This window comes from Pygocentrus nattereri, chromosome 4, assembly GCF_015220715.1.
Source record: "Pygocentrus nattereri isolate fPygNat1 chromosome 4, fPygNat1.pri, whole genome shotgun sequence".
NCBI classification, from domain to species: Eukaryota; Metazoa; Chordata; class Actinopteri; order Characiformes; family Serrasalmidae; genus Pygocentrus; species Pygocentrus nattereri.
Window position 1 is genome coordinate 16,166,453 of NC_051214.1, and position 56,278 is coordinate 16,222,730.

The window sequence follows — 56,278 nt, forward strand, 5'->3', positions numbered from 1 at the left end:
ATGAAACATTTTGACACCTGTATATGTGATTTTTTTATCATGTGCAGGAGAAATTTATTTACTGCTTTGTTTAGGGTCTATTAAAATATTCTTAAAAAGAGATAAAACTCCACCAATTTGCCAGAGGCCATCTCAGAAGTCAGTATAAGACACACAAAAAGTGATATCATTATATATTATACATATTGTGTGTATACATATAAAGTACATTCATAAACTGAAAAGCAAAGTTGTATTTTCTCAATACCTTCATTAGCTTAGCTGTTCTTTTATAATGCATATACTGGATTTAGAAGATATTATTGTAAAAGTCATTTTTAAATCTAATGTTTAAATGTACTTATTTGCCAGAGGCCATCTCGGAAGACAGTGAGTCCAAAATGAATGGGTTGCTACGGAGCATTTGAGCAGAACCACAGTTTATTAATGCTTAAACATTTTAATGTAACAGAAAGCAGTCATTCCCTGATCATAGAACAGCATAAAACATCTTAACGCCGCTGTCATGTTTTAAGTGCTTTTAAACTCGAACTATAGGCGTTTAAAACAGCACCTCATGTATGGCCATGACGTCAGTGAGCACGATCAGCCAATGAGCTGCTCCGCTCCCCAATCAATCATCACGCTCTAGCAGTAAAGCCCGCCTCCTGCTGCCCAAAACCCGTTTGCTGTAGAAAAAAGGAAACATATAAGTGAGTTTTCTTTGCTTTTTAGTGAAATACACCCTTCTACTTTCTAAAATTAAAGTGATTAGGAACTATTTTAACTTTTCGTTTTTAGCCGTTGAGCTCCTTTTACTCCCATTCATTGAGGGCGCCCTCTGCTGATGTGCCGTCCTGTTTTTGATTAACGGGAGGAATAAGGTGTGGTCAGGCTCCTCATAAACCGGCTCTGAATCTACTTTGTCAGCGTAGGCGGCGGTGGTGACGAATAGGAAGGTGCTATTCATAACATGATAATTACGCAAGGAAACGGGAGCGCTGTGTGACCATAGCGGAACAGCCGATCAACATGACGGAAAGCACCGCCAGCAAACCTTTGAATGGAGAGACTTGTCTATGGACTAGTAATGGCAAAAAACCAGGAAGGAATGGCTTCGTGAAAACACACTGCCTATTCCAACAGCAGAAATGCCGTCGTCCCCAGGAGGTGAGGCCCTGACTGTCAGCAAGAGTTCAGGAGAAGTGTGTGTATTTGAGTTATTAAGCCAACCCGGAAACGCTGTATTCCAGAGAGCATTTAAACGGTTTTCTCCAAGCAAGTATGTGGGTTTCTATGCGTGTTTCAAATTCAAATACACATTTGAAAAATCTTTCTGAAAATGTGCCCACAATACTTAAGCGTTTTCTAAAACTGTACAGTAATGTTCGCCCCCGTGGTGTGGTGTGGTAGGGTAGTGTTTGTTTTGAACACTAAGTTCGGTTATGTTGCAAATCACTTGTGTTTGCGATGTGGCTTGTTCATTTTGACGATAGAGAATGAATTCGTGGGACAAGTAAGTTACACCTCGTCAACTTGTCCACCTCAAGTCATGATTATGTAATTCATTCAACACTTACAGTTTTTGCCAGTTTGCCTTTACATTTTTTAATTATGTATTATTTGTCTCCTGTTAACTAAATGTAAGTAGCCTGAATTAGGTAAGCTACATTTCTCAATGACCAGTATAATAACCAGCAACATTTTGAATGGTCAGGTTTAAGACCGCTGTTCAGTTCGATATTCGTCTTTTCAGCGCTAGTAACTAACATTTGATCGGACTATGGTAGTCAGCAAAGACTTACATATGCATGACAGTACGGCCACACCTTTTCTTTTGCAGTTTGGGTGACATTTAACCTGTTACCACTCTTTGTTTATTTCAGTATACAAAACATACACAATATACAACACATATTTCAATAATATTTAAGCTGCAGTATATACAACACTACAAACAACTGAATATGGTGCAGCAATGTATCAGCAATAATGCACAGCCTTTGGGTTTTGGATATACCCACAAAACTACTTTTTATAAATTTTTATGTATTTTGAATTTCAAGAATATTTCAGTAATATTATATACATTACTAAAAACAGCTGTATATGGTGCAGTGATGTGTCAGCGACAATGCATAGTCTTTGGATTTTGGATATAATGTTGTAACATTTGTATAAATTTTTAATGTTTTTTGAATTTCAATAATATTTCTGCTGCATTGTATACAACATTAAAAACAGCTTTGTATGGTGCAGCGAGATGTCAGCCTTTAGCTCTTGGATATAATTGTGTAACTACTTTTTATTAACTTTTGTAAATTTTTGAATTTCAATAGCATTTCTGCTGTATTACACACAACACTACACACAATTGTGTATGGTGCAGTTAAGTTTCAGCAGTCATACACGACTTTTGTGCAATGTCCAAAGTTTGTGTGTCATCACTGAAAATTATCTGCACCAGACACTGCTGATTTAAATGTTGAATGTTTAAAATGTTATCGAAATTCAAAGTGGACAAATAACATAAATCTAACTCTGAGTGTTTGATGTATTTAAAAGACTTTTAAGTTGCATTTTGATCCACTTACATAAGACATTTTCTTTTCTACACTCTCATTTTTCAAACAAACATTTTAGATGGCAAATTTTAGAAGTGAAATCAAATCAAATTTATTTGTATAGCGCTTTTTACAATGGATGTTGTCACAAAGCAGCTTCACAGAATTTCAGAAAAGACAGAGTTTTAACAAGAGTGTAAAAATGTAAAAACCCTCCGGCGAGCAAGCCAGGGGCAACAGTGGCAAGGAAAAACTCCCTCAGAACTGAGGAAGAAACCTTGGGAGGAACCAGGCTCACCAGGCTCCCCCCTGACCCATCCTCCTCTGGTCAAACTACCTACAAGTGATTATACTACTAATATTAATAGCAGTAGTATTGGTAGTAGGAATAGCTAGGAGTCTATGAGAACATCAGTGTAGGGTGGGCAGCTAGTCCAAGGCAGGTGGTGGTGGCTGTGGCGTGGGCAGCTGGTCTGAAGTGGGTAGCAGGAGGGCTCAACAGTCAATCATTCTTCAGTGTCCGGCCGGACGTGTGGGCGATTGTATACTCGAAAAAAAAGCAGGGAGAGGGAATTAGTTTTAGTTTGTACGTAAAACAGGGGATGTAAACATTTACAGAGTGTGGTTAATGACTCCAGCAGATCTGACTATGACAGCTTAGATAAAAGGAGAGAACCAGAAGGAGACACAGACACGAGAGCACTCTGAAACAGAGCACTCCACCGTCCACAAACCTGAGTGCCCGCGTGCGAGCAGCGGGACGACAGCACCAGCGTCTCATCCATCCATCCATCCATTTTCCAAGCCGCTTCTCCGTCAGGGTCGCGGGGGGGAGCTGGAGCCTATCCCAGCAGTCTTCGGGCGTCTCAGTTTACTATAATTCCCTGTGTCCATGGACCCCTGGATCTGCTGCCTTTATCTAAGGGGGAACATTACCTACCAAAAGCTAAACTGAACAAGTGAGTTTTCAGCCTAGTTTTAAAGATTGAGACTGTGTCTGAGTCCCAAACATTTTCTGGAAGATCATTCCAGAGTTTGGGGGCTGTATAAGAAAAAGCTCTTCCCCCAGCTGCAGCCTTATGAATTCTGGGAACTATTAATAAGCGAACACTCTGGGATCTGAGTAGTCGTGATGGCTCATAATGGGAAATAAGGTCTTGCAGGTACTCAGGAGCGAGCCCATGTAGGGCTTTATATGTCAATAAAAGAATTTTATAATCAATACGGAATTTAACAAGCAGCCAATGAAGTGATGATAGCACTGGACTGATATGATTAAATTTTCTAGTTTTAGTGAGGACCCTGGCTGCGGAGTTTTGGACTAGTTGAAGTTTGCTTAAACTTAAATTCCTGCCCGTGCATCCTGACAGTAGTGCGTTACAGTAGTCTAGCCTAGAAGTAATAAAGGCATGTACTATTGTTTCCGCATCATGCAGGGATAGGGCATTTCTTATCTTGGCGATGTTGCGAAGATGCAGAAAAGCTGTCCTAGTGATGCTGCCTATGTGTTGATCGAACGATAAATCTGAATCAATTATGACGCAGAGATTTTTTGCTACTAAGCCAGGTGTAACTGGAGAGTCGGCAAGATTTAAAATTAAATCTGGTAGTTTATTTCTTGCTAATTTTGGACCCAGAAGGAGAACCTCTGTTTTGTTACTGTTTACTAGGAGGAAGTTCCGTGACATCCAGAATTTCACGTCTTTTACACAGTCCTCCATTTTCTTTAACCTGTATTTGTCATCAGGCTTGGCTGATATGTACATTTGCATATCGTATACGTAACAATGAAAGTTAATACCATGATTACTTATAACTGTGCCTAACGGTAACATGTATAGAGTAATTAATAAAGGTCCTAAAATAGAGCCTCGTGGAACTCGAAATCTTACTTTTGAATAACTGGAAGGTAAATTGCTTACCTTCATGAACTGATAACGTTCTGTTAGGTAAGATTGGAACCATGATAGGGCTGTCCCTGTGACTCCAACCATGTTTTCTAACCTTTCTAGGACAATATTGTGGTCTATTGTATCGAAAGCTGCGCTGAGGTCAAGTAGCACTAACATGGATATGTAGCCTTGATCAGAGGCAAGAAGAAGGTCATTCTTCTCAACTAGAGCCGTCTCAGTGCTGTGATGTGGCCAATCCAGATTGGAATTTTTCATATATATGGTTCTTGTGTAGATATGAATTAAGTTGTTGGGCCACAGCTTTTTCTAAGATCTTTGATATAAATGGCAAGTTAGAAATATATTGTATTGTATGTGGTCTTGAGTATATTGTATTGTGTATTGAGTATATTGTATTGTATGTGGTCTACTGGGAGCAGTGCTGGTTGTACAGTCTCACAGCAGCAGGAAGGAAGGACCTGCGATAGCGCTCCTTCACACACTTGGGGTGAAGGAGCCGGTCACTAAAGGAACTGCCCAGTGCTGCCAGAGTCTCACGCATGGGGTGGGAGTCGTTCTCCAGCATGGATGCTAGCTTGTTCAGCATCCTCCTTTCTCCCACCGCCTGCACTGGGTCTAGAGGAGTTCCCAGGACCGAGCCGGCCCTCCGGATCAGTTTGTCCAGTTTCTTCCTGTCTGCAGTGGAGATGCTGCCGCCCCAGCAGACCACTCCATAGAAGATGGCTGATGCCACCACTGTGTCGAAAAAGGTCCTCAGGAGTGGCCCATGCACTCCAAATGACCTCAGTCTCCTGAGCAGGTAGAGTCTGCTCTTTCCCTTCCTGTAAAGTGCAGCTGTGTTGTCTGACCAGTCCAGTTTACAGTTAAGGTGCACACCCAGGTTCTTATAGGAGTCCACTCTTTCAATGTCCATTCCCTGGATGTTCACTGCTGGAGGGGGATGTGTGCGCCTGCGGAAATCCACCACCAGTTCTTTGGTCTTCCCTGCATTGATCTGTAGGTGATTCCGCAGACACCAGTCCACAAAGTCCTGAATCAGTTCTCTGTACTCTCTGTCGTCCTCATTTGTGATGCGGCCGACGATCGCTGAGTCATCAGAGAACTTCTGTAGGTGGCAGTTGGGTGAGTTGTACATGAAGTCTGCTGTGTACAGGGTGAAGAGGAACGGCGCTAACACCGTCCCCTGTGGGGCCCCTGTGTTACAGACCACCATGTCGGACACACAGTCCCTTGTCCTCACATATAAAAACTTCACTGGTGAGAGTGGCTGGGATTTCTGGTTCAGTACCTGCCTGATTTTTTGTGATTTGGGAAATCACACTAAACAGAACTCTAGGATTATATTTATTATTCTCAATCAGTGAGGCCAGATATGCTGAGCGAGCTTTAGTGAGAGCATTTCTATACTCTATAAGGCTGTCCTTCCAGGCAGAGTGGAACGCTTCCAGCTTGTTTTGTCGCCATTTCCGCTCTAGTTACTGAACTGTTTGTTTTAAGGTCTGGGTTTTATCGTTGTACCATGGGGCGAGCTTTTTCTGCCTTATTCTTTTTATTTTAAGTGGTGCCATATTTTCTAAAGTGGATCGGAAGGTATTTTCTAAATAATCGGTTAGTAAATCTAGTTCCATTGGGTCTGATTGGGTGAAAACTGGCGTTGATAGCTCTGGCAGATTTTCTATAAATTGTAGGGCAGTAGAAGGTTTTATTGAGCGCTTTGTAGAATAACGAGGGGACGTAAATATATTATGGCTAAGACGTAGCTCATACGAAATTAAGTAATGGTCGGAGATTGCTGAGGTTTACGGTAGGATATTAAGCTTGTCTATGTTGAGACCTAGTGTCAAAACTAAATCTAACGTGTGACTGCAGTAGTGTGTAGGCTCTGTTACATTTTGGGTAAAACTAATAGAGTCTAGAATTGAGGTAAACGCCTTTTTTAATGGGTCATCTACCTTTTCAAAGTGAATATTAAAATCTCCTACAATTATTACTTTATCGTTGCACACAGCCAGGTTTGCAGCGAAATCACTAAATTCTTTTAAAAATTCAAAGTAGGGCCCTGGTGGCCTGTAAATGTTAAATAATGAAAATGCGTTCTTTTTTGTGACCAGATTTGTAACGTGAATAGAAAGGACCTCAAAGGAATCTAAGGTGTTAGTGCTATCATCAGAATATGGATATTTGTTAATTAGGTTGTGTTAATAGGCTGATTGAGTTTTTCTATGATTAAATTTAGTTTTAATTCGGGGCAAAGGCACAGTCTCAATAGAGTTGATCTTGGGTGAAGCCTGTAGGCTTCAGCGCTGCGCCTCATTGAGATGGGGCCAGAGCAAATTATGGCATCGGACATTGTCAGGGCCTGTTTAATCACCTCTCTAATGTTACCCTTAGTTCTCTCAGAATGCCGCAGATGGATATCATTGGCCCCTACATGAATAACTATCCTCGAATCTCTCTTATCAGCTAACAGTTTAAGGTTGCCACTAATGTCCGGCGCTCTGCCTCCTGATAAACATCTAACCGTTACTGCTGGCAGTAGCTAACTTCACGTGTCGGAGAATCGAGTCTCCTATAACCTAGTATTTTTAACAGGCACCACAGTGGGTGTTTCACTGAGCGGGGCAAACCTGTTTGACACACGAATTGGAGGAGCGTGGTGTTCCGGTGGGCTAGCTTTGGCCTCAGCGTTAGTATTAGCCTTAGTTTTCCAGCTAGACCGCTGAGTCGTCACCCATTCACCCCGCTGTGAGGGCTCTAACACAGCTTTGGAGTCAAAGGGGTACTAACTCTCCCTAAGGCACCCGGAGCTGCTAACGCTAAATCCTGCTGCCTATCCTTTAATAACCCCCGGATGCGCACCTCTAACTGGTCCACTTTCTCCACCAGAGAGCTAACTAGCTGGCACTTAGCACAAACACAGCCACTATCATTATCACTAGAGGCGGAAAAGGGCGTTAAACTAAACATGCCACACTCCGAACAGATGAAACAACCAGCAGAAGCCATGATATTTCAGCTACTTACTGCTTTTGGTCGATTTAGAAGCTAATAGCACAAAATGTTGCCGCAGTGACGCGCTATCAGTTGCTCGCAGTGACATGCTCTCTCAGTTGCTCTCAGTTACTCTCAATGGAGCCAGGCAGTGGCTAGAGCAGGGTCTCGATCTAAAGTCTCGATCTAAAGTCTGATGATTACTGAACCTCCGCCATCAAACTAACTAGCTATATCAGTATACAGGTAATATCACTTTTACAGGTGAGGCTCAATACTGTTAGGACAAGTATTGGTAAGTACATTTTAGCTACAGGTTAATTTAGAGTACATTTTCAAAATTAAAGTGGTTTGTATTTCTAACCATAATTTAGAGCAAATAACACAATCAGATGTGTGTAGACAGTGTTTCTGGAGCTATTGAAGTTTCATTGTCTGACGATGTCTATTGTAAGCGTGAACAATAAAATATGTATTTCAATGCACTGAAACGATTTGGGGGAAAACAAACATGTGTGCATGGATGTAGGTGTGGTCTCGAAATGCATGCTTTTTCTTCCGATTGAAAAATTTGTCTCAGTTCTATGGTATTAACACAAAAGAGTGGTATGTTAAAGGTCACCCAAACTGCAAAAGAAAAGGTGTGCGTCACTCTCTGTGGATGTACTGTCATGAAGGACAATGTAAGTCTTTGCTGGCTACCATAGTCAGATCAAATGTTATTAGTGCAGAAATGCCGAATATCAAAATAAAACTAACTGTACCGTGGTAGATTTGAATATTAGTGTAAGGCCCAGAGCTTGTTAGTGTTTATCATTTACACGATACACACTTGTGCGGTGAGTTTCCGTGATGTGTCTGCTTAGAGAGTACTAGTCTGGGTTGTGTCATGTAATTTGAGTAAAGCACTTTGTTGGACACTCCCTTCATGGCATGCTCTTATTCATGGGAGTGGTCATTTGGGAACAACCTCTGTTCTCAGGGGAAGAAGGGAGCATATGTGCTTGAAGCTTGTTTACTTTTAGAGAACCTCTGAAACACGCAAGGTGTGGGTTATTAGCCTACCTCTTTGCATAGCCCCAGAACTCAGAGTGTCCTCCAGAGGGCATCCTAGTGAGCACTTCTGAACTCAGACTCAAAGCAGCTTCTGTGCTCTTGGCTCCACATTATAACAGTAGAAAAACTATACGATTTGTTTGTTTTAGCCCACATTTTACCAACACGAGTAAGTGTGTTGATAGTCAGTAGTGATTTTCAGAGAGAAGTATGACATAGATCACATGCATTTGCCAAGTAACAAGAGTGGGTTAATGAATGACTGAAGGGCCTGTAGTAGTTTGTTTCATTTAGCCTGAGAGATAAATGGATTATAGCTGAAGGGAGAGGAATATTGGAAAGCCATGCTCTACAGAACTCGCTTGTATTCATAGTCCTTGACTGGATTGTTAATCACATTGAGTTATTCAACACCAATGTTACCCTTCAATAGCTCTTTCATTTGATGCATTTGATAAGGCAGTATGTGAGGGCATGTGGCCACCAGATCAATCTGCTTAGGCCCTCCTTACATTTTGGTTACAGCAAGTAGGGGTGGGCAGAATTATATTTTATCATTATTGTGATCATTTATATCATAATACACTTTTCTATGCATATTGTGCAGTATTTTGTATAATCACAAACTGTGCATAATTAGGCTTGTTTAATTAGATGTAGTGTAGTTTGTACAACAAACCAGCCATTAGGGGTGTACTTTGTGTACTTCTGGTGCCGGTCCCAAGCCCGGATAAATGGTGAGGGTTGCTTCAGGAAGGGCATCCGTCGTAAAACTTGTGCCAAAACTATCATGCGGATCACAAATATGCTTGCCATACCGGATTGGAAGTGGAAATTGGACTACTGTAGGTCGAAGACCATCAAAGAGGAGAGGAGGAAGGCGGATTAGAAGGCAGCGAGAGAGAAGGAAAGGCAGGAGTGTGGAGGTTAGAGTAGGGACTCTGAACATAGGGACAATGACTGGTAAGGCAGAGAGCTTGCAGACATGATTGAGAGAAGAAAGGTAGATATTCTGTGTGTTCAGGAGACCAGATGGAAAGGAAGCAAGGCCAGGAACATTGGAGGTGGATTCAAACTGTTCTATCATGGTGTAGAGAGGAAGAGAAATGGAGTAGGGATAATCCTAAAGGAACAGCTTGGGAAAAGTGTTGATGTAAAGAGAGTGTCAGACAGGATCATGAACCTGAAGTTGGAGGTTGATGGTGTGATTTTGAATGTGGTCAGTTCATATGCACCAGAGGTTGGTTGTCAGTTAGAGGAGAAAGAGGAATTTTGGAGTAAGATGGATGAAGTGGTAGATGATGTCCCTAGAGAGGAGAGATTGGTGATTGGTGCAGACTTCAATGGACATGTTGGTGAAGGGAACAGAGGGGATGAAGAGGTGCTGGGTATGTATGGTGTGAAAGACAGAAATGCGGAAAGTCAGATGGTTGTAGATTTTGCAAAGAGAATGGAAATGGCTGTGGTAAACACCTATTTTCAGAAGAGGGACATACAAGATCGGAGGGCATACAAGAGTGGAGGGAGGTGCACACAGGTGGATTATATCCTTAGCAGGAGATGCCACCTAAAGGAGATTGGAGATTGTAAAGTGGTGCCAGGGGAAAGTGTAGCAAGGCAGCATAGGGTGGATGTCTGTAGAATGAGATTAGAAACAAAGAAGAGGAAGAGAGTGAAGACGGAGCCAAATATTAGATGGTGGAAGCTGAAGGAGGAGGATGGTTGCAGGCAGTTCAAAAATTGCAACAGGCCCTTGGCTAACTGAGGACTGGGAAAATACAGCTAAGGTGGTGAGAGAAACTGGCAAGAATGTGTTGGCTGTTTCGTCTGGTCAGAGAAAAGAAGACAAGGAAAGTTGGTGGTGGAATGAGGAAGTCCAGGAGAGTATTCAGAAGAAGAAGGCAGCTAAGAAAAAGTGGGATAACCAGAGAGATGAAGGAAGTAGGAAGGAGTACCGTGAGGCTAGTCGCATAGCAAAAAGAATGGTGGCAAAGGCTCAGGCCTATGATAAGCTGTATGAGAGGCTGGACAGTAAAGAAGGAGTAAAGGACTTGTATCGTTTGGCTAAACAGAGAGATAGAGCTGGAAAGGATGTACAGCAGGTTAGGCTGATAAAGGATAGAGAGGGAAATGTACTAGTGAGTGAACAGAGAGTGTTGAGTAGATGGAAGGACTACTTTGAAGAATTAATGAATGAGGAAAACGAGAGAGAGAGGAGGACAATGGGGGGAGAGATAGTGGATCAGGAAGTGCAGAGAATTAGTAAGGTGGAAGTGATGGCAGCTTTAAAAAGGATGAAGAATGGAAAGGCAGTTGGTCCAGATGATATACCTGTGGAGGTATGGAGATGTTTAGGAGAGATGGCAGTGGACCTTTTAACCAGGTTGTTTAACAAAATCCTGGAGAGTGAGAGGATGCCTGATGAGTGGAGAAGCAGTGTACTTGTCCCCATTTTAAGAACAAGGGTGATGTGCAGAGCTGCAGTAACTACAGAGGTATAAAGTTGATGAGCCACACCATGAAGGTATGGGAAAGAGTTGTTGAAGCAAGGCTAAGGCGAGAGGTTCAGATCAGTGAGCAGCACTTTGGTTTCATGCCCAGAAAGAGTACCACAGATGCAATTTTTGCGTTGAGAGTGTTGGTAGAGAAGTACAGAGAAGGTCAGAAGGAGCTACATTGTGTCTTTGTGGATCTAGAGAAGGCATATGATAGGGTGCCAAGACAGGAACTGTGGTACTATATGAGGAAGTCAGGCGTAGCTGAAAAGTATGTTAGGGTGGTGCAGGACATGTATGAGGATGGTGAGACAGTGGTGAGGTGTGCAGTTGGAGTGACAAATGGTTTCAAGGTGAAGGTAGGGTTACATCAGGCATCAGCTTTGAGACCCTTCTTGTTTGCAATGGTGATGGACAGGTTGACAGATGAGGTCAGGCAGGAGGCCCCATGGACCATGATGTTTGCAGATGATATTGTAATCTGTGGTGAGGGTAGAGAGCAGGTGGAAGAGAATCTGGAGAGGTGGAGGTTTGCACTGGAGAGGAGAGGAATGAAGGTCAGTAGAGATATGACGGAATACATGTGTGTGAATGAGAGGGAGGCAGGTGGAAAGGTGAAGATGCAAGGAGTAGAGGTTGTAAAGGTGGATGACTTCAAATATCTTGGCTCAACCATCCAGAGCAATGGACAGTGTAGAAAAGAGGTGAAGAAGAGGGTGCAGGCAGGATGGAGTGGGTGGAGACAGGTGTCAGGGCTGATGTATGACAGAAGGATAGCAGCAAGAGTGAAAGGGAAGGTTTACAAGACAGTAGTGCGTCCTGCTATGATGTATGGTTTGGAGACTGTGGCTCTGTCTAAAAGACAGGAGGCTGAGCTGGAGGTAGCGGACATGAAGATGCTGAGATATTTGTTGGGTGTCACAAGGCTGGACAAGATTAGAAATGAGCAGATGAGAGGGACAGTGAAGGTGGAGCAGTTTGGAGATAAAGCCAGAGAGGCCAGGTTGAGATGGTTTGGACACGTGTTGAGGAGGAATAGTGGATATATTGGGCAAAGAATGTTGGAGATGGAGCTGCCGGATAGAAGGAGAAGAGGTAGACCTCAGAGAAGGTTTATGGATGTAGTGAAGGTGGACATGGAGATGGTTGGTGTGAAAGTAGAGGAGGCAATGGATAGGGCAAGATGAATAAAAGCAGTATAGTTGGCGGTTATTATAATTCTTATTGTTATTGTTGTTGTTATTATTTTTATTATTATTATTATTATTATTAATTGCAATTATTTTAAAATCTTAGAAATAACTAAATATTGCTATGCATATTGTGTATTCTGAAAATGTCTTGAGGTATCCTGATGTATTATTTTTGCCCACCCTTATCAGCAAGTACTGTAGAATCAGGCAGTTTATGTCTTTTCCTCTTTACCCCTTCTGTTTGCTGTTCTTCTCATTTCAGTTTGCTCTTCTTACACAATGCTTACTTTGTGCCAGGCTAGATTGGGTTTCTGTGAAGGAAAAATGCTACACCTGGCATGATCATTAATGTACATTTTATATGGCTCCAGGGGTTATGCAGTTTGTACTTGTGCAATTGTGTTGGCTTTAACTTAATTAGGATATTGTCACAGTTTGTCATTCTGTTTTGGAAATGCTTGCAGAATCACAATGTTTGGCACAATGCATCAGTCTACAATAAGCCATTTGTGGAGTCGTTTGAGGAGACACCTCTGCTTGTGGCTGTGCTCACGTACATGGGCTATGGCATTCTTACTCTCTTTGGGTACCTGCGGGATTTTCTGCGGGACTGGAATTTTGAGAAGTGCCACGTGGCCAAGGAGAGAGACGAGCAGAAGGTGAATTACCTGTTTTTTTTTTTTTTTTAGCTTTTTTTTAGCATTTGATTCACATTTGATTTGTTGAAACAAATTTATTAGGGTACAGAAAGAAAAATCTTAAGGATGAATTTGCTCTGAGATGTTTCACATAATATCTTCTTTGTCTTCAGGACTTTGTTCCTTTGTATCAGGACTTTGAGAACTTCTACACAAGGAATTTGTACATGAGGATCAGGGATAACTGGAACAGGCCAATATGCAGTGTGCCAGGGGCCAGGATGGATGTTATGGAGCGTGTGACCCATGATTACAACTGGACTTTTAAGTGAGTAAACAAATGACTATTAACTTGTTTGAAGTCTTCAATTATTAGCCTTGTCAATGCTAATATGACAATGGCCCTATATTTCAGATTGTTGCAGAAATTTTTCTGTTGTCAAATGGTAGAGCCTCATTGTATTCCCACAGGCACACTGGAACAGTGTTGTTTGATGTTATCAACATGGGCTCCTATAACTACCTGGGATTTGCAGAGAATTCTGGTCTTTGTGCAAATGCAGCAGTAGAGGCCGCAATGAAGTACGGCTTGGGCGTGTGTGGCACAAGGCATGAGATAGGTAATATATTCACTTCTTAGATATTGGGCTGGTTTTCCAGACTGAGATTAAGCCAGAGTCTGGAAAACCAGACTGAAAGAAATTTCCAATGGTAATTTTTCATTGACACTGAAATTTAGTATTAGATTAGGCTTAATCTATGTCCAGGAAATTGACACATTTATGTGCTTATGTGTTCAAGTTATTTATGGAACGTGCTTGTTTAATAGCTACAAATTGAGATCAACAAAATTAATTAAATAATTCTGACCCTAAAGTTCTATAAATGTACGATATTTTTGGCCCTGAACTGGACTTAATCAACCTGGAATGTGGTTTTAAGGTTGTATGAATTTATGATATGGGTATTATTGTGTTATGGGTATTATATGGGTATCATTAATATATTATGTCTCAGTTATGCATAGTGTCTTATAACCCCTGAAGGAAATCTGGACAAACATGAAGAGCTTGAGAAATTAGTGGCCAGATTCCTGGGTGTTGAGTCCTCCATGGTGTTTGGTATGGGTTTTGCCACCAACTCAATGAATATTCCAACTCTTGCAGGCAAAGTAAGAATACCTTTTTTCTTTGCTGCCCTTTTCTTTGTACTTCTACCCTGTAGAATTCTACCATGCATTAAGTTCACCCTTCTCAGTTCTTTTCAAATAGACTTCACATAGGTCATGGCACCTCAGCTTCCTGTTTCAGCAACTATTGTACTTCACTCTGCAAGTCACATTCTTGTTACGCACATGTTCCTGTCCCAGGCCTGCACAGAGTAACTTATTTTGCTCACAAATGTGAATTTTTTCCCCCCAGGACATCTTGGTATAGTTTCCTGTTACAGTATGTTAATATTTGTTGGTTAGTGCAGTAGTGTATGATCAAATAAAAAAAATTACATATGTTGATGCTTGCTGACATGCACTATATTGCCAAAAGTATTCACTCATCCATGCAATCATTGAATTTAGGTGTTCCAATCACTTCCATGGGCACAGGTGTGTAAAACCAAGCACCTATGCATGCAGAAATTTCCTCTCTACTAAATATTCCACAGTCAACTATCAGTGGTATTATAACAAATTGGAAGCTATAGGGAATGACAGCAACTCCGCCACGAAGTGGTAGGCCACATAAAATGACAGAGTGAGATCAACGGATGCTGAGGCACATAGTGCACCGAGGTCGCCAACTTTCTGCAGAGTCAATTGCTACAGACCTCCAAACTTCATGTGGCCTTCAGATTAGTTGAAGAACAGAGCTTCATGGAATTGGTTTCCTTTGGCCGAGCAGCAATATCTAAGCCTTACATCACCAACCGCAATGCGAAGCATCGAATGCAGTGATGTAAAGCACCACCAGTGGACAGTGAAAACGAGTTCTCTGAGGTGATGAATCGCGCTTCTCTGTCTGGCAATCCGATTGGACGAGTTTGGGTTTGGTGGTTGCCAGGAGAATGGTACTTTTCTGACTGCATTGGTTCAAGTGTAAAGTTTGGTGAAGGGGGGGATCAGGTCTAGGCCCCTTAGTTCAAGTGAAAGGAACTCGTAATGCTTCAGCATACCAAGAGATTTTGGACAATTTCATGCTCCCAACTTTGTGGGAATAATTTGGGGATGGTCCCTTCCTGTTCCAACAGGACTCCGCACCAGTGCCAAAGCAACATCCATAAAGACAAAGATGAGTGAGTTTGGTCTGCAACAACTTGACTGGCCTGCAACCTGATAGAACACCTTTGTGATGAATTAGAGGGACAGTGCGAGCCAGGCCTTCTTGTCCAACATCAGTGTCTGACCTCACAAATGCACTTCTGGAAGAATGGTCAAAAATTCCCATAAACACACTTATATGCCTTGTCGAAAGCCTTCCCAGAAGAGTTGAAGCTGTTATAGCTGCAAAGGGTAGGTTGATATCATATTAAACCCTATAGATTAAGAATGGGATCTCACTCAAGTTCATATGTGTGTGAACGCAGACAAGCGAATACTTTTAGCAATATAGTGTATGAAAGCATATGTAATTTAATAAGCATTAATTTCATACTGCCTTTCATCTTCTGCCACTTCTGTCACTCTTTGTTCTCCAGTTTGATAAGCATAGGTTCAGTGCAGCTCAAGTGATGTTCCTATTATTTATACAGGGGCGCCCACATTAGACTAATATCTGATCTGCATGTGGCACATCCTGCAAAATGCAGTATAAAACTGTTATAGAATTTTAAAGGCACAGACAGATAGCAATGTTGCCAGGGAATATCAGAACTCTAGGTAAAAGAAGCATTCAAGACATTAATAGCTATCAGTGATGCTTTCTTGGGTGGCAAGTAAAGCTGCATGATTAATCATATAAGTTACACAATAAAAAACTCATGAAGGGCTGTGTTAACACACGTTTCCGGCGCTGCTCGAGGTGGCTGCCTGTTCCAGTAGCTCCGTGTCTGCGTCTTCTATTTTTTGTAAATAGCGCCTTATTTCCCACTTTCTTTCTTTTCTGGATATTGAGGCAGGCTCTAAAGCTGTTACTCAACTTTTTTACAACTTTTTAAACTTTTATTTACTTTTCAATGGATAACTTAATGGAATTTTCAGACTACATTACTGACTCATGACTGTACTGCAAAGTACAGCTCAAATCAGCTCAAATCAGATTTGCTGATGACACAACTGTGGTGGGTCTGATCAGCAGGAATGATGAGTCAGCGTACAGAGCGGAGGTGCAGCGGTTAACAGACTGGTGCGGAACCACCAACCTGTCTCTGAATGAAGATAAAGCAGATGGTTGTTGACTTCCGAAGAGTGTGAAGTGACCACCCCCCACTTAACATCACTGGCTCTGCTGTGGAAATCATCAGAAGCACCAGGATTTCCTTGGTGTTCACATCATAGAGAACCTCACATGGTCCCTCAACACCAACTCAATAGCTAAGAGAGCCCAGCAGCGCCTCTACTTACTGCGGAGACTGTAGAAAGGTCATCTCCGACCTCCCATCCTCACCATGTTCTACAGGGGGACTGTGGAGAGCATCCTAAGCAGCTGCATCATCGCTTGGTTTGGGAATTGCTCCACCTCCAACCACAAGACACTGTAGCTTATAGTGAGGATAGCCAAGAAGATCATTGGGGTCTCTCTCCCCTGAATCATGGACACATTGTATCCGGAAAGCCACTAGCATTGTGGACAACCCCATCCATCTCTCACGTGGACTTTTTTTACTTCTGCTGTCTGGAAGAAGGTACCAGAGCATCCGTGCCACCACTTCCAGATTCTGCAACAGCTTTGTTCCTCAAGCGATCAGGTTTTTAAACTCAGAAGGACTGAACTAACTGCTGTATGCCAGTGTCAAGGAAGCATATAAATCCACAGCTCTCCTTCCACTGGGCTGTTCAGACCATAACCTGGTTCATCTCAACTCATGGTATAAACCCCTGGTTCAGAGACAGACAGTGATCAAAAGGACAGTGAGAAAGTGGTTACCCGAGGCAGTAGAATCACTGAGGGGCTGTCTGGAGGCTATACAATGGGATGTCCTGTGTGAACCACACGGTGAGGACACATTGATGCAGTAACATCATGCATCACTGACTACAACCACAATTCCAATGAAGTTGGGACGTTGTGTAAAACATAAGTAAAAACAGAATACAATGATTTGCAAATCCTTTTCAATCTATATTCAATTGAATACACCACAAAGACAAGATATTTAATGTTCAAATGGATAAACTTTATTGTTTTTTGCTAATATTCACGTTGCAGCGTCCTTGAAAGGCTCAGTCGTTCACAAGCAAAGATGGAGCAAGGTTCAACAACTGCGTGACCAAATAGTCCAACAGTTTAAGAAGAATGTTTCTCAATGTGCAATGGAAAGGAATTTAGGGATTTCATCATCTACAGTCCTTAATATCATCGAAAGATTCAGAGAATCTGGAGAAATCTCTGCACGTAAGCAGCAAGGCAGAAAACCAACATTGAATGCCCATGACCATCGATTCCTCAGGTGGCACTGCATTGAAAACCGACATCATTCTGTAATGGATATTACAACCTGGGCTCAGGAACACTTCAGAAAACAATTCAGTGAACACAGTTCATCGCTCCATCTACAGGTGCAAGTTAAAACTCTGCCATGCAAAGCCGAAAGCCATATGTCAACAACACCCAGTTCCCAAGGAAACTCAGTCTGGGAACAGAGAGAAAAAAAACACCTCAGCATTAGCACACAGTTCCACAGTCCATTGGAGTGGATGATGCAGTTATCTACCTGCTGGACAGAACATACTCTCACCTGGACACATCAGGCAGCACTGTGAGGATCATGTTCTTCGATTTCTCCAGTGCATTCAACACGATACAGCCTGTGCTCACAGGGGAGAAACTACGGCTGATGCAGGTGGCTGAATTCATCATCTCATGGACAATGGACTATCTGACTAGACGACCTCAGTATGTGTGACTGCAGGGCTGTGTCTCAGATAAGGCTGTGTGCAGTGTTGTGGCACCCCAGGGGACTGTGTTGGCTCCATTCCTGTTCAACCTGTACACTTCTGACTTCTGGTACAACACAGAGTCGTGTCATCTGCAGAAATTCTCGGATGACACGGCCATTGTAGGGTGCACAAGGAATGGACAGGAGGAGGAATACAGGAAGCTGGTGAAGGATTTTGTTGACTGGTGTAAGCTGAATTAGCTGCAGCTAAACATCAGTAAGACTAAGGAGATGGTGCTTGACTTTAGGAAGTCCAAACTTACCTTGTCAGCAGTCACTATTGATGGTGCTGATGTGGAGGTGGTTGGGACATACAAATATCTGGGTGTGCACTTGGACAACAAGCTGGACTGGAGCTGTAACACTCTCGCCACTCTCGCCAAAGCCGTTTCTACTTCCTGAGGAGGCTGAGGTCTTTTGGTGTGTGCATTAAGCTCCTATAGAGATTCTACCATTCTGTTGTAGCTCTTGCTTCTCTGCTGTTGTGTGCTGGGGCAGTAGCATTAACAAAAATGCTCTGAACAAAATTAACAATCTTATTAGGAAGACTGCCTCTATTGTATTGTCAAGCTGGACTCTTTGGAGCTTGTGGCAGAACAGAGGACCCCTCAACAAGCTGTTAGCCATCTTGGACAACATCTCACACCCTCTGCATGCTACACTGGATGAACGGAGAAGCGCATTCAGTGGCCGTCTGTGACAGCTGCACTGTGTGAGATCTTTCTTACCTACTGCTACAAGGCTCTACAACAGTTCTCCTTACTGCAAAGACGGTACTGATCATCTGCTGTCTGAAGTGTGCTGAACCACATCACTTTATCTCCTGTTCGATTAATACACGCTGTGCAATATATCACAACTATTACTATGATGACACTTTTCACTGTGCATTTTACACTACAATATTGATGCAGCTCAGTTAGTTATGTCTGTAATTATAATATATGCTGTTAGACTACCTCATACCACTCTGTGCCTGCTGTCTTGTAAATACAGTGAATCTATCTCATATGCCATGTAAATAGATGTACTTTTATATTTTTTTTTCTCTTGTACTTTAACCTCTGTCTAGATTTATTTCTGTTTTGTATTTTTCTCCATAGTGTATGTAAGTTTATGTGTAATTATGTCTGGCTACTGAAACACTGCAATTTCCCTCTGGGATCAATAAACATCTGTCTAGTTATCTAGCTAGCTATCTAGCTCATCTTTCATGTAGTGACAAAATTGTGTTTAAATTGTGATCTTTAATATCTGACTTGGTTACTGCAACTTTATTGCAAATCTTATTTTATGTCCACATTATGCAACCTTAAATGCAAGTCTACTTTCAAATACAGCCCTCAGGAATAGGAAAGGGATCACAGACAAATAAATACATTTCTGGTTAACCATATCAGCGCACCCTAATACACTGTAAACACAATTGTTTTTGTAAGCTCAGCTATGTTTAAATTAGATACTAGATAGACAACACCCAAGGTGGCACAATAAACTGTATAGGGGCAGAAACCGACTCATCAATGAAATCACACACACACAAACCAGATCCAAACACAGACACACTGCCTCAATAAAATTACAAATTCACAAATTAACGCAATGTGGTGCAGGAGTTTGTTAGTGGAAGTGGAGACAGGAATATGAATATGATAACAATATTAGATTTCACAAAACCTTGTTATACTTCATCACATTACAAATCCAAAGTTATCTAGTAGTATACAATCTTTGTGGTCTGCAAATACATATCCAGAGCAGCATTTCAGGTGTTTATAACACGCCTTGTAATAATGCAAAATGATTCACCAGTGATGGTCACTGCTTGAAAAGAAAAGATGGACAACAATCATCTTGGCAAACTTGTCAAAAATGTTGCTCTCAAAGTCCACCAATAAATGAATAAATTCAAGTGATTGCATAACAAGCAAGGAAAACAGAAGTGTTTTTAGCTACACTTGTGGTCCCAAATGTTTAATCTCCTAATTTCTGCTCCAATGGCCACTTTTTTTATGCTTTCGGCTTGACTCATTATATTGCCTTGCTATTGTGACTGGCTACCACAACTGATTGGGAACAATCTGCTTAGAAACGCTCCTATTACTTTATTGGCTACTCTCAGCATGGGGCCAACGTGATTGTGTCACACAGCTGACTAGTGAATGAGTATTTTTTATTTTTTGACTGCACATTTGGTTAGACAAACGCTGATAGGCCAGGCCATGCTCACCAAACCAAGACTGCTAGGAGAAATAGGGAGCCTACTGGCATTTACTCAAAAGGTGCATTTGTAATGTATCAGACAACCCTATCATGGTCATATGTAATAAACGTGCAATGATGTTAGTTGTGAAGAAAAATTATATATATTCTTATACTGAATTATTGATTCACTGCTCTGCAGCGACATCTTGTGTTTCAAAGCAAGATGACATGGATGGCTTTCACAAATTTATGATGCATTGAAGTAAACCAGCTATCATTTATTTTGTTTTTCATATTTTGTGTATGTTAAGAATATATGTTCTAACAAGACCTTAGCTGATGGAATTCGGTTTAACCAACAGATTTTTTTTTCTGAACTAGGAAAACTTTTTTTTAGTTTTTGACATAATTTGAAAATGCCTGTTGTTCTTTGTATTGTATGTAAATTTCTTGATAAATGAACCCAAAGAAATGGCCCAAAATTACTTGGACAAAACTCTGGTTTCATTGACTTACAGTAGAAGTACAGTTGGTTTTCTCCTTCTCCTCTAAAGTTACCTTTTTGGAAATACAAGGTTCATTGTAATTCTTGTAATACATGTTTTTCACCCTATAGGGCTGCCTGATTCTGAGTGATGAGCTAAACCATGCCTCTCTGGTATTAGGGGCACGTCTGTCTGGTTCCACTATTCGGGTCTTCAAACACAACAGTAAGTTCATTTCAGTTAAAGCATCTTTTGTAAACTGAGTAAGCTGTCTCTTTTCATATTATTGTACTTTTCACAATATATATTCTGCTTGTGCTTCACACATCACGTCCCCTTGGAATTATACGGTTCTATCTGTGCTCTGAGCAATTTTGATATTGAGCTTCAAAGATTTTGCATTCTAAATAGCAAAACTGATATGTAGAACAAGTCTGTGTGTTACATGAAAATGGCAGACACCCTAAATGTATTCTAAATGTGCAATATCAAAATCCTATGAAATTTTGAAATGAGTTTTTTTGGAACTGCATTTGACCAGAATTCTATCTATAGAACTTTCTAATAGTAAGAACTCTCTGCTTTGATCTGACAAAACATGAAAAGAACGAACGGTTTTCAAGGAACACAAACATGTTACTCATCATTTGTTTTAACTAATCTTGTAACAGAGTGTCTACATGATCAGAAAGTTAAATTTAATGCCTTTTTATAGTATTTTTATGACATTTATTTCTTGTTTTAGGACAAATCATCTTTTTAGTTTAAGCTTCCTTTATTCAGACAGAGACCAGCTACTGTAATAAACTGTCCCAGCATGTCATTGTAGCAGTTCAGTCTAAAGGTAATGTAGATTTTCTTGTATATCAGAAATGTGACTCTAATGAGCAAAAATGTCTTATTTTGGGAGAAGGAAGGAAAAAGCTGGACTGAATGAATGAAATTAATGTTTATGTTGTAATTAAGTTTCCATAAATTCAAATATTTACTATTCAGTTACGCTTAGGAATAATATTTATGTAATGTAACACAGTAAGAGTTTTAAAGAACTGCAAGGAGACAGGCAGAGTTTCAGCAGCATGTTTTCATGTTTCACGCATTTTCATGTTTTATAAATGTTGAATATTCAGATATAGAAAAATATTTATTGTTAATAATTAATAATAATTGTTCATTATTGAAATACATTTTAATTAAATAATTATTAAATACACAATTGTCAAGTGATTGCAAAACATTTAAAAATGCCACAACTCTGTTTGCACTAACAACTAAAAATTATTGTTTCATCACATTTTCATAAAATACCTATAAATCATAAAGTTGGCAAGTTCTTAACCCTATAACCTTGGCTCTTTTTTTTCAACAAAACAATGTAATACTGTCCATCTGCAAACCGCTGGCTCCACAAGTGTGGCCCTTGTTATGTCTGGTAATGATTCACTGCTCCATACTTGCCTCCTAATGTTAGCATTAGCTGGCAGACTGACATTAGCATTACCTGGCTAGCATGGTAGCTAACAATGAATATAAAGCAAGATCTAAAAACACTTGACTTACCCATTATTTGTACTGTCATCCTTCATGAGATCATTGTTTAAGTGAAGTTTGTCTTGAAGTTTCTCCTAAACTTTGCATTGTGACATTTTCTCATATTTGACTCCTGTGCTCCCTTCTCCACAGTCCCTTACCAGCACAGCAACATAACAAAGTAGCAGAGTCTGATTGGCCTACTTGTGTGTATTTGAAGTGCTGATTGGCTCGCAGATAGGACCTTATATAACTAAGTTAGAGTTTGACTTTGCAGATAGAACATTTTTGTTTTCTAGATAAAGAGACCAGATGTGCACACAACTGAAAAAAACATCTCACATAAAGTTAAGAAGTTACAAAATAAAAATATGTGAATGACGGACAAAAATGTCTGATAGAACCTTATAATTCCTAGGGGGATGATCAGCTGTTGTGCACATTGCAGTACAGCATATAACAATCAAATTTTTTTGAAATGTCCATCTGAATAAAACTTTGCTACCCCTCTACAGCAGGAGCAACCAAGTTGGCTCATGGTTTTTTACATCTTGCATTGTGTTTTGTTGGGTGTGAATTCTTAACACAAAGTGTATATAGTCATACTACAAACATACACCAGCATATCCAGCTGACATATCCGACAACATATGACAACATCCGTTGTTAAAAGCGCTATACAAATAAATTTGATTTGATTTGATACAGATATGATTGTTGAACTCAAAAAAGAGGAGACACAACATTAGTATCTCACATTAGTATTTTCAAAAATCCTGATTCTAGAACAACATTAATACTTTGAAATCGTATATAGTGAGAGTTTGAATTGCTCCAAGCTCTATACACATTACTAAATTAGCATCACTTCTGATCTTCATCTTCATGACCACCAGTATAGGCTGAGTCGATAACACTGTACACAAAACATATGCAATGTATCTAATACAACCCTTTATTATTAGCATGTGGCCATTTGTAATGGAAGCAGAACTAATGAAAATATAAGGGAACAAAACTTACCATTTAAAAAAAAAAATACAAAGAATGTTAGGAAATCTATTGTCAGGTGCAGCTGATCTTAATCTTAACACTAAGATGCTTGGGCCCAAATCAGTCAATGTACAGTGTTTAAAATGATACTTTTTCTATTTCTTTCCCAATCTCTTTCTCTCATTCACTCATACTCTCAGATATGCAGAGCCTGGAGAAGTTACTGAGGGATGCTATAGTACACGGCCAGCCCAGAACCCACCGACCCTGGAAGAAAATTCTCATTCTAGTTGAAGGAATTTACAGGTGTGGTGATTGCACCTGTACATTACACAGATTATCTGACATCTATTGCTCGTTAGCATGGCCATAGTCCTAAGGATGCTATCAGTTCCATTCTCTTAAGTTATCCACAGGTCCATGTGGTTCAGGTACACACTTCTGTGCACTGGTTTTTATGAGTCTGATTGCTGGTTATTTTTAAGTCAAAAGACCCTTGCCTTTTAAAGGAGGCTTGCAAGACTAAGCACCATTTTTCTGTCAGCTCGCTTCTTTGTAAGTCTTGAAGTAGAGGCAATTTACATGCATCTCTGTACACACCTAAATATATCTGTGTCTATTATGTAATGCAGTGGTGTCCAATGTTTTCTGCAAATGGTTGGTGTGGCTGCAGGGTTTAATTCCAAGAAGGCAAGGGCACATATGATACATTGTAGACTGAGAAACTGATTGAATAAGTGGAATCAGGTGTGCTCCAGCTTGTTCAGAATGAAGCAAACCAGCCCTGTAAGCTAAGGTCCTGCCTGGCTTACCACGGTCCTGCATATTTTAGCATTTGACCTGCTCATAACAAGGCTGATCCCATTAATGAAAAATTACCCAGCCCTTCTAGTGGTGAACTGGGTATAGAGCAGAGAAGCACTGCTCTTGTGGATCCATAGTAAAGATAAACCCATCTCAGTAATTTGAATTATAGAAACCAAATATTGGAGTGAAAGTCGTTGTTGATGTCCCTGCTTGCTTAGTGGTGTCAAATATCATTGACCTGACATGAAATCACATTGTATGTAACGTTATTCTAGTCAAACTGATGAAACAGCAGAGGGAACAGAAGAAAAATTTGTATGTTTGTGTATGTGTTTCTGCTCTGTTCAGTATGGAGGGCTCAATAGTGCGTTTGCCTGAGGTCATTGCCTTGAAGAAGAAATATAAAGCCTACCTGTACTTGGATGAGGCCCACAGCATTGGAGCTCTAGGACCAGGGGGCAGAGGTGTGGTGGACTACTTTGGTTTGGACCCATGTGATGTTGACATCATGATGGGCACCTTTACAAAAAGCTTTGGTGCTGCTGGTGGCTACATAGGAGGAAATAAGGTAGGTTATCTTACCATGAATATCAGCATCACGGAAAGTTCTTGTAAATCGAGGATGCTGTCAGAATCACCTATGCCAATCCAGAAAACCATATCATAAGGACATCTCACATGCTTGCCTTCTCAAATAGGCCACTTTTCCTGACTGTACAGTCATGCAACTATTGAAGTACAACTGCCTATCTGCAAAAAGCATCAGGTTATAGAAAAGGTGCCCATTTGCAATTTGACAACTGCACCTTTGGCTATGCATCACTGCTTGTGGAGCGTGTCTGACTGCAACGCAGGATGCAAATGTACATGTCAGTCTTTAATGTATTTCAAGTAAATTATTCCCTCATTTAAGTTGTCTGTCATAAACTTGGTCTTAAAAATGAGCCGCTTGAATTAAATACTTTGAAACATAATGCACTCGTTCAGTTTCTGAATTATTCCTAATTTATTGTTATCTGTTTTAGATGACAGACATTCCTGCATAAATAGGCTGTATACTGGTGTATATCATTATACACTGTAAATAATCTAATGTAAAATATGTCTAAAGTGATTTATCTGGGTGATGAGCACTTGTTTGCTTAGAACTTTAAAGTACTTAAGACCCAAATTTAATGCAATGGTTTGTCAGCCTGCAGTTTTGCAGTGTGACTCACTGGTTGACCCATTGTGTTTGTTTTGGTAACAGAGAGGTTAAGGTCTTACCAGTCATCTTCTGTTTCATGTCAAACTCCCATAATAGCTTCAGATTCTCAGGAGTCACAGATGCATGTTTTTGGTTTTCTTTTCTGTTTTTGGTTCAGGAGTTGATCGACTACCTGCGCACACACTCTCACAGTGCAATTTATGCAACATCCATGTCTCCTCCAGTGGCCCAGCAGATTATCACTTCCATGAAATGCATCATGGGGGAGGATGGCACAACATTAGGTAGGTTTTGTCAATAGTGCTTTCGTATTCCTATCTGGATATTATAGCTTATAAGCTGTTCTGTATACTATTAATGTAACTTTCCACAGAACTCCTATGTTTTGAAGTTAATATTCCAGACCACAAACTCAAAGTGATTAATTAAGTTAAGATTAAGTGACCCTTATTAGTCCCACATCAGTAAATTTCACCTCTGCATTTAACCCATCTGTGAAGTGAAATACCACATACACATTAGGGGGCAGTGAGCACACTTGCCCAGGGTGGTGGGCAGACCTATCCGCAGCTCCCATGGAGTAGTTGTGGGTTAGGTGCCTTGCTCAAGGACACCTCAGTCACGTACTATAAAGCTCTGGGGATCGAACCGGCGACCTTCCAGTCACAAGGCCAGTTCTCCAAACCTCCAGCCAATGACTGCCCAATATATGAATAATTCAATAATATATAAAGAGTTATTTTGTAGAAATTTAAATGAAAAGTGGTGTATATAAGCCTGTTCCAAGTAGCTCTATACAGTTAAAGAACCAATAATTAACTATGTAGCGTAGTCAAATATTTTTTTTTTCCTGATCTATGCTCTCTTTTCAAAACTTTGAGTTCATGTCTACAGACATAATTCAGAATCCAGTTTCAGCCTCCCTTAAGCATCTCTTGTTAGTTTGATAGTAGCCATGTGTTTTACTCATTATTTATAGCTGTGTTAATTAGAAGGAAAACCTGATATATAAATATGCAGTACCACTTACTTTGAGGCAGAACGTTTTTTGTACTGTTATCATTACTGTCTTTTGAGTGTTCTGCTCAGAAACATGTTCCTACTTATTCTCTACCAGTGTACTATAACAGAGTTTGACACTTGAGAGAAAGGTGATTATCAAACTGTGAGTCAGTGAGAGTCTATAGGCTTGAACCGATAGACTATTTATGAGCATTAAGCTGTACATTAAAATGTCACAAAACTATCCGAGGTATTGAGATGCGCATGTGTAAATTATATTTGACACGTAGTAGTAGTGTAGTGTTTTATTTACTCTTGTAGTGTTGTATTCCTGTAGCCCAAAAATGCTTTCATGCTTTTGAGCATGCCTATAAATAAACATTTAAGAAAATATCGAAATACCTATCAAAATATAACCTTTATTTCTGTAGGGTTAACAAATAAATTAAAATGAATAACAACAAACAGACATTTCAACAGATTTTCAGAGCACCATAAATATCAAATAATGATTAGAAATATCGGATAAATCTTTTTTATGCAAATATCTACTGATACCAGTATGATCTTATCATGCGTCCCTAGTATTTATATTACTAACTAAGTGTTGCTATGAGTTAGCCAGGCTAGTATAACTTACTTAGACTAGGCACCAATGGTAGGGAAAAATGATGTATGATTGGTTTGTGAAAGCTGAATTTAAAACAGCCATCTTTCAGTGACTGCTATACAGACTAGTGTGGTTATGAACTTTGATATTATGTAGGGATGTCAGTAAATGTGTGGTTAATTTTGATATTATGTAGGGATTTTAGCATTTCCATCTTGGATGTGGTCATAAAACCTATAAGAACACAGGAAAATTCAAAACTCGAGTCAGCTAAAGATTGGCTATACACTAACTTTACTGCATTATTACTATACTTCAAAGAAACAATATACATTTTAGAGAAAAAAAATTGTTGTGGTAGTGGTACATCCAGAAAGCAGTCCCCTTTAACAGTGGTAGTAGATAGGAAGAGGCCCAAGATCACTCTGCTGTAAAAGCAGAAATAATCCACAAGGTGGCAGCATAGATACCAGTTGGACAACTGCATGTTGTTAAAGTTTGTTCTCCATGTTGTGTCTCTGCCTTATCTAATTACTCCAGTCTTTAGTTGTTAAAAACTAATTAACAGTTACCTTATCAGCAGTTACCTTTCAGTACATTGAAATGAAGTCATTCTATATGTGTGAGAGAGTATACACCTGTTTGTGATGTAATAGTCTGACCTTTAGACTGTTTCTTACTGTGTAACTGGGTAATTGGTCCTCATGTTCTATAAGCTAGTATGTTATACCCGTATGCTGTGTTTCTTCAGTAATTGGACAGTTTTGACGTTATTTGTTATGCATGAACAATAAAGAAAACATTTTTTCCTTGCAACCACATTTGCTTGGTGTTCAGCAGTCCTTAGTCAATATTAGTACCTCTCTCTACAGAACTAGCCTGTACATATGGGACATATGGTTTGTGCAATTTGATGACTCAAGTGCAACGCACAGCAGTTACATAAATTACTGGTAAGCACAGTTATTTTGCTGATGCTCAAACATTGTCTGTAATACCGTACTTGATACATCAGACCTTTTTCAATATATGTGTTTCTAGTTGGTGATCAGTAAAGCAGACAGAACAGCAGAAACCAAGTATGTAACAATAAATTACACAGAAGCCTCAACAAACAAATATGTCAGATTTTTCAGTATTTGTGGATTCACCCTTCACTTTTATTACAGCTTCTGTTCTTTATGGGAGACTTGTTTTCAGTCTTTCAAAGAAATCAGCAGTATTATTCCACATCTCCAAAGTTCAGTCATAGACGTTTGTTGCATTTTCTGCTTCTCATAAACGAAGTAAGCACAAATGCATTAAGTGATGTTGAGATCTGGGTTCTAGGGTGGCCAGTCCATTGTTCTGAGAACACCAAGTGGTTTTTTGCTAGGAGTCCCTTTTTATTCATCTTTAAATTATTTTTTTAACTCTTAACACTTGTTATTTGATTTTGCTTTTTCTTTATGCAGTTGGATTTTCTTATATCTAATCTCCTGAGACATATCTCCTGAAAAAAGAATAACTATAACTTTGTCTGTAACTTAAGTACAGTACTGTATCACTTCATGAAATTTGTGTGTCATTGCACCGCTAGTCCTCATGATACTGCAGTGTTGTGAGATGTCTTTGTTAATGCTGTTGGTGTATTAAAAAGACTTTGTTTGGAAAGCCATATGTGTCTCAGACACCCTCACAAACAAAGCCTTCTTAAAGTTCTTGACGGTTTTGTAAAGCTCTGATCAATGAGGGGGGAAAAAGAGCCATCAGACTGGTTATATGAGGCATGGAAGTGCTCTAGAGAATCCTTTTCTCAGTCCAGTGCTGGCTGTGATGCTCATGGAGTTGTAGTGTAAATTCTCTACCTATAGGTGCTATATGGCTTTCAGATGCACGGGAGATTATTGATGTAATGGCTGAGAGAGATTTGTCCATGTAAAGTTCACGGTAATAACCCTCTCATAATAACTCTTCTACAGTGCCCTGAAAACAGGTAGCCCAGGGTCGTGTTGATCTAGGCAGGTTCGCTCGTCTCTGCTCTCTCCATCTACCAGAGGAGGACCTGCACTTTACTGTCTTATTTATTCTCCACATATCTGTCCTCAGCTCTGAGCAAATAACATGTCAAGCTCTGACTCTGTTGTCTTTAGTGAACACTCATGCCTTGATTAAGGCCTTTCTGATTTGTTTACTTTTTATGAGAAGCATGTACAGTCCTGCTTGAATTTCAGATCAAATTACAAAAGGAGCAGAAAAGTTGCAGGGTGGGTTAATTGCTAGCAGCCACATTGTGTTATTTATGATATCCTCTCTTGTAAAGTCAACTCTTAATCCCAGAGTCCAATATATGATGGCATTGAGGCGATTCAAGTAAAGTAATAGGGCAGTGAGCAGCATCATCTCTTGTCCAGCAGTTCAGTCTCCAGAGTTTAGACCTTTCCCAAATTCCTCAGGCCCTGATAAAACGGCCGCTGTCTTTTTATTTTGGATGCGTGGTCACGGAAGCCTTTGAAGGAGCATGTTTACAATTCTCTCATCATCCACTGACTGTTGATGCTAAAACATTGTTTGAAAGGGTTTTGTTACAAAGACAGCAAAAATTGGTTTGGGTTTTTTTTAACACACAATGTACAATTAAGCGCTAAGCATCAAGCTGTATGTATGTGCCAGAGATAAGTAAATTCATGTATAATGAACAGAAAGGGTAGAACAGCATGGGAAAACTATGAATAAGCTATGAGTAAGGCAGAGTAGCATAATCTGTCATCATCAATCTGAAAATCATCATTTTCAGACACATTGCCTTTTATCATTACTAGGTCAAGAGAGACTCTGTCAGCTTTCCAAGAACACAACCTACTTTCGTAGGAGACTCCAGGAAATGGGTTTTATTATCTACGGGAACAACGACTCACCTGTGGTGCCCCTGATGCTCTACATGCCTGCTAAAATTGGGTTGGTTGTGTTTGACTTTAAAGGAATATTCTTTTCAGCAGTGAGGACAGATTGCATTATTTATTTATAAGACACTCTCCGGTCATTTGCCAGAATACATCACGTCATTGATGAATACAAATAACTAAGTAATTATCAGACTCACTCTAGTAATTGGATCAGCTGCCAGGTACCAAGAGTTTTTACTGAACTGGGAAAATCTGCTTTTAGTCACAGTGAGCTGGAATTCACTACAGGAAACACTAAAACTCAGCTCACTGGTGTCACTCAGACATTTTAAACTTTTAATATCAAACCACCTACAGACAGCCTGTACCTGTTTTACTTAATCATATTTATTCGTAACTTTTATTTTTGTGTTAGTTCTCCTTAGTTCTTTATCTCTTTTTATTTATTTATTTATTTATTTCCTCTCATTTTATTTTTAAGTGTTTATCATTACTTTTTTTAATTTGTGATATTGTATTATTACCTTACTAATTTCTTATCTACTTTTGATCTTAATTTCTTATCATTTAAATCTCAAGTTCTATTTTTATCTACTTTTATCTTTTATTCACAGTTATTTTAAATTTTCTTTTAAATTAAAATGATTAAATGTAGTTATTATTTTCTGTGTCATGTCAATCCCTGTTTTTGTAAATGCTCGGCTACATTGAAAATGAGGGTTGCCCTCAATGTACTTCCAAGTCAAAATAAAGGTTGATTGATTGATTGAATATTACAAATCCATTTCCAAAAATGTTGAGACCGTACATAAAATATAAAAAAAAAACCCACAGAAAACAGTGTCAAACTGTCTTTTATAGTTATTTAATTGAAAACACCACATAGAAGAGATATTTGTATGTTAACTTATCACCTTTATTGATCTTTGTAAATATACAATAATTCCAAATTAGATGCCTACATCTAATAGGCAATGTAAGACTGGGAAGATTATAGAATGACCAGAAATTCTTGTTTTAGGACTTTCCAAATGCTGTCATGACTGGGTAGAAAAGGAGCATTCTCATAGGAGCATTTATAACTGCATGAAGAGGTAGTCTAGCAGTTTAAGAACATTTCTCAGCCTACAATTGCAAGGATTTTAGGGATTTCACCATCTACAGTCCATAATATCATCAAAAGATTCAAAGACTCTGGAAGAATTTTGGTGCATAAGGGGTAAGGCCTAGTTGTTGATTAGTGTAGTGGTTAACACCTCTGCCTTCTACGCTGTAGACTAGGGTTCAATCCCCCATCTGGGTAAGCACCCTACACTATACCAATAAGAGTCCTTGGGCAAGATTCCTAACACTACCTTCGCCTACTTTTGTAAAATGATCAACTTGTAAGGCGCTCTGGATAAGAGCGTCAGCCAAATGCCATAAATGTAAATGTAAAACCAATAATAAATATTCATGACCTTTTGAGCCTTCACATGGCAGTTCATTTAAAACTGACATGCTTTTGTAAAGGATATAACCACGTGGGTTTGGGAGTTATTCTGAAAAACATTGTTAGTAAACATGGTTATCACTGCTCCTACAAATGCATACAGTAATACAAGTTAAGACTCTACTGTCCAAAAGAAGCCATATATCAACAGCATCCATAGGAGCCACCAATTGTCTGGACTAAAGCTCATTTGAGATGGACATGGAACGTTAGTGCCAGTGTCATGGGTAACTTGCACATCTGTGAAGGCACCACCAATAAACATTTCTGGTAGATGCTCACAAGCTTCTGACATTTCTTTTATGGAATTTTTGCCCATTCCTCATGTGCAAAAGCATCCAGATCATTAATGGTTCTTGGTTTCTGTGCCACCACAGCTTTCTTTATATCTCACCAAAGGCTTTCATCATCATCATCATCATCTTTAACCGCTTAGTCCAGATAGGGTTGTGGTAGCAGTTGGGAGAGCAGAGAACCCCAGATGACCCTGTCCCCCGCAACTTCCTGCAGCTCATTCCTGGAGACCCCAACCCGCTTGTAGGTCAACTTAGAGATATAATCCCTCCAGTGGTTCCTAGGATGACTCTAGTAAGCCGTCTTGTACTGGTAGGCCGTGCCTGGTACACCCCCACCGGGAGGCATCCATGGGGCATCATGGGGTATCAAGTAGAGTGTAGCCTGCCTCCCTGCAAAGAAAGCTCATTTCCGCTGCTTGTATTCGCAATCTCATTCTTTCGATCATTACCCACAGCTCATGACCATATGTGAGTGTGGGGATGTAGACCGACCAGTAATCAGAGAGCTTCACCTTATGGCTCAGCTCCCTCTTCACCACTACAGTCTGGTACAGTGACTGCCTTTCTGCTGCAGCCTGTCCCATCCTGTGGCTGATCTCACAATTCCTCTTCCCACCACTTGTGAACAAGACCCCAAGATACCTAAATTCTTCCACCTGGGGCAAGTACTCCCCTTACCTGGAGTGGGCATGCCATCCTTTTCTGGGATAGGACCATGGACTACCATGCGCATACCAACCGCTTCACTCTCGGCTCCAATAATGCTGGAGGCATTCATGCGATCCAGCCAAAAGAACAACATCGTCTGCAAATAGACACCACCCTCGGGCCTCCACACATAATTATCCTCCTGAACTCGGCTACGCCTTGATACCCTGTCCATGAATATCACAAACAGGAGTGGAGACAGGGCACAACCCTGTGGAGTCCAGCGTCAACACTGAAAGACTCTGACTTAATGGCGAGTATACGAACACAGCTCTCACTCCAGGAGTACAGTGATTGGATGGCCTGAAGTAGTAGCCCCGCCACCCCATACTCCTAGAGGACCTCCCACAAGATATCTCAGGCAACACGGTTGTAAGCCTTCTCCGAGTCCACAAAACACATGTAGACTGGGTTGACAAGCTCCCATGCCCCCTCAACAATCTGTGAGAGGGTGACGAGCTGGTCCCTTGTTCCATGGCCAGGACGAAACCCACTTTGTCCCTCAATCAGTAGTTCAACTATCGGCCAATGTCTCCTCCCAGTCACACCTCTCCAGGTCTCCCAGTCATTGCCAACATGAGCATTGAATCTCCTAGTAAGACTATTGAGTCTGTAGGCAGAACCCCACCCACTCACTCCAAGAAGGCTGAATACTCTGACCTGTTGTTTGGTGCATAAGCACACACAACAGTCAGAGTTTTCCTCTCTGCTATTTTAATTCACGTTGAGGCGACCCTCTCGTCCAGCGGGACAAACTCCAACTCTACAGCTGCTGGGTGGATGTGGGTATACTTACCTTTGCAACCCCTGAGTGGGAGAGGGACCAACCCCTATCAAGGAGTTTAGTTCCAGAGGTGACACTGCAGGTGGGTGTGAGCCCAACTATATCTAGTGGTACCTCTCAACCTCCCGCACAAGCTCTGACTCATTCCTGAATCATGCTTTGGTTGACTTGAATACATGTTTGGGATCATTGTCTTGCTGGAAAGTCAAATGATCAAGCTTCAATTTATGCTGTCAAGACATCACATTTTTCTCCAAAATGGCTTGATATTTTAAAACAAACGTTTTCCAGAATTGTGTAGTGTTTCTTTAAAGAGAGAGAAGCTCTGTATAATTGTGGCTCAGAATGAACCCAGTTTAACACCTGTGCTTGACTTAAGGAAGGTGTGCTGTTTTTAGGCATGTACTTTGCATAATTTTACTTGGAGAGAATACACTTCAATCACTTGTTAATTACATTAGGTTCAAAGCTCTATTACTAAACTAAATCTAAAGAATAAAGGGTCACTAAATATATCTGAAAATATCTCAATGTATTTTTTTTTCTTTTTTTACTTTAACACAAATTTCAGTTTGGTCAGTTTTTAGTTCAGTTGCTTGCTTTTTTTCTTCAGCTGTCCTTCATTTTGACTGTTAAGCATTGATTGATCTTTTTTTTGCTTTCCTTAGAGCATTTGGCAGAGAGATGTTGAAGAGGAACATTGGCACAGTGGTGGTTGGATTCCCTGCCACACCCATAATCGAATCCAGAGCACGCTTTTGTGTGTCTGCCGCTCATACCAAAGAGATGCTGGACACTGTGAGTCAATGTGCTTGATCTAACCACACATGGAGTTACTCTCATTCACAACATCCCCTAGCATGTTCTCCTTTTTTCACATTAGTGTTTCATTATCTGTCTCTCTCTCACTCTCCCAGCTCTCTATCGCACTCTGTCCTTCTGCGTTCCATTCTATTCACTTGAGAGGTAATAAATCAGTTAAGGTATGAGAGAGAAGAAGGGAGAGAAAAAGGGAGAGAAGAAAGTGAAAAAATAAATTGCTTCCAGATGACTGGCAGTATTGCAACACACATTAGGAAATCTCACACTGTCGAAAGCTAGAGAGATACACAATCATAGTGACTTTGTCCTTTCGATCCTGAAGCAGTGTACCTGTTTGCCTCTGTCTCCTGTTTTGCTAATATTGGAAATTCCCATTTATGTAAGTCTTGACTCATAGCACTCTGCTTTGGTTCTTGGTATGTCTCTATATTATTCCGACTGGGAAAGATTTAAAATTTGTTGCACTCCATGTCCCCCATTCGTTCATGTACAAGCTATTGCGTTCTGACTCACCTCATAGTCATCCCACCGTGTATAAGCCAATGAATCCAATGCAGCACTATTGAGCCATTAGTAACCCACCCCTCTGTCCTCTTCATTTGACTTTCAGGCACTAAATGCCATTAGTGAAGTCGGGGACCTGTTGCAGCTGAAGTACTCTCGACATGCCTGGCCAAGCGATGAAGAAACCAACCACTTTTCATATCTAGATAGCCATCAGGACTAACCCAATCAGTCTGCCATCTGAAAGGTGCACTGACCACATATCAGACTGTTCATAGGCCACTAATGGAACACAACAAAGTTGCGTTTATGGGATGGATGCATCAAAATGTGCCCTATTAACAAATCAGATGTTGAGTCTTTTTTGGTACCCTATAATAGTACCCTAGTAATAGCAATACCCGTAGTAACATAAACAAACAGGCCTTTGGTTTTTGGAATTTGGAAGCAAAGGTTTTTTTTTTTTTTGGCTTCTGCTTTCAACCAGAGCTTCTCTTGAGGCAGAAACATACGTTTTACCAATGAAATATGCATTTTGTTTGTTCTAGTAATATTATTTATTACAAAGAGAAATCCTGTAAATGTCAGTGAATATAGAGCAAACAACTGTATTACAGAGATGGATAAGAATGTAACATTTTACATCTACAGAAGCATATAGATGGCATTGCAACACTATCTTGTTGTTTCAGCTGGTAATCTGTAAAATGTTTATGTTATTAGAATCTTTTCATAATGAAATATGAAATACTGTGGTTTTGTTTATTGGATTATTTTATATTAAGCCTAATTGAACTGTCAAAGCATAATTAGTGATTAGGAGCTAAATATGACCTTACACACCCATAAGTCATAATTTGAAAGGTTCTGCAGAGAGAAGCATGGTAATACAATATTAAAGAAAGGCAGACAACCTATATAAATTAATTGTTGTGGCATCTCTAAACATCTCTGAACATCTCTAAGGATGTTACCGGAGAAATTATGAATGCACAAATTTATGCGTTTTACCGACCACATATGTTTCTAGGTCCATTAATCTCCATGTCCTGGCAAAATTTCAGAAACAGTGCATAGGTTATTTATTTATTTTTTTAATAGCTGCAATACCTTTGTTATAGAATATTAGAACTGGAAACTGGAATGTACTGTTTTCTACAACTTCTGACTCTCTTTTGTTTGTTCACATACTTGAGTGCATAATACTGACTGGCACTCACAGCTAGAAGTCACTGAAAAGGCTTCTCTAAATTCCAATTGCAAAATATAAACACACTTTTTTCCCTCATTTCCGAACCTTTTCTGCTATATATTAATATAAACTTGATTAGGCTTGATTAGGTCTTCAAAGGCACAGTGGCATGCTATTTCCTCATCTTTCCTCAATGAATTGCTTACTGAGGAGTGTAGTGTCAAATTTACATGCTCCACCTGTGTGTATGATGATATGTTAGAGATCCCATCGGATATACAGGATCTCTCTATTTATTAATGATGTTTGTTCCTTCTACTCCCTTTAAAGGAAGCCTAATTATTAGTTTTGGTATCAGCTCTATTTAAGATAATAGAAGTGTATGACAGTGCACCCACTACTGATGACGTGACGTTATGGCACGGGAATATGATGTAGGCACAGAAGCTGCATGTAGTACAGACCTTCATAAGGACACTGCTGTTTTTAATGGAAGAAGGAAAAACAAAGGGCATTCCACATTTGTCTGACTGTATGTTTTGCACTCAGTTCAAGATTTACTTTATGGACCTGAGGCAGATACAAATGATGATTTATGTGTCTCATGCACTTTTTGTCACAGAAGCTTTGATGTTTGTCAAATGTCACTTTTGAAACAAACCATTCTGTTACAAGGAACTAAACAAAATTAAACAATGTTAAACAAATCTTTAATTGTTCAATAATTTCCCCTCTATCTACATATAAATAAAGCATAATGGCTTCAATGCCCCTGACAGCAGTCAACCACTCAAGCATGTGTATGGCTTTTCCCCCCAAGGTGGGATGGGCATGGATCCAGCTGCATTATATAAGACATCCACACATTCATTGAGCTGAGGTCTCACGTTCATTACATTTTCCCAGTAGGTAGTCATGTTTCATGTTTTATTACATCATGGCACCTGGTAACATAGTGACTACCTAGTTAGCAAAATCATGACACCAGCTACATTTAATAGATGAGCAGTATTGTACATATATATGACACAATGTCCTTTTCCTTTTTCCAATACCTATATTAAAACTTGAGTATTGGCTGATATAAACAGTATCAGTATACTAAGACAGACAAATATTTTTTTAAATGTGCTAGTTTTATTTGAGGCACTTCACTTAAGATGAGCATTGTAAAAAGAGTAATCATGCTCAAACTACTTAAACACCAGGAAAATATGTAGCTAGCAATGTCACATGATACAATATGAGAGTGTGCTAGACAGGTTACAAGAATGGATTGGATTTATTCCTTTTTTCTTTTGTAGATGAAATGATATTCCAACTGTAGTCAGATAGACATATTCACGTATGGTACTACACGAATAGCCAAAACTAACAAACAGTTAAGTGTTCCATTTTAATTGCAGGATTTAGCTAGCTAATTCACTAAAATGTTTTTCCTAGATATGAAGATGAGTCGATATGCAAAGAGGAAGTTAACTTGTGTTAACAGTTTAGAAACTACATTTAAATACACCTTTCTGACCCAGCTAGAGAACTATAATTTGGTGTTTACTATAAAAATGTACTGTGTATAATTTTTATGTAGGTTGCACCATAATAAAATAAAATTCAATCCAAATTCATTCATTATGATGTAAGCAAATTACATTTAGAGTAGTTTGATGTGAAATTTTATGTCCTAGAGAAACTTACAGAGTCAGAGTTATTCACTGTGGTGGTGATAAAACTTCTAAAAGCTCTTAACAAAGGCTATTACGTGAATTAGTTGTGAATATGTTGGCTGATGCATGAGACACTGTTTTAAGATTGTTTCGAGAAAAGGTTTTGGTCTGAAATGTATTTTTTTAATACCATTACCCTGGGGTGGTACATTTAGGGCACATATAGCTGCACTTGTGATTTTGGATAGTAAATAATATGGCAGTTTGTATTGTAGATATTGTGAACCCTGGATCATTTCAAGATCTTATGAATTGGTACGTTTCTCTACAGTGCATGATTTTACATCAAACTACACAGACCGCCTTTTATTACGTCTCAATGACTGAATTGTGCAGAAGTTAAAAAAACTGATATACTAGTTAAGGCTAGACTGTAAATATGGTTGCGTTTCAAGCAAATGGCTGAAAAAGGTGGTGAGGGGTGTTTTTGTTTTTATTTTGTTTTATGTTTTATTTTTTCAAATTGTGCACTAAAACCTGCAGAAAATATGATATTTAAGTATAAGGATGTTAAACGTTGACGCTGAATGTGTCTTCCTGTAATTGTGCGACGGCCCCTAACACTGCAGCTCTGCGTGAGAAGCAACAGGAATAAGAGGCTGCATTGTGTCTTTATCTCTGTTAAATATAATAATTAGAAAGTGCAGTTTAGTGAATGTTGTGGTTGCAGTTTTTGTCTTTAGTCATTTCACCACCAAACTGCAGCTGCGCCTATCTACTGTTTGCTATTTCTGATGTCCCGCTGTAGGTAGAGTTAGAGCGCCCTTAGTGTATCTACTACATTTACGCTTTTTAGTAAACAAATAAAAAAATATGCACACGATTAGAAGAGAACGAGAGAACGACTTAAGAGAACGTGAGTAAATTGAAAACTTATATATATATATATATATATATATATATATATATATATATATATATATATATATATATATATATATATATTAACGCCGTCCCCTCCAGTGCTCCCTTACATATTCATAAAAAAGTGAATGTCAATGTGAATACAAGCTTTAAGGGCCAGTTTGCCAGACCCAGCTTGTCTCACCTGGACTAAATGACATTTTGTGTGGGGCTAAGGAAAGTTTAGAGTTTAAGGACAGTGTCTCAAACCCTGAACGCCACGAGACCTTTTCCATGTGTTAGGGCTGAAGAAAGAAGAAACTGACTTCAGTGGTCGCATCTAAGCATCAATCGGTGCGCACTGGTGGAGAACTGCGTGGGCTAGCCGTTTAAAACCTTTAAAAAGCCTTTAAAGGCGTGTTTACAGACGACCGTGCTTTTACTCTGTGGAGTCTGCTCAAGGCTGGATGCCAGCTAAAAGGCACGTATCCGCTCCAAACCAATAGCACATGCTCACACACACGAGGAAGAACCGCTGGGTGACTTGCGTCTTGGCGCATGAGTTGGAAACGGCGAGCTGGAGACGAGACTGCAGCGCACTTTAATGTTTTGGCAAAACTTCCCGAAAGGAGTTTTTCGCGCTTCTCGTAACAACAGTCACCCTTGCGTTTATTAGCTAGACCTGCACTTTTAATCACCGCCAGGGCGAGAAGGCAGGAAGAAAACGAGAACGGGTAGCCAAAAGCGCCGCTATCGAACGGACAGCACTGCGAGGACATTTCAAGGTGCTACTGAAAGAAGTGGGAATTGTTATCTTGCAGCATGTTTGGAGCGAGCAAGAACGTGTGTGTACCTCTCAGCGTTGCATTTGTAGTGTCTTTGGAGCTAGTGCTGTGTTTCCCTACCAGACAGAACAAGAGCGCGACCGCGAGATTCAGACACGGCGCTGCTGCTGAGGTGAGCCACTACAGTTTTGTAGCTTTAGTGCTCCCATGAGTTAGTTAAGGCAGATGGGTCATTGTGGTCTTGTCAACTTCCCAAGACACTGCATATGTATAACGGCATACTTCATGCACTTTTTGATTCATGAACGTCTCACATTCTGTTGATGACAATATTATAGCTTAGTTATACTTAGTGAAGTTATACTAAACTTCACTGCAAAACAAGTTAAAGTTCTTCATTTTTCGGTTAGTAATGCCAACTGGAGTACTTGCTGATGTCTACCAACATTTAAGCTGAGTTTGTTTTTTAGATGGGATTAAGCCTACACTTCTAGTCTTGGACAAAATAGCAATGCAAATGATTCACTAATTCACTAATAAGTCATATTTAGCTTTGGGCTCAGTCGGGATCTGAGACCAGCCCTGAATGCTCTTGTGAGAGTCACATGGACATATAAGGCCATAATAAGTCCAGAAATTTGTGATGAAGAAGGCCAGAGGAAGATGCTGCAATCATTGGGCATGAAACTTGGGGAGAGCTCCAGTTCTTTTGCTTTTCCATGTTGGTTAGACGTGTAAAGATCATTCTCCATCTCCACCATAAAGATGCTTAAATATTTGATTTTTAAATGTTGTCAAAATAATGCCATATATCATTTTTATGATGTTTGGGCCCTCAGTTGGCACTGCATTATAAACAAACAGACTTGATTCTGTAGTAGAAATCACTGCACAGGCTTAGACATACTTCTGAAAAAAAAACTGTATGAACACAGTTCATTACTGCATCCAAGTTAAAACTCTAAAACACAAAGAAGAAACTGTACATAGACAGGATCCAAAAACGCTGCTGTCTTCTCTGGGCCTTAGCTCATTTAAAATGGCCTGAGGGAAAGGGGAGGAGGGTCCTGTAGTACGACAAATTAAAATTTGGAATTCTTTTTGGAAATCATGGACAGTTTCCTCCAGACTAAAGACCACTCAACTTGTCAACAGTATACAGTTCAAAAGGCAGCACTCATGGTGGTATAGGGGATCATTGGGGCACATGGCATGGGTGACGTGCACATCGGTAAAGGCACCATTAATGCTGAACAATCTATACATATTTTGTCAATGTATACTGCCATCCAGATGGCGTCTTTTTCAGGGAAGGCCTTGTTTATTTCAGCAAGACAGTGTCAAACCACATTATGTATGAATTACAACAGCATAGCTCCATATTAAAAGAGGTCTGGGTGCTAAACTGGCCCTGTCACTCACTGAAAATATTTGGAGGGTTATAAAATGAAAAATACGACAAGAAGACCCAGAATAGTTGAGCAGTGAAATGCTATATAAAACAAGAATGAGAGAAACTAGTGTTTTGTCTCCTCTGTTCTCAAACACTTATAGGGTGCTGTTAAAAGAAGAGGTGATGAAACACAGGCATCAAATTCAAAATAGGTATATATTAAAAAAAAAATCTAGTTTGAATATTTGATATGTTGTCTCTGTACTATTTTCAATTAAATATAGGGTTTAATCATTGCATTTTTTTTTTATTTACATTTTGCAGAGCAGCCTTTTTCGGAAATGGGGGTGTAATTGCACAAGGTCACCTGACCTCCAATGAGGCAGCCAATTTACAAAATCCTCTGTTTTAACCAGATTATCACTGGTGTTGCAATCACATCATATTCATATAACGCCAATTAATCAACAGTGATTAATGCTAATGTCATTAATGATTAGAACACTTGAAAAACGAAATATGAGAAATGAAAAAGAAATAGGAACATTTGATCTTTCTCAATGTATTAGTCTTTTACTTGTTATTTTGTCAATTTTCTGTCATGACTGGGTATGGCCAAAGAGAGTATAGCAGAGAGGCAGAGGCTGTAGGCTTCGTAGAGATTCGTTATGTACGGCTGCAAGAAACATACAGGAGAAGCATTGAACAGATGGGGGGAAATACAAATAGGGTATATCTCAGAAAGAGGGAAATGTCAGGAAGGACAAAGATATCAAGAAAGGCAGTTAAGGGCAGCCCCGGCCACTGTAACTCCACCTCCGACTGCCCCAACCACATCAGAAATGAAACCTAACCCAATATTAGCTGTGAGACTGCAGTGTATGAATTCCTTTTCAGCATTTAGTTATCCTGTAATTTCTTATTGCAATTTCTGTTTGTAATTCTTATTACATGTTTTGCATGCATACATACACGCATAATGCATGCAGAGGGTGTTTGCACATGTAAGCGAATACATAGATTTTTTGGCATTGCTTTTAATAATCTGTTCATTTGTTATGAGCAACTTTGATCATTTTTGAATAATGCATAACATTGTTTTTGTAAGTCATTTGACAATATGCTTTTTTCTTTTTGATAAAATATGATCTTTGGAATTAAGCTCTTAATTTTGCTTATATGGTTATATGAGATGTCAGTAGACACATTAGGGTTGTTCAGTTTTGGGATGAATGAAATCACTTAAATTATCACCACAAATGGAGAATGACTCAAAGTAAACCTAAATTTGCTAGTCTGTGGATGTTTCCCCAAAAACTGATGGCATCTGGGTTATTCTTGAGCAGCATGATGACAGTGCACATTTTTCATAAACTCACCACAAGTAGTGAGAGGTGGGGCTGCCTTGTCAAAGTTGATCGACAGAGTTGACCTTACAAAACCAAAGAACCTGCTCAGCCTCTGGCTCTTGTAGGGTCAGAGGTCACTTCATTGATTATTTCTTTTAGCTACTTTTTCTGTTAATGTGGAATGTGTCATGTTTTACTTTCCTTGATGATATGGGAGGCCATCCCAAGTTTGACCCCAAGATTACATTTTTTTTTAGTGGAGCAAGTGTTAGGGGGTGGGGGATACACAAAGGGGGCTTTTTTAATTGATGTTTAGGAAATGCCATTTCTAGGTGGGCTTTGATATTGATAGATATAGATTATAAATTTAGGCTGTAATTCAGAGATTATGTGGTAGTTATGGTGGGGGAACATACTCTCACTACTCTCGTCATTTAAGGACAGGCCAAATTCTAGCTGGAGGGAAAGCAGTTTAATAATGAATGAACAAGGCAGAGATGGACAAGAACAGAGTAGGGAAATTGGACAAAGTTAATGCTTCATATGAAAAAAGAGAATGTGAGCTTGTCAAATCAGGGTGTTTAAAAAAGAGGCTTCGATCAATAGGAAGATCTGGCTAAGCTTTTGAGCATAGGGCTTAATACAGGGCTATGAATAATCAAGAGGAGATACAGTTTATTGTGTATTCCACATTTAAGGAATAATCTGAATGGTTCTTCATCAGATGGCATTCAAATGACATTGTAACATTGTTACATCTTGCTTTTGTTTCTCATTATCAGGCACACATTCAAACATCCTCAAGTGGCATTAGCGAAGGCCATGATCTAGAGCAGAACCAGGTGCAGAGTGTGTTGACTGGCTCATATCAACTGCAGCAACAGCAGTATCACAGGTGGTCCCAGCAACATTCTCTGGGGGTTCTACCACAGCCTGAGCCGGAAGAGGAGTCCAAACCTTTCATCTTGGACCTCAAGAACTTCCCTGACTTGGCCAGTGCTGACACTGGCTCTCAAAACCCCAACATTCAGGTGAGAGCAGCTAAAAAAAAGCCCAGTGGTATCTGTGAGCATTTTAGACCTCTCTTGAAACTGTATAGCCACTGACAACAATGCTTTCCTATCATCAAACCAAGCTACAGCTGTAATAATACAAAAAAACAGAACAAACAAAAACTGCATAATTTCTGAATGCTGCTGTGTAGTCAAGAAGTAGGATATTCTTCATGTGGAGTGAAATCACTGATCATGTGTTTCAGCCCTACAACATTAACATTGAAAAGCTTTCATTTTCTTCATAACCTTTCTGATCTTTTATATTCTTTGCCATAATGGCAAATCATTTAATACTACATCATAGGTTACGATAGAGGTGGTGGATGACCCTCAGATGGAAGTGGAGATGGATCTGGTTAAGGAGCGCAACAGTGATTGGCCCATCTCCTCCTCTTCCCCCTCCCCTGTGGTTGACTGGTTGGGTGGTAAGAAGCTGTTCTGGCCGCTGTTTTGGGGCTACACTGATGTGGACTCAGGCGAGGACAGCACAGACCAGGGAGTGAAAGAGGTGGTGGAAGATGAAAAGTTTGAAGAGGAAGAGGAGGAGAACTACACATCTGATTTTGATAGTCAAGAGCCCCTTCCCAGTGGGCTAGGTGGGATAGATGGCGAATTGGAAAGCCAATGGAACCTGGGCTGGGACTTCACACATAGAAACACTGGTGAGCAAAGCTGTTGACTTGTCCTTTGTTTCTGTCTGAAATTACCTTAAAACAGAAGCAGTGTAGTTAACTGGGATTGAGATACTATAGTTGCTGTGGCTCTTTTGCGATCAGGGTGAGCTCAAGGTGATGAGTTTAATAGAGAGATTATATTTAAGACAATAAGGTAGCCCCTTTGTATTGTGCTATTGGTGTGCCCAAAAAAAATTATTTGCTTGTAACTGAGTTTGGCAAAAGAATAGATTTTAGAGCTTTAAAAAGACAGAGAACAGGAAAGAGAGGTAGGGAAAAAGAGGAGGATGTTAATAAGCAGAAGGGGTGTTAGGAGCACTCCGCCAGGCCTTGACTGAGAGCAAGCACTTCTAGCCGGTTTGGCTTTTGTGCAAGCAGTCTTTGATGTGGATGCTGGGTCCCGCTCAGCAGACAGCTCCACCGTTTGAAGCCATGCCCAATGCAATCACTAATGGCAACGTGAAGCTGTTTCTCCGGACAAAACAAGGCCCATGGTTGTGTTCAATTAGAGTACAGAGTGGGAACACAGCATGATGGGGGCCATTCGGCTGCTCTTTTCATCCCCATGCGGCCGGGCCCCAGATTCAGCGAGGCTCAGCTTTTTAGCCAGTTCAGGAATTCCTGGGTTTTCAAGGTCACTGAAGAAAATTACGCCTCTGTTGTTTCTCTCTCTCTCTCTCTCTCTCTCTCTCTCTCTCTCTCTCTCTCTCTCTCTGTCTCTGTCTCTCTCTGTTTCTGTCTCTCTCTGTCTCTGTCTGTCTTTTTGTCCCTCTACTTGCCTGTTCTTCAACGTGGTGGGAAAAGAGCAGTATGCCACCTAGCTATGTAGTCTCCTTCTGTGGCAGTCCGAATTAAATGGTATGGACAGGATCAATGAGAGGGAGAAAAGTGGTTTGATTGTAACCCCAAATTAATGTCAGACCACGCTGCCTTTAGTCGTCTGTTTTCTCTGCACAGTTCCATAGGAAACTTTTATTTACTCCTACATAGCAGGGTGTACATAGCTATATGCAAACACCTTGCACTGAATGGTGTGAATGGTCATCTTAATAATAATCTTTTTACCCTATTTAAATATGCCAGCAATTCTTTACATTGTCTGATTTATTTAGTAACAAATGCTGTTCATTCTCAAATTAAATTTTTTTCAAAACAGATGAATTCTCAAAATCCTCAACATTTTTTAAAACAGTTGAACTGTGGCACACGGCCAAAGTATAACCTATGTGTGGGGAAAAGACTTATGAATTCTTAGGGGTGTGTTTTAAGGGGGCTTATTTTGTTAAAGGGTTGGCATAACAGACATTGCAGAAGTTTTGTTTGAATACTTATATTTATCTTAGCCAAACCTGTGTACTATATAAATAGGGGTCTGTAGAATAAAGAAATTGTTAATGCATAAAATATTGAAAATCAAACTGATCTTGACCTCAGATTCAAAAGTCATATCAAACCTAAGTTATCGTTACAGCCATACTTGTATTACTTCTTGACTTCCTTCACTTATGTTCAGTGTTAATGTTTTTAAACGGTAAGTGCAAAGTTGACATTTCATAGATGCAAGGTTTTGTAACAACAATGACAATATTTGACAAGCAAAGAAACATTTATTTTGAGCATGCCATACATTCTATGGTTCATGCCACAATACACATGTAACCTATTAAACTTTTAATAGCCTATTAATCATATGATTTTAGTCATTATGCTATGTTAACTGACTTTGTTAGTGTGCGTTTGAGTATATACTTTTGAATAAGGAAGAAGCTGGGTATACAGCCTGTATGGTGTATTTAGAGGCTTCACTTAAGCACAGAAATGCCATTTGGTGGTCACATATGTCTAAGGACCCTTGCCACTAGTGATTGGTCCTCTAATTACAACTCTGCTGTTTGCCTTATCTTGTGGCTGTTGTGACCACTATGTTGGCAACACCACAAAGGCAAAGTGGGCAGTACCCAAGCCCACCCCGTCCTTTTCATCACCCATTGCTATGTCTGTAATCAGGACTTTGTCTGTGTGTTCAGTATCATTAGCACCTAACCCAGTCCTCTAAAGAATCAAATATTTCAAACATGCACATCTCTAATCTGCGTTCTGCATTACAGGACTAGAGAAAGAGGTTAGTTTCTTAGGGAGGGAATTGTTCCTGTGCAACATCTGCTTAGGGAACCTTACAGTGCCATTTTGTAAATGTTATATTTTAACAAGGTCTTAGTTTCAACCACTTCTGTCACACGAACCTTCTGATTTAAATGTAGGCCAAGATGTCCACAACAATCAGATTCCTTTTAATTACACTCTCAATTGTGTGTACATACCACTGTTCCCCATTGTTTGCTAGTTTGATGGGACACAATTATAGATCAAGCTAAATGGTAGCTAGAAGTAACCAGCAACTATCTGCATTTCCTTTGGTGTTACAACTCAGTGTTTCCTGGTGGTTGCAAGCAGTTGTGTTGCAATTGTGTTGAAATTTATTAGAGGCATCACCAAAGATCAAACTTTTGATCACTAGCAATGCTCAGCCGCTAGCACTACTCAGGAGTGAAGTTGTTGCATTCATTTCATGATTATCTGGATGAAAAACAACAGTGTCGTCATTGTGCTTGCCACTCAAATTTCCTTGTTGAAGTAGTCAGGTTATTGGCCATGTTGAATGATGAAACCCACAAGAACCCAATTTCTGTCCACTCACTGCCCAATCTGTTGGACTCTTCTACCTTGTTGGTGCTTGCTGATGTAAAGTCAGAGACAATAGCTCACAGTTTGTGTTGTCTCTAGTCCTCCTCATCAACTGACAGGAGGCTGCCAAGAGGATACCGATGGTTGGACAATTTTGGTTGGTGGACTATTCTCAGTCCTTCAGTCACTTTGAGATGTTTCGAAACTACAGCAGAACTGCTGTGTCAGATGCACTTGTACCAGTGCAACACACAGTAACACATCACAACCACATTGGTATCACTACAGCACTGAGAATGATCCACAACCCAAATTATACCTGCTTTGTGATGGTCCTGACCATTAAAGAATAGGGTGAAAGGGTGTTAACAACATATGCAGAGAAACAGATTGACTATAATATCTAATTCCAGGGCTACAAAGTAGACCTGTATGGTAAGCTGATAATGGTAATGAGTATAGTGACGAGGTAGGTGTTGCTAATAAAGTGGTAAGTGAGTGCATTTTTCAAAAAACAATGACATTTCTCAGTTTCAGCATCCCGACTTTTTTGAAAGTTGCTGCATCCACAAATTCTAATTAAAACACTTAAATGTAAAGAAGAAACTGTACACAAACAGGATCCAGAAATGCTGCCACCTTTTCTGTGCATGAGATCCTTTAAAGTGGAATGAGGTGAAGTGGGAAAGTGTCCTGTGGTCCAACGAATCAACATTTGAAATTCTTTTTGGAAATCATAGACACTGTATCCTCTGTGGTAAAAACTACTCAGCTTGTTATCAGTGCACAGTTCAAAAGCCAGTATTCATGATGGTATAGGAGTGTATTTGTGCACATGTCATGAATGTCTTGCACATCTTTTAAGGCACCATTAATACTGAGCAATATATATACATGTTTTGGCAACATATGCTGCCATCCAGACGACACCTTTTTCAAGGAAGGCCTTGCTTATTTCAGCAAGACAATGTCAAACCACATTCTGCATGTATTACAACATCATCGCTCTGTATTAAAAGAGGCCTGTGTGGCCAGATATGTCACCAGTGGCAGTCATTTAGCATGTTATGAAATGGAAAAAATATGACAAAGGAGACCCCAAACTGATGAGCAGCTTAAAATCCTATGTTAAGCAAAAATAGGAAAACATTTCACTTTCAAAACTACAGCAATTGGCCTCCGCAGTTCCTAAATGCTTACAGAGTTAAAAGAAAAAGGTGTTGAAACACACCGGTAATCATGCCCCTGTCCCAACTTTTTTGGAAAAGCATCAAATGTTGTTGGCATCAAATACAAAATGGGTATATATTTTTAAAAAAAACAATAACATTTCAAAGAAATATAGGGTTTAATGATTTGCACATCATTTGGATTTTGTTTTTATTCATATTTTGCAGTGTCCCAAATTTTTTGGAAATAGGGTTGTACAACAATGTCTTTTGAATCACAATATAACTTTCAAAATGATATTTTACAGACTGTGCCTTTTGTGGTCAAGTACTCATAAATGCACACACATCGTTTAGCTTCAAAAGGATGCCTGTTGTCCTTGAGGCACTAGGATGTCTAGTGCCCTTCTGTAATCTACAATTAAATTCTGTTGTTTTATTAAATCAAGTGTGAACTAAATTTGAACTTGAGGTAATTAAATGTGTTTAGTGAAAAAGGGCTCTTAGAATGCTTTTAATTCTATGGTCCAGTGCTCAAAGCATAGGTTTGTTTTGTTTGGCAACTTTGTTGCTCTGTTTGATGTTTTGGTCCTGGAATATTGGACCTTTTTAATTACTTCCATGTTTCATGTCATTCTGCAGAGAAAGACGAGGACAATTGGAGTGCATGGGGGCCTTGTTCTGTCACCTGTGGCCATGGCAACCAGACTCGCACACGATCATGTGGGGATTTCTGCATGTCCACCGAATCCAGGAGTTGTTACCTTAACCCTTGCCCAGGTGAGATAATTTACTTGATTTTCGTATGTGAAATACACTGCACAAAAATGTCAAATGATGTTGTTTTTTTCCCCCAGATGATTTGAATCCAATATCCAGTGTTTTCCCCTTTGAGATGGAGAATGGGACGGAACCTTTTGGCACAGGTAAGTATCATATTTATACACTTTGTACATTCTTTTTCAAGATTGTATTTATACCAATTATTGTTTGCAGACATCAGTGAAATGTGGCCATGCTTTACACCACAATAGGACCACCACTGATAGGTGGTGGACCATTATCAGTACAGCAGTGATACTGACAAGTTAGCGAGGTACTGACATGTTGGTATGTGTTGGTAACACATATATCAGCCACAGCAGTGTCACTACTGTTTCTCTTACTTTTTACTTATTTTTGCTCATATTTAATCATTGCCATCTGCTAACTAGGTCGACCCTAATGCCATGATGACACCAAACTAACATGCACGTCCTTTGAAACATGTTAAGGTAGTGACTGTTATTTTGAACTGCCGCTGAACTGACCTCATTGGACAGCTTAACATGCCTGTTTGAGAACCCTAACTGTTACATCAGCTAACAGATGCACACTTTGGCTAGCATTGTGTTATGTGATGGGGAAGAGGAAGGACCATCTCACCCACTCAAAGAAAGCAAGCTGAAATCTGGTCTTGGACTCCTGGCCACAGGTGGCTGTGGCATTGCTGGGGATTGATCTTGCAATGATCTGGCAACCAGAAATATACAGCCAACAGTGGGCCTGTGTTAGGAAACTGACCACTGATTACCACTGATGATAGGCAAGTGAAAAACAGAGCTAACTATCTCTAATTGTACACCTACAGTGTAGCAACTTGGTAGGTGTGGCAAGTCTATATAGTGTTTAAAATCACCAACAAAGCAGCAGCAGTTGTGCATTCTCATCTTTGCAACATGCATTGTCTCTTAAAAGAGGTGTGTTAAGAGTGGTCTACCACTCCAGTTATATCTGGTAACAGGGTAAAGGATGGCTGGCAAGGTCACTGCAAAAACCTAAGAAAGTTGTGCCTCTCCTAATGTTGCTTCGTATATCAAACTTTCAGCTTAGGACAACTTTTACAGTTGTACCAACAAACTAAAAAGTCCCATACAAATGAAAATGTAGAGGCACACAGAGAAGAACATCTAGCCTTACAAGATGTCTCAAGATGTGTAAAAAATGACAAGAAATGAAAATGCAGGCCAATTTAAGGTGAACAAAAGATGGAATCCAGAAACTACATTAATTAAATCCTTGAAATTATTTAGTCACTCAATGTTAAAGCAGTAGGTTTTCATGTCTAATAAGAATGAGGCTTAAGTGAGGAAAGGTAACCCTTCAAATGAGCTAATGGTGAAGCTAACACTGGAGCTAGTCAGAGTAATGTCAAATGCTGAGAAGGACTTGTGTTTTTGAGTTCTTTCTGCAAACTTTCATTAAATAATAAAAAAAATTACATGTGTACACATGCATTAATATCAGTCTTTACAAATCATGTTATAACCACAAACATGAGTGCTGTAAAGTCCTGTTTAGTGAGAACTGAATACCTATTTGGCAGCTGTGCCTAATAAAATAGCCAATGAGTGTATGTATGATTTGCCTCATTCCTTAGACATTGACAGCTGTGAGAAGTGGCTGAACTGTAAGAGCGAGTTTCTGCAGCGCTACCTGCAGCAGGTCCTCATGGAATTACCCAACTGTCCCTGCTCCTACCCCACCACAGCTTCCCATAGTGCACTTAACCTGCCAGACGAGGGGCACAAGCAAACATTCCACTGGAGGGACGCTAGCAATCCCAAGGAGCGGCTGGACATCTACAAGCCTTCGGCACGCAGCTGCTTGCGCTCTGCACTGTCAGCACAGGGCACCACATTGGCTGCTCAGCACTGTTGCTACGATAGCCAGGGCCATTTGATCACAAGGGGCAAAGGGGCAGGCACGCCAAATCTCATCAGTACAGAGTTCTCTCCTGAGCTACATTTCAAGGTGGACATACTGCCCTGGATCTTGTGCAAGGGAGACTGGAGCCGCTTTCACGCTGTGCGGCCACCCAACAATGGCCTGAACTGCCCTGAGAACCCCCGCCAGGATGTCTTCATGAATGAATTGGAGGAGGCCAGAGAATACTGATCAAATGCCCCACACAACAACGCCAGTCCTGTCCTGTGAGAGTTTCAGTTTCCATGCTTGAACTTCAAACTACATTTCACAGCTGCTTTCCACCCTGTTAAAGGTGTAGCATGTTTTTTAGCATGGTTCCCTGCCCACTCTATGCATTTGTTTTTAGTGTTTAGGAGATTGGTCAGTGGTCCAAAGGTGGCACATACATGCACAGCCAGCCTCCTAAAGTGTATGTATTTTTTAATGAATATGTAAACATTATATAAAGGTATATAGGAGTAGTCACATATTTTTCAAGTTCCAGAATGTACTTTAAAGTTATCAACAGTTAGAGCCTCTGATCTTTTAGCCAGAAACATACTTTTAACGCTGCTACGATGATTAACCTGAAAAACATTGATTATTTACCTAGTCACTTAATATAAAAAGCTTTATGGAAAGGAAAGTCAGACAGGCCATACAGATCGAGGCAGTTTAAAGATTGGTCAAATATCCAGGCTAAGCAACACCAATGTACTATGATCAAACAGAATCTATGTTTGCATTAAAACAGTTCAGTTTTGTTTTCTTTCAAGGTCTGAATGGTAGGCATGGAAAAATATTTGTGTAGGGGATGTTTCCCAACAGACAAGTGCTGTGTCATGGACTTAGAACTTGCCAGCACAACAGCTCAGTGAGAGAAACACGTAAATCATCACAAACTTGAACACTACAGTTTCATTTACTGTAATTATCTGCTTATCAGGTTATTTATCTTGAGATTTGATCAGCAGTCTTTAAATACAACACATTCTAGATATTAATTTTAATTATTGATGCTGTACAACTTCTTGATTATTATGTAATACACAACTGTGTTGTCACCAGCTTCCTACACTCTTGAAAATTAAGGTGCCAAAAGGACCAAGGGTTCTTTGGAGCAATGCCATAGAAGAACCACTTTTTGTTCCCTAAAGACTTTTGTAAATGAGACATATTAGTCAGAAGAAACTGTTTAAAGTTGAATGAACCTCCACATAATGTAAAGGTTCTACACCAATTAGTTTTTTCTTGAACCATATGTCTAAACTAAGGACCTTTATTTTTAGGAGTGTACTAATTATTTTAAGCCTACTTGTTTCACATTACAATGATTTTTATACGTATCTGCAGCAAAATTGGTTCCACATTATGGAAAACCTTGATTTCAGATGTTTTAGCAGTAACTGAAATGATAATCAATTCAGTAATTCAAATTCCAGCAATTGCTGTTGACCTCTGTTGGAGTTCCTCTCTGACAGAAAGCATCAGGCTCATCTTTGATGAACACTTAAAGATTGATGTCATGGCGATATTTGAGAAGCTGACCAGACATTACCTTCCACTACTAACTCAGGGGAACTTACTTCACAGCTAGCACAGTTCACTTACCTCTTCAGTTAAAGCCTCAACAGAACCTCTGATTTCAGGTTGAGGAGTAGGGGAGTGCTAAATGAAAAGGGCAGATTTTAGAAGATGGTTAAAAGGTAGTTTTGTGTATACTTTATGTGCAGTTTTCCTGTCAATCTGTTATTATAGTGTTATTATTTTTTTTTCTCTGTATATAATGATTCATTGTTTGGGAGCTGTATATTTTGTCAATGTTTATGCTCCAGACATCTTTTCAGGAATCATTTTCAAGTGCATACAAGTTTGCATGCATCTTTTTATTAAGGATGGCACTTTATTTAAAGTATATACAAATGAATATGTATGCATTTAATGTCATTTGTGGTGTTATTATTGTGAAGGAACCTACTTGCTATTGTTTATTTTCTGTCAAATATAATGGCAAGCACAGTATTTTGAGTTCATGTTAGATGTGAGACTGTACAGTATTTATTGTCTATTTTCTTAAATTTGATAAGTCTTTGAAATGATATTCCTACCTGGTGCACTACTTTGACTGAGACCTCTAGGACACTGTCTCAAAAAGAAGGGAAAGCATTTTGTCTGTTACTCCAACAGCAAGTCAAAGGGAAAAAACTGTCTCTGTATTTTAATGCTCCGCTAGCTGAAAGCTGTGTTGTGACAAATACAAAGATGAATAAAAAAGATACAAAAAACATGTTCTGGCTCTTTTACATCACACTACATGTCAAGTCAGTCATTACATCCTATAAGTTGCATATAAAAAGTTCACTAAAGCTTATAAGCATGGGTTTTGATTGATATAAAGCTGTAAACCCCCACTAGTTTCCCAGAGTGTAATTTGGCATGTCGATCAAAATGTCCATCATCATCACCACTGTATCTGAGGCATGGACTAAGGCAAGGGCAAGAAAAATATTTGATTGCTTTTTTTTTCCCCCCATTGCGTAGGCTTTAACCAGGAACATCCAGGGACAGTTGACTGATCTCCCTGGGCAGTAAGGCTTTCGCATATGTGTGGCAATCTGGTTTCAATTGCCAAGCCCAGACCACAGCTTCATACTGGGATGCCGAGGAACGAGCAGAGTGTTCCACTTTGCTTTTTTGTTTATTCTTCTAAAAACCTGCTCTTCTCTATTGAAAACAAACAAAGCTGTGAGATCAAAGGGCATTTTGTACTCAAAAGGGAGCTGAAAATGGTTGCTAAAGCTTTTTTGTCTAGAAAAAAAAAATCAAAAAGGGTTCTTCGAAGTGACGCCATAGCAAAACCCACTTTCCCTAAATGTTGTTTTAAGAACAATTCTTGTAAATAAGATGTGTGAGGACAAGAATCCTTTTAAAGCTTAAAGAACCTCCACATAATTTTCTATATCAGTTAAAGTTTTTCCCCCCAAAGCATATGTAGCCAAGATCCATTACCTTTTTTTAATGTATCAAATGTTCTTGGTAAATCATTATATCATGATATTTACAGATAGGGAAGTGTAATTATGATTCAGCTAATAAATGGTTTACTTCAATGTCATTAATAACCCAACAAAAAAAGGACAGGACAGAAAAAAATTTAATAATACATGTATATCTAAGATGTACATCTGGATACAAATGTACAACCTCAATTCCAAAAAAGTTGGGATGTTGTGTAAAATGTAAATAAAAACAAAATGCAATAATTTGTAAATTTCATAGACCCATGTTTTATTCACAATAGAACTTAGAACACATATCAGATGTTGAAATTCATTCATTTGACCTTTTCATGAAACATTACCTCGTTTAAAACTTGATGGCAGCAACACATCTCAAAAATGTTGTGTAGCATCTCCTCTTCTTTTAACAACATTTTGAAAACATCTGTGAAGTAAGGAGACCAATAGCTGGAGTTTTAGGAGAGGAATGTTGTACCATTTTTGTCTGATGTAGGATTCTAGCTGCTCAACAGTGCTGGGTCTTCTTTGCCAAATTTTTCATTTCATGACTTGCTAAATGTTTTCTATTGGTCAAAGGTCTGGACTGCAGGCAGGCCAGTTCAGCACCTGGTCTCTTCTTCTGCAAGTCAGTTATGCTATTGTGATGGATGCAATACGTGGTTCAGGACTGTCTTGCTGAAATATGCAAGGCCTTTCCTGAAAAAGATACTGTCTGGATGGCACCATATGTTGCCAAAACCTTTATATTTCATTCAGCTTTAATGGTACTTTCACAGTAGTGCAAGACACTCATGCTATGTGCACTAATGCTTCCCCATACCATCATGGATGCTGGCTTTTGAACTGTGTGCTAATAACAAGCTGGGAGGTTTTTGGGTCTTTTGGAGGACGCAGTGTCCATTATTTCAAAAGGAAATCTCAAATTTTGATTAATCTGACCACAGGGCCTTGTCCCTTACAGGAATTTCTCTAGGTTCTCTGAATCTTTTGATGATATTATGTGCTGCAGATGGTGGGATATCCAAAATCTTCGCAATTTTATGTTGAAGAACATTTTTCTGAAATTGTTCCACAATTTTAGATGCAGTTTTAGCTGCTCCCCTAGCTGTTTTATATTAGTACTACTGACTTTTCCCATCTTTTGTTGTCCCTGACCCAACTTTTTTTGACATGCATTGGTGCCATCAAGTTCTAAATGAGTTAATGTTTTTCATGAAATGGTAAAAGTCTCACTTAAACATCTGATATGTGTTCTACGTTCTACTATGAATAAAATATGGGTCTGAGATTTGCAAATCATTGTATTGTTTTTATTTACATTATTTACATTTTACACAATGTCCCAACTTTTTTGGAACTTTTTAGTACTAGTCCAAACTTATATTATAAACTGGGTGGCTCCATATCTTAAAGCTAGGTTAGTAACTGAGAGTTGGCCCACATTCTGCCATACAAGACTTCTATAAAAGCATTTCCTGTCAGCATATATTCATATCTGTTAGCATGTTCTTAGGCCAGGATTAGGGAAGGATTAGAAAGTCTAAGGCTAATGTAACGAAAGACCACACTCTCAAGACAATTTCAGTGCAGGATTCCCCTTTGATCTTTATATAACACACGATCAAGCAAGCTTTTGGTCAACCACAATAGTTGTATTTTGATTTCGATGTAAAACATTTCAGCACAATCATTGATCATGTCTCATCTGTGTTTGTACCGTTTTACCTAGAACAGAGTGCTGAAAAACTGGTTCAACAGTTGGCTGCAGATGAGTGCTCACTAAAATACTGGTGGACACATGTTGACAACATCTGTATGGTTCACAGACTGTAGAAGAACATAGGACAGGCAATCAGGGGAAGCAATGGTGCAATTCTAAAAGCTCAGCATGCAAAAATGTACAGCAAACCTCTCATGACATGGTTCAGAAAGATTCAGTTATATCTGAGTAACACATTGTAAATCAATGGGATTAAATTATGGGTAGAAAATGAATATTGAGTTGAGAAATATAGTACACACCATATCAAATTGTCATATTGTTTTATCACTATTGATACATAATGATTGTTATATTCAAGATAATATTCGATTCCATTAAATAGAGCAGAAAACAAAATAAGGACCTTACTTGGACGTGAAACTTAACTACAGTGTATTCCATTTACTGGGTGCTTTAGACTGTTTTGACAGATGTCAAAATACATAAAAACTAAATAATTTATTAAGTTTGCTTTTGGTGTGGTTACTGATTACACTGTCTACATTTAGCTTTGGTGTAACTTTAAAAGAAAAAAAACAAACATAGCATAACAAAGGGTGTTTACCTCTCTGACATGAAAGGATAAAATCTTTAAATCATAATACAATGTCATAGGCGTGTGTGCGCACACACACACACACACACACACACACACACACACACACACACTTTTTCTAAACCTCTTATCTTTATGGGTCACAGGGGGTGCTGGGGTCTAACCCATTGGGCGAAGGCAAGAAACACCCTGGATCGATATGTCATAGGCATGAGGCAGCATATTTGTAACCATGTATGTTAGTTTTGTGTGAGGTAGCTTTAAGAGGTATTAAACACCAGAGGTGGACGAAGTACACAGATCATGTACTTGAGTTAAAGTAGAGATACCCAAGGTAAAATATTACTCCAGTAAAAGTAGAAGTCCTTACTCTAGACCTCAACTTGAGTAAAAGTACAAAAGTATTTGCCTTCAAATGTACTTAAGTATCAAAAGTAAAAGTACTAAAAGATTAATTATGGCTCTAATGTCCTGTTATCTTTTTTGTAACAAGACTCACTTCATGAACTCATTTTAGGTGAAAATCCTCCAGTGTCTCTCTTGGTAAACCAGTCTTTTAATAGAATGTCATTAATTAGTGAAGCTGACGTCTATTAAAATGATCATAAGCACAAAACACTGAAGGCAAACAGTTTCCATCAGGTAGAACCGAGTGGCTCTGAAATCACTTTTACAAACAAGCAAAGTTTCAGTTTAAGATTACTTTGTAAATTAGTTACAAGTTGAATAAAAACTTGCTTTAAACACAGGTTCACAAATAAGTTTTCCTTTACTGTATTGATCAGTAGGTCTCTGTTCATAAACATAAACTAACCGAAACTAATTTACCTTTATAATGAAAGTGTTTGTATGAATTCAGAAAAAAAAGAAACATGCCAGCCACAGCTGCATATGTGTACATATTTCTATATTGTGGTCTATTTACACAAAGTTAGGTAAGTTCCATCATTTAGGGACGTATGTGCTCCCAAATTTTTACACTGCTGCACTGATGTTGAACCGCGTGCTTGCACTAGGTGGTATGACCAACAGGTCAGAACAAGCTCAGAACAAAGTGACCACTGTGTTGTTCTTGCTTTGCACTTCTTTTGTTT

General features: G+C 39.5%; 2 protein-coding genes across 5 annotated transcripts; both read left to right on the plus strand.

Annotated features, from left to right (window-relative positions):
- Positions 1–840: 840 nt before the first annotated feature.
- On the plus strand, positions 841–36,149 carry sptlc2b (serine palmitoyltransferase, long chain base subunit 2b). Of its 3 annotated transcripts, XM_017684609.2 has the most exons (12): positions 844–1,149; positions 12,656–12,850; positions 13,003–13,157; positions 13,301–13,449; positions 13,876–14,000; positions 20,742–20,835; positions 23,334–23,439; positions 24,289–24,508; positions 25,305–25,431; positions 29,561–29,696; positions 33,593–33,722; positions 34,357–36,149. In XM_017684609.2, the coding sequence occupies exons 1-12, from the start codon at positions 1,012–1,014 to the stop codon at positions 34,471–34,473; spliced, it is 1,692 nt and encodes a 563-aa protein (XP_017540098.1). In that variant the 5' UTR covers positions 844–1,011; the 3' UTR covers positions 34,474–36,149. The 3 variants fall into 3 exon arrangements, 2 of the variants coding, with proteins under 2 accessions (XP_037393667.1, XP_017540098.1); XR_005130204.1 differs by lacking the exon at positions 29,561–29,696 and having other exon boundaries at positions 842–1,149; XM_037537770.1 differs by lacking the exons at positions 29,561–29,696; positions 33,593–33,722; positions 34,357–36,149 and adding an exon at positions 27,632–29,554 and having other exon boundaries at positions 841–1,149.
- Positions 36,150–38,448: 2,299 nt separating this feature from the next.
- Positions 38,449–52,133, plus strand: ism2b (isthmin 2b). Of its 2 annotated transcripts, none has more exons than XM_017684617.2 (6): positions 38,449–38,966; positions 42,319–42,567; positions 42,896–43,253; positions 47,762–47,899; positions 47,977–48,045; positions 49,539–52,133. In XM_017684617.2, the coding sequence occupies exons 1-6, from the start codon at positions 38,832–38,834 to the stop codon at positions 50,054–50,056; spliced, it is 1,467 nt and encodes a 488-aa protein (XP_017540106.1). In that variant the 5' UTR covers positions 38,449–38,831; the 3' UTR covers positions 50,057–52,133. The 2 variants fall into 2 exon arrangements, with proteins under 2 accessions (XP_017540106.1, XP_037393320.1); XM_037537423.1 differs by having other exon boundaries at positions 49,650–52,133.
- Positions 52,134–56,278: the final 4,145 nt, after the last annotated feature.

Bases quoted from the DNA above. Each gene is read 5' to 3' on its own strand.
- ism2b (XM_017684617.2), top strand. From the start codon at position 38,832: ATGTTTGGAGCGAGCAAGAACGTGTGTGTACCTCTCAGCGTTGCATTT. The intron at 38,967-42,318 runs GTGAGCCACTAC...TCTCATTATCAG, and splicing joins GACACGGCGCTGCTGCTGAG to GCACACATTCAAACATCCTC. The intron at 47,900-47,976 runs GTGAGATAATTT...TTTTTCCCCCAG, and splicing joins TTACCTTAACCCTTGCCCAG to ATGATTTGAATCCAATATCC.
- sptlc2b (XM_017684609.2), top strand. From the start codon at position 1,012: ATGACGGAAAGCACCGCCAGCAAACCTTTGAATGGAGAGACTTGTCTA. The intron at 13,450-13,875 runs GTAATATATTCA...TAACCCCTGAAG, and splicing joins TGGCACAAGGCATGAGATAG to GAAATCTGGACAAACATGAA. The intron at 20,836-23,333 runs GTAAGTTCATTT...TCATACTCTCAG, and splicing joins TCGGGTCTTCAAACACAACA to ATATGCAGAGCCTGGAGAAG.